Genomic DNA, 72,089 nt, shown 5'->3' on the forward strand with positions numbered 1-72,089 from the left:
TTTGTTTCCTCTATTTAAAAAGACCTTTTTCTCTTGTGTCACCTCCCCTAAATTTCACATCTGCCAATCACAGCAGCCGCTCCTCTCCAGGACTGCCCACTCATTCACAGTGGGTTACAGACCTCCCACCCAATGCATGAAATGGATGTTCACACCTTTTTGTGGTTAGTTCACCTTTTGTAGTTAATTAACATCTTTTTGTAGTTAAAATGGGTAGATCTACTTCAAATACTGAGTTACCACCTTTGGGAATCAAAATCTAAAGATAGATTGTGGATTACAATTCAATTTTCCCTATAAAAGGAGAGCTAAGTACCTTCATTGTTACAATCAGGAGAGAGCTAAATCCAATCTTCAGGCCATGTCACTAAAAAAGGACCCACTTGTACAAAAATATTTATGTGGCTCTTTTTGTGATGGCAAAGAATTGGAAATTATGGCAATTCGATCAATTGGGGAATGGCTGAACAAGTTGTATATGCCTAGAATAGAATACTCTTATGGGGGCAGCTGGGTAGCTCAGTGGATTAAGAGCCAGTCCTAGAGACGGGAGGTCCTAGGTTCAAATCTGGCCTCAGCCACTTCCTAGCTGTGTGACCCTGGGCAAGTCACTTGACCCCCATTGCCTAGCCCTTATCACTCTTCTGCCTTGGAGCCAATACACAGTATTGACTCCAAGACGGAAGGTAAGGGTTTAAAAAAAAAAAGAATACTCTTATGCCGGAAGTGATGAACAAGATGATTCAAAAAAGCCTGGATTTCTATAAAGTGATACAAAGTGGAATGAGTAGAACCAGAACACAACACCGTAACAGCAATAATGTACGATGAACAACTATTATAGGCAATAGCTATCTAAGACCATTCAAAGGATTCATGAAAAACGCTCTCCACCTCCAGAGAAAGAACTGATGCAGTCTGAATGAACATCGAAGCAGCCCATTTTTCACTTTATTTTTTTAAAGCATTTTCTCCTCCAACATGATTATTATGGGAAGTGTTTTGAATGATTGCTTACCATCTCAGAGAAGGGGATGGGAAGGAAGAGGAATTGGAGCTCAAAATGTTGCAAAACATGCTAAAATTGTTTTTTTCATGTAATTAGGAAAAAAGTAAATTACTGGGTTTTTTTAAATGGCAGCTATTCTTACCTTCCCCATTTTAGAAAGGGAAACAGACAGGGTAATGAAATGGGCTTCCCTTTGGTCACATAGACAAATGTCAGCAACTGCAATTTGAACTCAACTCTCCTGACTTCAAGCCTAGAGTTCTTCCGTGTCAAAACAACCCACTTTAGGACTGGCGAATTGCTCTAATGCATTTTCCCCATGCCGCTGGCTGTCTCCCAGGGGCCTGGAACAAAGGCTAGGTTTTTGCCCAACTGGGCAGCCACTGCCCCACTCACTTAAGAATAAACCAGGCTCACTTGGTTGCCCACCTCCCTATTTATTGAGCAGTTGATCACAAGCATCACTGGTACTGTGTCAAGTTCTGGTGGACAAAAATGAAATGACTCCTTCCCAGGGAGGGGCAGAATTCCCATCCATGGACATCTGCCTATCTGAGTGTATAAAATATAAGGTCATTTGGGGATGGGAGGGATGGACCAGGAAAGCTTCAGGTTGAAGATGGTGAGTTTAGGAGCCCATGAGGCGTTCTAAGGAGGAAGGGCATTCGGAGCTGGGAGATAGGGTGCAATGTGCACAGACCCAGGAGCATTTTATATGGAAACCATCCAAGAGATTTAGTATGCCTGGACAAAAGGGTCTGCAAGGGGGGCAATGGATCAATGGAGGTGGGCATCCTCATTAGGCAGTTATTTCCCTGGGAGGCAGGAGCCCTAACGTGTCTGACCTTAGTCTCTTCCCCTGTGGCTTAGTGCAGGGCTACCCACAGCAGGGTTTTAATGTCTTTCTGAAAAATGAGAACAGAATCCCACAGTGAAGCAGGTGACCTCTTGGGGAGAAGTGAGGAGTCCTCAGTGCTCATTGTGGATGCCAAAGCAGTTGAAAGACCAACGACCACAGCCAATCACTGCCTTTAAATTTTATTGATATTTTTAAGAGCTGCCATTTGGTTTGAAAAGCAAGTTCAGAAAAAAGTAACCTTTTCTCCTTTTTGACATTTTTATGAAAAACAAAATTTCAATTTTAAACTCCTGTTCTCCCTCTCCCAACAAAATAGTGTAGACAGAAGTTCTCCCAGCTATAGCGTAGCATGTGCTTCACAAAAGTGCTTTTGATATTTCTGCAAGGGATGAATAATACAAAGCCCCCGCCCCCCTCAAACCCCCCCTCCACACCCTCTAAAGCTCCCTCTTTCTTCCCTCCCCCAACCAACAAAGGTAGCATGATCCGTGGAGAGAGGGGACCACATTCCCTCGAAAGCTTGTCTGCAGAGACGGCTCAACATGGATTTTGAAGAAACTGATGCTTTCGAGTTCTGTCCGCTTGTTAATCCGTAATTGATTCCATTATTAGATGCCTTGGCAGAGTCTCCCGAGCTGTTTGCACAGCGAGGAGATGAGATCTGAGTTTTCCAAGGAGAAGCAAAGTTCTCACTTAAAAGGAAGGCAGAAGCTCCAGCTCTTGGAGAAGAGCACGGCAAACGGGGCTGGCTCTGAAGAGATGTTCCTTTGGAGTGAGCCAAGTTGGGTCACTTCCTGGCGGGCGGCTCCTCTGGCTCTGGAGGCAGCTGCTTGACACCGGTTTCCTTTGCTCCACAGGAGGCTGAAAGCCAAGGTGTGCTTTGTTTGTGTTTGCAAGGAAGCGTCCCCTCGCAAGCAGCCGCCATGAAGGTTTCTGCATTCCTAGACAGGGCACAGCTGTCATTTACTATTGGCTCGCAGAGCAAGTACTGTACGCAAACCCCCTCTTGCTATAGTTTGGGCTTTTAGAATGTGCTTCTGTTGTCCGTGACGGGGTGGGGACGAAGGGGATGAGCGCTGGGACAGCCAATCAGACAATCAGTGTCTTAGTCCGCGGAGAACCTCAAGGCTTCTCTCTCCTCTGCCTCTGGGGATGAAGGGCCGGTGAGCTCAGCCTCCTGCGAGGCTGCCAGGGGGCAAGAGCAAATCAAAGAGCTATTGGGAAAGGAAAGACGTCGTTTCCTTCTTCCAGGTCCACCTCCCTTGGCAAGGAGGGATGGAAGGTTTTTTTTAATTTCTTTTCCCCTCAAAACTTGTGCCCACCGTTGTCTGGAGCTGCAACTCTAGTCCGTGCCAGTAGAGGGCAGAGTGGACCAGCTTCCATATGCCATGCAAAGTCACCATTTGGGCGGGGTTTGCCCAGGAAGGGGAAGTAGATTGGCCAGTGCAAACCGGAGAGCCAGCCTATGGCTAGGATCGCTTTTCCACTCCCCCTTCTGCGGGCTCCCCGAAGGACTCCGAGGGCCGCCCCCTGCCCAATCCTTAACCCACCCACAGACCTTCCCAACAATCCGCACGCCGTCTGGGCCCAGGGGCCGCCTCTGTGCTCTCCCCCTCGGACGAAGGGGCCCTTCCTCACGCCAATAATCCCATTCAGACCTCAGCAGTTTTGCCCAGCATCTGCACCCACCGAGCTGCGATGCTGAAAGCGCGAGACACCTCCTTCGAGGAGTCTCAAGCCAACCCGTCACCTCCATGACTTTCTCATAAGGCAGGGGACGCCCTGCACACGGAATGCCGGGACCGCCGCCTGGAGGCGCAGGAGGCAAGGCTTCCGGTTCTCCTCTGCCCGCTTCCCCCGCGCTCCCGAGTCGCAGGCTCCCCGCTGGCAGGGGAGCACGAGGCCAGAGCAAAGCCTGCAGTCGGTGCTCTGGGGAAACTGGAAAAGGCAAGGGCTACTGCCACCATTTCAAATGCCTTTTAAAAAAGAAAATGACCCCAAAACTCGATGAGGAATTTCATCCTAGTCACTAACCACCCTAAAATATCATCTCTCCTAACCTAGGACTTCCAGGCCTGCTCAGGGCCTCCGGTGAAGTGCATACCAAGAAGAGCCAGCATTAGAGAGGCAGCTGGGTCTGGAGCTAGGAAGACCCGAGTTCAAATCCAGCTTCAGACACGTATTAGTGATGTAACTGGGGCAAGTCACTTAGCCCCGTTTCCCTTCTTTTCCTCATCTGTAAATGGGATTCAAAAGACCTCAAAGATCCCTTCAGCTCAAAAGCTATGATCCTGTGGCTTCACAGGTTCCATTTCTGAATAAAAGATATTGAAGTGTGGTTGCTAAAGTCCAACAGCCAAAGACTCCCCTCTAAAGTCCAGGCTTTCACTTCAAAAAGGTTGAGTAGTGTTGAGGGGAACTTCTCCTGTCACACACATGGGCTTCCTTGGAGATCTTCTTCCTAAAACAGATTTGAGGAAGCATCCTGCCTCCTATATCCTGGCTGGTCTGGGTGGGACAGAAACGAGGGCCAGGTAAAGAGAAGGCCACTGGTGAAAGCACTGAGGAAGACACAATGGAGATGACTGGACGACCTGGTCCCCAATGCAAAGCTGCTTTCTGGACCTGAAGGGGACTAAAAGCTCTGGGTCCAAGCAGGTAAGAAGATCTGAGCCCTCGGCACCAACAGCTCGTCCGCTCAAGTGAATCTGGTGCTGGCCAAAGAGGTGAAGATGTGCTAGCAGAAAGCCAGGGCCCTTGCTATTAATTATCCTGGAAGCAGGAGGGAGGAAAGAGCCAGCTCTCCAGGTCCCACACGGGAAGCCCTTCCACTCAGATGGTCAACTGTGTGCTCACTGTGATGGGGATGGCTACAGTGTTCTTAAAAAATGGCCTGTGGTTACTTAGTTGTCATCTCCTTCCCTACCACTTTAGGAACAGGAAGATTCATTCAGAACCACCTCTAAAGGCTAAAAGAAAAGAGGGAGATCTGACCTCCTATCTCCCTGACTCTTCTGGGTCTGACTACATGAACAGGAGCACCCGCTGCTCAGAGCTGAAAGCGGGCATCTCCGCTAGTGAAGGGAAGGATGACGGGCGATCCTGCTGGCATCTCTGACGGGGACGGGTACCTTCACCCAGGCGAGAGTGGAAGACAGAGTCCCACAGGTAAGCAGGCAAGAAACACCAGGGTAAATTGTGGAGAGAAGAGAAACAGGTTCAGCTTAAGAGACGATTCCAGTCTGGCTCATCAAGAAACCAAGAGCTTCCTATTAAAATGCTACTAGAAAGGCGGCTCCCCTCGGCAGCAGCTAAAGCTGCTCGTCGGAGCTTGATTTCAAGTCAAAGGGTCCTCTCTGTTCTATCAGTCGTCCCCCCAGCTATGGCAGAAGCCTCGGAGGGAAGGGAGGGTCTGCTATGACCATCCTGGGAGCCAACTCTGTTCTTTGACCACTATGGCTAGTGCTTGGTTACATTTCTCTTGAGCAGTGGTCGGGGACAAAGAGCCCCTCTAGTAAGAGGAACAACCACCGAAGACAACACATAACGGGACCACATGGGGCAGACGCACAAACAGGTGCTGCTAGCAGATGTGAAGGAGGCCTCAACTCCCTGCCTTGGGAGGACACATAATGGACAGGGAGGGGAGTGTCTCCCTCCCCCTCACATCTAGGGTCCTCTTAAAGGGCCCCGTGCAAAACTGCACAAGGAAGGACCAATGTCAACAAGAGGAACTCGGTCTCCTTCTCTCCGGTCTCGGGAATCAATCTTTGGCCATCGCCCACCTGTTGTGTAAAGCCTCTACAGCCAGGAAAGCTGGCAGAGCAGAGCAAAGTACCAGATGCTAACAGAGGTAAGTAGGTGAAGAATCACAGCGGTGCAGTTCACCGTGAGAGTTAAAGCGATCCCCGCAGTAGCCCCCCGGCCAGTGTTGGTCGCCTACCACCTCCGGGCTTGGTGACGTTTCTGACTTCAGAGCCAAGGGATGGGAGAGGAGGCGGCCAGGGAAGGCGGCAAAGCCACAGCACGGCTACTTCTGCTCCAAACGATGAGCCTGACATTTAGGAGCGCCATCGTAGGACCCGGAGGCCTGGAGACCACCATTCACCACAGACTGCTTCCTCCCGAGTGATTACTGTGAGCCAGGGGCACAGTCCAGGCTCTCACAAGGGCCTTGGAGGAAGCTCTGACAAAGAAAAGCAGCTGACCAGGGAGTTCCCACAGGTCACCTGGGAGGTGTAGACATCAAGCCCACCAGCCCACACCTGGCCTCTCCTCTTACCAGTTTAATGGGTATAGTAAGTTCTGCAGGTTTTCCTTGAATCTCATAAATGCATAGCAGGATAGACCCTAATCCTGGAAAGAGATGCTTAAAATACACAGACATTCTAGTGGGAAAGGAAAGAAAGATGCCATCTTCTTACATAAAAACAAACAAAAAGGGAAGAAAAAAGCCATTATGTTACAAGAGACTATCCAAAGTGCCCAAACGCAGGCAGCCTAGCAGAACAAAAGAGATACACAGAAGCTTGTAGAATCAGATCGCCCACGTTAGTGACTCGATTCACAGTGTCGAGTTTGACCCTCCCTTGAGCGCCCCCCCACCCCCTCCGGCCCCCAACTCTGTATGCAGTTTTGTCCCTGGAGAGAGGGCTCACAAGTCCTCCTTAAAGGTTTCGGGAAGATTCAGTACTTCACTCCTGGAATAAACTCCTTGGCATCAGGGTTCAGGTTACTTTTGCTCTGAAACAAGGACCCAAAAGAAGATCATAAATACCAGAAGGTAAAGATTTTAACCCACGCTGAGCACCGTCGTCTCCTCTTTCCTCTGGAACTTGTGGAAGCCTCCTGGGCTTCCGGAAAACCCCTTATTTTCTCACACTCTCAATGGCTAAAGTATAGCGTCACTTCACTGTATCTGGCTATTAAGACCTCAGGACTGCCAATTGTGAGGCCAGCCTCTGCCCTTTGCAATATTCTCCTCTGAGATGCCTCCTAAATTCTGAAAGGAAGAGTTCTAAATCTGATGTCAAGAGCCAACTTCTCAGCGGATGAGCCAAAGCCGCATGAGATAAAAGAGGCTCTTTTGATTGCTTCGGGCTCAATTTCCCCCTTAACTTTTGATTTCAGTAGACACTGTCTGCTAGCAAGTGAATAAATACTCCAACTGTTGACAAGTTGCTGGGCCAAAGTGCTGCTGAAGATACACTGCACCGTGAGAAATACAAAGCCCAGACACTTAAACAGTCTTGAGCTAGAACGCTTAATACGGTTGGTTTCTAAAGTGATAGGTCGAACAACAGCCTCTAAAACCCCCTCTCCAAGTCACCAGGCCAACTCCCACAATGACCTCACTCAGAAAAATATGGAGGAGAGCGCTATCTTGGGGCCAGCGGAGGGGGAAGGCAGTCTATAGAACGCTCCTCCTGGACTTGTTTGACCTCTCACCACAATTTCACATCCAACAATCTCTTTTCTCAAATCAGTAAGGTGGAAAGAGGGCCTAGAAAAAACCCGGAGGTGCTCTCATAAACCGATGATCCCACAAAGGGACCCTTACCAAAATATCTTCTGAACTGTGACTGTCACTGACAGAAAGTCCATTGAGCTGCTGCTGCAGCTGTCCAATGCCTTGAGGCAAGTCACGTGAGGGAATGAACCAGTCCTGGTCTTCTTCATCCAACATCTCCTGGAAGCAGCGGTCCAGGAACTCCTGCTCCTGAAGTTCTTCCTCTACCTAGCAGGAAAGGATGGGAAAGAAAGTTACAAAAGGGATGAAGAAGGACACCTTCAGAGGCAAAGGGACTGGAGAATGAACGCAATGGAAAGGCCTTTGAGAACGGAGGCAGAGTGAGGTAAACAGAGCCAGGGCAAACATACACAATGGCCACGACAAGGTAAAGGGAAATACCAAATTCAATGAAACATGAGGCACCTATGACGGCCAAGAATGGACCCAGAGAGGAGATGAGAGAAGATACACTTTTCTCCCTGGAGTGTCTCTTGTGCATGGAAAGCTCTTCATAACTTGGCCCTCTCCTACCTTTCTTCACTCCACCCTCCAGATTCTAGACAGGAGGGCTATATGGACCTACCCTCTGTTCCTCAAACCTAAGGAAGGGAAAGAGAAAGAAGAGAAGGAGCCAGGAGCTCCTGGGTCCTGCCAATAGCTATCCCTGCTATGGAGGAAATACTCTCCCTCCTCACCTCCGCCTCTGAAGGCTTCTCATTTCGTTAAGACCCAACACAGATGTGACCTTCTGCATGAGGCCATTCTTGGCCCTTGGCTAAAGCTTCCCCCTTGGAGGTTGCCTTTTCTCTATGGTGTTTATCTTTAATGAACCCGATTACCTGCAGGCTGTCTCTTCCTTTAGAAGGCACTCCTTGAGGACAGGGATGGTTGCTGGTTGAGCCATGTTTGGCTTTACTATATCTTTTTCTTTTTTCAATCTTTGCTATAGGGGGAGGCTTACTGGGTGGTGGGCAGAGAAAACAAAAAAATATGAAAAGGGCAACAATTAAAAAAAAAAGAATGTTGCCAGTCAGGTATACAGAAAGATAAGGTGACAGAGATGACTGTTCAAGAGGCTGGAGAAGAAAGAAATGTTAAGTTTTCTGATCCAACCCAATCCCATGTTCAAGCAGGACTTCAAAGATTTCAACCAATTGTAAACTCTGAAAATTGGAAATGGAAACTTCTGCTCCTAACATGGCACAAGAGTCTCAAAATTATGTGGCATTGAAAGCAACTTGGCACAGGTGACCAATATCTTTTAAGCATTATAGCTCTGACTCTACTTCCCTAGCTTGGTCCAAAGTGGTTGTCCAGGAATGTGTTACAAATAAAAGAGGTGGTTGCCATAAACTGTGACCGCGAAAATATGCTTTCAAGACTTTGAATAGCCAAAACTGTAAAGATAATTTTTAGTGTCTTGGTTTTATATTATATTTATATATATTATATATTTATATATATTATATTATTATTATATTATATTATTATATATTATATTATATTATTATATATTATTATAATATATTATATTATATTATAATATATTATATTATTATATTATATATTAAATATATTATATTTACATATATAATATATAATATATTATATTATATTTATATATTATTATATATTATATTTATATTATATTAAAAATAAAGTGGGCTGTGTGACCCTGGGCAAGTCACTTGACCCCCATTGCCTAGCCCTTGCCACTCTTCTGCCTTGGAGCCAATACACAGTATTGACTCCAAGACAGAAGGTAAGGGTTTTTTAAAAAAATAAAAAATAAAGTGGTCGCCATGGTCACCATTCCCAAAATATGAAATACCCAAGTCAGCTGGGTTTTATGGAGATTTTAATTAATACAATTAAAGGAATTAAGAAAAGGAGAGAGACAGAGTAAGAGGGAATAGTAGGAAAAGGCCTAGGCCAGCCTAGGCCAGCCTAGGTTTAAACCTTAAGAGAGACCAGTCAGTCTTTAATCCACTCACCGCAAGATCTTTCCAAGCAAAACTCTAGTGTTCAGAGATCCAGCTACTCCAACTAGTCTGAGCTCCAACTCAGCTACCAAAGCTGAATTTTCATTCAGAGCCCTCCAGCTCCTTCCTTTTAAAGAAAAATTTCTCCTATGTCACCTCCCCTAAATTTCTACATCTACCAATCACAGTAGATGTTTTCCAAAGGACTGACCATTCCTAATTCACACCTGAGTAGACTAAAACTTTTGAGTAATTCACACCTGAGTAGACTAATCTTGTCCTTTGCAAGTTGCCTGATTAATTTGATCTTCATAGATACTTAGCACCCCTTTGTATTAGATCTAAAAACAGACCTAGCTTAAGGGTTCTTGCTTCACTTTAAGTATGGTTGGGGACTTTTCATTGTTCAATCAGGAGTTTACAACTTTGTCTTCCCCTAAAGTATGCCTAAGTATGGGTGGAGTAATGTTAGAGTTCCCACATTCCTGACCAAAGTCCCTTCATTGTTTTAAACTGGGGGATGGTCCTAACCAAATGTTCTAAGGTAGAGTCTGAGAATTTTTAAGATTCACAAGTCTGATAATTTTAAGATTCACAAATGAACTCTATGCTTTATAAAGGTAAGGTACAAGGAGAGGCCAAGTGGCCTGCCCAAAGCCACCTGACCTGGGAGATAGCTTAAACAGAAATGAACAAGTCTGACAACTCTCTGCTCTCAAAATTCTTCTATTAAGAACATGTATGATCAACCATTGGCCTTTTACTAAAAAGAGTCTATCTTTTTCATTCTTCAAAATAGTAAGACCATGAACACTTAAAACAAACTTTCATTTCTGTTTCCCCAATACATCATTTCTCTCAAAAGAAATGAGCTCTTTTAATTTGGCAATATCTATAAAAACTGTATAAAATAACTTCAAAGATCATACATAAAAACTGATTAATATCAAATCTGCAGGCTTATACAGATCTTTTGTTTCCTATGAGTCTCCTCATTGCTCCATATCTCAAAGGTACTTCATAACTTCCTAGGATGCAGAAAAAACTGAATATTCAGAAAATTAAAACTTGATCTGGTCATATTGTAATTCAGTTCCACAAAAAACACACTAATTCAGCTGTAGGCAGAGTTGTAACATTTAGTTCATATTGGTTCAAGCATATTTCTCCACAATCATATATTTCGTTTCTGCTTTCACTCTGGTCTCGTGAATATTTAGACCTAGATGATTTGTGTACTGTTATTCTGTTGTCCTTGGTCATTATATTTGTTTATCCTTCTTATATTAATGCTGTCTTGGGGATTTGAGAAGAAGACTGTCCCATTTGTGAATTTTAGATTGTATTCCACCCTGCTTAGTCTTTAGAATTCTAGTAACCAGGAATGTATACACCCCCACTTAAGGATTAAGTGTGGGGGAGGAAGGTCTATGACCCTCACGTGCTAGCAAGTGACAAATCAGAAACAACTGACTGACCCCTGGGCTGTCCAAAGCCAAGTTTAAGTTACCATTGAAACATGTAAGACACAGGAAGTAGCGTAAAGAATTGCCTTTATATTTCACATCACTTCCTGTGAGAGGGGCTTGGCCATGGATCTTGACCCTGGAGGAGCTCAAGCATGAGACCTCAGACTGCTTCCCTTAGACGATCACGTGGTGAGTCATAAGGCTGACTCCCCTTGGCTTTTCTGGAGGCAACAGCCTCTGGAAAAGTCCATCTCTTGGGACTCCCTTTCCCTTGGCTTTTCTGGAGAGACCCTTTGGCTGAGTCATCTGAACTACTACCTGGCTCAGACCAGGCTGGAGCAGATCTTCCCTTTTCCTTCTCTCTTTCTCTCATTCTTAATTTCTTCCTTCTATTGTAAATAAACCACCATTAAATTCCATTCTGACGTGAGTATTTCATTGGGATTTAGAATTTAAATCCCTGGTGACCAACTAAAAATATATATTCAGTCCAACCATAAAATTTACCCCTTACATATTAGGCCTGGTTTTCTTTCTGGAAACGTTTCCAGCATCTCTATCGACCATGCATCTTTTTCCATGAATAGATAGGTAGGCTCCATTAGGCAGGGATGCATTCCTCTGGGCTTTCCCATCAGTTCAAAAAAGCTTCCTCCTGTGAAGATTAAATTTAACTCTCCCTTGATTGTGAAAATCAAATTAATCAACTCTCCCCTGATTGTGAAGATTAAATTGTAACACTTGCCTATTTTTAGATTTAATCACCAAAAGTGTAAACACCCTACTTAAAAGTTGAGTGGGGAGATCTTGCTCATTTTTAGATCTAATCACCAAAAGTGTAAACATCCCACTTAATCATTTAAGTGGGAGGTCTGTGACCCATGTGTGCAATAGTGGGTGATGATGAATAAGAATCAACTAACTGCCTCTTCTTGGTCAATCCTAAGCAAGGCTTTAGACTATGATTTGTCCACATAAAAAGTAGAGGAAGATAAGGAAGTGACACAAAAGAAAGTGTCTTTAAAAAAAGAGTTACAATTTCCTGAAGGCAGTTCTACTGACAGTTCTTTCTATCTTTGGAGTGGAGGTTGGTGGAGAATCTGCTGACTGGACCTGAGATGTGAGTGAAAGGCTGACTCCTTTAATATTGAATTTTCTGAAGAGACTAGCCTCAGGAGAGACTTCCCCAGGTCCTGATTTGCTGAAGCCTAAGAACTAAGTCTCCCTGCCTGGGTTGAGCCAAGGGCCAGTAGTAAATTACTTAATGCTTAAGTTAGATATCTTACCCTAACCTTTCTCTGATTTTCTTATTTCACTCTTTCTATATTTTGTAAATATATTGTAAATAAATCTCTATGGAATTAATATAAATTCCTGGTGATCCTATTTTTAAATATAACCCAATCCAACATTTTAACATAATTAATACCTTTTTCTCCATACACTCCTGAAAGGTCATTTCAGTCCTAGAACTCACTACAGAAGTGCCTGCTTCCATTGAAGACTCTAGAATAGCTCAACCCATTAGAATGATAGTTCCTTGAGGACAGAAATGATCAATCTTTTTGGTCAATCCTTAGTAAATGTCAGTTCCTTGTGTTTTAAGAGTCTATAGCACATAAATAAAAAAATAAAAAAACTGCTTCAATACAATGGTCGAGGGGATATGGTTGGGGATATAGACCCTAAATGGACATCCTAATGCAAACACCAACAACATGGAAATGGGTTTTGATCAAGGACACATGTAATACCCAGTGAAATTGTGTGTAGGCTGTGGAAAGGGCGGGGGGAGGGGAGGGAGGGAAATAATATAATTCTTGTAACCAAGGAATAATGTTCTAAATTGACTAAATAAATTAACTTAAAAAAAAAAAGTCTACAGCATAGGACCTTCTGCACAGTTTTCTTGAATTATTTCTTATACCATGGTGTTCAGGTTCTTTGATTCATTTCTACACATCCGATCAAGATTAAATGTTTGCTTGTATGGGGATTGTTATTATGTTAATACTGCATATTCCAGCCTGTCCTTCACTTCTGTGTATTTGCATTCCCAACCAGTCATTCTCTCTCTTGTTTCTTTGGTGATTCTTGTCCCAGAATTCAAGTTTCTCTAGTCTGCCAATTATTTATGCTTTGCAGGTCATAAAATCTGCTCTCACAATTATTTCTCTTCAAAACCATTTAGGAACATTCCACTCTAATTCCATGACCTCTTGGAAATCCAGTCTCCTCAGCCCCGTCAGGTGTTGATTCATTTTCCTTTATCCAATATTGTCTGAACTCTTTTGGCTGATCTGAAAGCCATATTCCCTTCTGTTATTAAACTTCCCTGTTGGTTTATCTGCTTACAAACAAGGTCTTTTACTGAATTGTCTTCTTCCTGAGATCTTCAGTCATTTCAACTACTTCCTTATATTCCTCTATTGTTCATTTTCTGACTCCTTTGATGGCTGTTTCCCAAGGGGTGGACCTCTGGGCTGTATCCTACACTGGGCATCTGACATGTTTGCAGACTCAGTCCCAGTCCCAGATGACCTCTGGGTTGGAAGAATTAGTTCTTGCTAGATGCTGGGCTTTGAGGTGTAAAGCACAGCCCCACACATGTTCTGTCTATTCTTCAAGTCTCTGGTTGAATTCTGATGCAACGCAAAGCTCTTCCAGGCTACTGTCTCAGGGTAAACAAGCTTCTATCATCTGGTTTTCTGCAGGTCTGAGTGGGGGGGGGGGGGGGGGGAGCAGGTACTGAAGGAGCACATTGGGGAGGCTAGGGATGGATTTTTCTCTCAGTTCATTCAACAGTTGTCTGGTTATGTTTCTGAGGGTCCTAGACTATGAAATTGCTTTCTTTTGTGTATAACCTCTTATTTTGGAAAAGTCTGAGATTAGCTAGCATTTATATAGCATTTAGGCTTTGCAAAACACATTACAAATATGAGCTCGTTTGATCCTCACCACACCATGGGTGTGGGTGTCAGAGATGAGGAAACTGAGGCAGAGGTTAAGTGATTGTCCAGGATCACACAACAGGCAAGTGTTCAAGGCCTGAATTAAATGTGGTTTTTCTTGATTCCAGATCCACCTTGTTGGCCACATGAATGTTAACTTCTTATCTAACCTGCATTTCTGTATATCCTCTGTGCTATGTGAGAGTACAGTCAAAAGAGCCTGGATTGAAGCTGAGCAATCTTTAGACATCATCCTGTTTAGCTCTCAGACTGCTCCAGAAGAATCAGAAATGTGGAGTTAGCGGACTCGACCAAAGCTACACTGCTGGGAGTACCAGGCCTGGAAGACAAACAAGTCCTTAATGTGTTCAGGTCACCCTCTGCACTGCCTTCATTGGCCCCCCCATACCACAGCCTAACCCCAACGCCCTGCTCAACTGCAGTCCGTTTCACTGCAGCTGCTACCTGTGTGGGGGCCCTGACAAACCTATGGTCTATGCTCTGTGCCTGCCATGCACCAGGCTGGAGGGTCTTCGATGCCCCACATAGTCCCCCTCCCCCTGCACCCATGCCTCTGTCACAGAGCCAGCTGACTCTGTCTGCAGCTGTCACTGCTAAGGCACAGATAATCCCGGGCAAGTATCACTGTACAGCAGGGTAAGAAAACCCTCTTGCATTTGTGCTAAGTGCCCTCCACCTCACCCTCCCAAACCAACAAGCCACCCGCCATTCCAAAGAAAACATTACAGAAAGAATATAGCAAGAACACGCTGTCTCCAGTTCTTTTTAGACACCAGGCTCGCCTCACTGACTAAAAATAGGTGGGCCACTAATTTCTTTGAAATGTTTTCTTATTCGCTGCATATGAAAAACTGGAATGAAGACTATGCAAGAAAAGAAACTGGTTTGGGAGTAGACATGGAAGCGAAATGCATTTCTTCCTCTCTAAACAAACCATGTCCCAGGTGCTCAGTGTAATAAAAAAAGGGCTGGGACCCAATTCCAAGAGGCCAAAGAGGAGAGGCAGCAAATTGGAGTGAGCCGTGAATCACAGATAAGGAAAAGTCAAAAGACTTGAGGGAACCGTCCAAAGATATATGCTCAGGAACAGACAGATCTTCTACTGCCCTGAAAGGTTCAGATTTTCTTCCTTTCAGTGTTTCAGTCCTACCTTCCTGAGCTTTCAGACCTCTATTTCCCCAAAAGAAACCCTTCCCCAAAGGTTTTCAAGGTTTAAGAGTGTTTTCGCCATCAAAAGTTACAAAAATCAAGTCTATCTTGATAATTCTTTGAGTGGAAAATACTTTGAATTAAGGTTAATCCTTTGCAGTGGCCCCAGCCGAGCCCTTCATTAGTCCCTCAGGCCACGGCTATCCCCAGACAATATTTCCACAGCCTCAAATCTCATCAGGTGACTTAACTAGGCTTTATTCCATGGCTTCCACAAGGAAATGACAGCGTACAGTGGCTCAGACGCTGGATTTTGGAGTCAGGAAGGATAAGGGTTCAGAATCTGCCACTGACATTTATTAGTTGGATCTCCCTGGGAAAACCACTTGGCTTCACTCAGGCTGAGTTTATCTATTAAAAACAGAGATCATAAAACCTGTAGCATTTACCTTCTAGGATTGTGAGGGAAAGAAAGGGAAAAAGCCTTTATAGCACTTACTATGTGCCAGGCACTGGGCTAAGAGCTTTTTACACTTACTTTCTCCTTTGGTCTTCATGACACTCCTGAAAGACGGCTGCAATTATTCCCATTTTACAGTGGAGGAAACTGAGACAAAGACAGTATCGAGGGTCACAGAGCTAGGAAGTACCCACGGCACCACCAGCTGCCTCCTCTTTGTGAGGTTTCCATGTAATCTCAAGTTCAGAGACTTCACCATGCAAAGGCCCCGGTCATTTTAATCACATGCTCCACAAACCTCCACAAGTTCTGTAAATGGGAGCTGTTAACTTCTATTGAGCTTTTAGCATCACTGAGAGCAAGTTTTAAAGTGGAATGTTTCAAACTGAGTTTGAAAACAGTCCATTCTCAGAACGTGCAATCCAAAAGGCACTGAAGAAGAGAGATTTCAACTATCTAAACGCCATGGCAAATGACTTCCTGGAGCAGTCTTAGTACAGTTTCATCCCTTAAAAAGTAGAGCAACTAACCAGGGGAAATCCTATTCTGGATCTGATTCCTGATAAGGGGAGGAGCTAGTAACGAAGGGAACCTTGAGGGGAAGTGACCAATTTCTTCTAGAGTTTGTGACAGAGGAGAGAACTCTAGGTATTGTCTGAGAAGCATCCTAGATTTGGGAGAAAGCAGCAGTCAAAGCATGTAGAGGAAACAACAGGATCTCATGGAATAAAGAGCTTTAGGATGGTCAGGAAGGAAATTCTGAAGACATAAAGGGAAATAATTCCACTAAGGAGGAAAAATGAGATTTGTCTGAAGAGGCTAATGTGACTGCAGCCCAGGGAACAGCACAACCACCAAGTCAGATGTATAGAATGCTAAGGCTCAGGATGGGAGGCAGGGATGAGGTTAGCTTGTTTGTATGTTTGTTCAAACTGTATTGGGAAAACAGGAAGCTCCAAGAAAGGAAGTCTTCACTTGGAGGAGAGCGGACAATGAGAACCTATAACGGAGGAGGGGCTGGAGTGACAATTCTCAGTTTGATTCTGTTTTCATGAACCTTTAACATTAGAGAGAAGAGAGAAAAGGATTAACAGAGAGCTGCTGCCTAAGCTAATTATGGTAATAGGAAGAGAGAGCACACAGCTATTCTTGATGGAGTCTAATCATCTGGTCCAATCAAGAATCTTACAACCTCTGAGTCTGAACCGGCAAATAAATTTACTGAGCCTCTGTCTGTGCTGCTGGAAAGATCTTGAAAAATGGGGGAGCACCCATAAGGCTGAGGAAGAGTAAATGACTCTACTTTCAAAAAAAGAAAGGGAACAGTCTATAAACTATAGACCAAAAAGTCTGACCTTGGTTCCTGGGAAAATTCTTGAAATGGTCATTAGTTTACCTTCATTTTAGCAAAGCTTGTGGTAAAACATCTTAAAATCTTTTTGTGGAGCAGATGGGATATGTGGATTAGACAATGCAATGGATTCAGACCTGGCTGGAGGTCTAGACTCCACAGAGTAGTCATCAATACAGCACCACAAGGAATCTGTGCTGTTTCAGTGATTTGGATCAAAGACTAGCTGGCATACTTGTCAAACGTGCAGACTACTCAAAGCTGGGAGGGAAAGCTAAAAGTGGGGGATCATCAGCATCAAGGATCTTGAGCAAGGATCTGGGCTAACTAAAAAGATGAAATTCAGTACAGTTTAAGGTAAAGTCTTTCATCTGGGTCCAAAAAAAAATCAACTTCACAAGTATAAAATGGGAGAGATGTGGATAGACAGAAGTTGCTCTGAAAAATATCTGGCCTCTTAATTAACTCCAAGCTCCATTAAGTCAGTCATGTGATGGAGGAGCCAAAAAAGCTAATATAAGCCTGGCCTGCAGAAAGGGCAGTTGCCAGAAAGAACGGTCAGTCTACTGTCCTCTGCCCCAGCGAGATTCCGGAGTCCAGTTCTGGATACCACGGACTAAGGAAGACAGTGCAGTACCTACCGTTTTGTACAAACAAGATTTATGCAGGATAAACTGTAATTAATCAAACGAGGGGAGGCACCTGCATTCAAGCAACTGGGAGGGAAGCCAACAGGTATAACGAGGTGGGAGACATGAGGTATGGTCAGTGAGAATGCCCAGGGCTGGGAGAAGGGGAGCAGCAAGGCTGGTGTCATTGGACTCCCGACTCCCTGAAGGGATTTGGAAGAGACGTTGAGGAGGCAGGCTATGAAAGGCTCTGAACACTAAGTAGAGGAACGGCACTCAACCCTTTCTTTACCTGTCTATTGAAGTCTTCTTCATTCTCCATCCACATGTACTCAGCAAAGGGGTTGTTTTCCTTTTCATCACGCCCATTCACTACCTGGTCCTCTTTAGATTTTGCATTGGGTGTTGTATTGGCAACATTGGACCCATTCATCATTAAAGAATCTGTAAAAAGAAAAGAAAGTATGAGTGAGGAGGTAGCAATGCACCCCCATACTCAATACACTTCAGCTCCCAGACATCTAGAGTTTTAGATCAAAAGTTTTTCAAGAAAACTGAACAAAGGGGGTAGCTGGGTAGCTCAGTGGATTGAGTCAGGCCTAGAGACGGGAGGTCCTAGGTTCAAATCTGGCCTCAGCCACTTCCTAGCTGTGTGACCCTGGGCAAGTCACTTGACCCCCATTGCCTAGCCCTTACCACTCTTCTGCCTTGGAGCCAATACACAGTATTGACTCCAAGACGGAAGGTAAGGGTTAAAAAAAAAAAAGAAAACTGAACAAAACCTATCAGTCTACATCACCTGTCAAATAAAGAATCTGCCTCTAGTTATCAAGTGCACAAGCATCTGCACTTAAGAGGGAGTTAAAAACCAAAATATGTCTAGACGGCTATTTCTGCCTACTTCTATTGTTTCGGGCCAATTGCTAGCAAGCCTGAGGACACAGCTTTTTTACTGTTCCATTTTTCTAAAAATCAGATCACATGTAATTACTGTTTATTCAAGTCTTTACACTCTTAAAAGTGTAGTCGACTTTTCCTTTTTTATCATTTTAAAGGGACCAGGAATTAAGAAACAATTAAGAAACTACAAACCCACTAAGGCCAACTGCCCACACCTGCACATACACACAAACATGCACATGTACTATATATGTCCTAAACATGGAACTCCAGTCTGACCTGGAAGGGCAAGGGATTGGCTCTTAAATCATCCAAGAAATGTAAATTAAAACATGTCTCAGCCTAGCCTTTTTTACTTTCCTATCAGATCTGGGGCAAGAAGCTTTCCCTTCTGCCTCAGTTTCTTTATCTTTATGGTAAAATAATGGGCTTGGTTTTGATAATTAGCTACTACTCTGTACCCTTTTCTAGCTTCTCCTATGATTATTTGAAAAATTCTAGTTAACAGTTATAATACATACTGCCAACTTTCAAGGCTGTTAGATTAAAATTAATATCTTTAAGTTCTTATTTTCCATAAAATTTATTAATAATCACTTTAAATAGAGAAAGCAGATAAGTGTAAATTTAAAGTCTCTTTCATACTCTAAGTCTGACCATGTGTAGTTCATCCTGCAGAATTATCTGTCCATCTCACCTGCCTGCTTAGGGAAGCAGAGACAGGTGGACTCCACCCACACCCCTTTATTTACATTCATGGACACAGCACTGGCATATAAAAATGAGATGAACTGGGTCATCAATCCAGGAGGCGGAGGGGATGAAATTCCTCTACACAATTTCCCTGTGATCCTTTGGAAGACTAGTCTCCCCAATGGATTATTTAAACATAACTATCTTATACCTCTAAAGGTCTTCTAGCTAAAAGTACATTTCTGAGTAGTATAAATCTTGAGTTGTAGGAACTCAAGATTTGCACTACTCAGAAATCTTCTGACCCAATTTGGTTCCCATCTCCCTTCCTGCTTTGTTTCATCTAACTTCTTGTCTCACCCTGTTCTTTTCAACCAAACTACTCTGCTGGCTGATCCTCATACATGTCAGTCCTCCTCTCCTCTCCTTAAATTGAAATATGTGACCCCTCATATATGGAGCTCATTCCCTCCTCACCTGCAACTGGAAGAATTACCTTCTACCAAGAATAGCTCATTTGCTATGGTTTTTCTGACTTGCACCCTCCACATGAGCTGAATTTATAAAATAGCAAATAACTGGGGGGTACCCCAAAAGCCTAAGGCATCCCTGATCCCTACACTCTTGTCTTCAATCTCACAATCAACTGGCTCCTCTGTTGCCCACAAGCCTGCTTAAAAACTTGCTGGGAGCCATCAGGCCATAACGCCTTGACAGAGTCACACGAGGTAGCTGAGGAGACCAGAGTGGTCCTTGGCGAGATGTGATTGCCCACTCTATCCCTTTTACATAACCTCTTTCATCAATGCTCCTTACCTATGAATTGACGTGATTATTTCCCCCTAGTCTCAAAAGAAATGATGCAAGAGCAAAACACCTGTACCCTAATTCTCTAAAACATCACCAAAAGATCAGACCCTTAAACCCAATCCCAACAAGACTATCATGAGTTAACTTTTATTTAGGTACATAATTCCCAGCAAAACTGCAGCTACAGGCCAAGCCCAAAAACTTTCCCACTCACAGAAAACTATTCTCATGAAGCCAGCACACAAACCAATCATAGAGGCTCATACAATAATTACATCAAGCTTCAGTATGTCTCAGTGACTCAATTACACAAATCAGTAACTCAGAAACTCCCTAGTAAGCCACCTGTGACGAAATCATTTATCTTGTATTCTTTCTGTAATCACAATACAAAAATATAGAATGTTAATCAAGTGATTTGTTAAAAGTTAATGTATCACTTTTCCAATTATCTCTCTTTGAACATGTGTGTTAGGTAATGTATTTGAGTGCCAAGAAAATGGGTATAAAAATATATCCCAGGCCTGGGAATGGTGGAGCAGCTGTCAGATGCAAAGCAGTCCCATGGCCGCAATGATTAAGCTGTCTTCCGTTTGTTATTTATTTTGACTGATCGCTCGCCACCTGTCGGGAACCCTGGAGTGGCGAGTGAGGCTGGACCCTGACTGTGGCAAAAACTCTCATTAGATCATTCCTCCCCTAGTTCAGCTAAGTGCCCTGAGAAAGACATCATCAATAGTGGTGTTGAATGCAAACAGAAAGGGAGCTAGGTATGTTGCCTACTGATTTAGAAAACCACAAATGAAAACTAAAAAACAAAACACCCAAGGCCACAAAACTGTGTATATTCTTTGACTAGCAATACTACTACAGGGTCCATATGCCAAAGAGATCAGAGGTTGGGGGAAAGGGCCTACCTGTATCAAAATATTTTTAGCAGCTATTTTTGTGGTGACAAAGAATTGGAAGTTATCAATGTACATCCACTGGGAAATGGCTGAACAAGTTGTGGTGTATGGTTGTAATAGAATAGCATTGTGCCATAAGAAAAGATAAACAGAATGAATTCAGAAAACCTGGAAAGACTTGATGAAGTGATGCAAAACGAAATGAGAACAGTATATACAGCAACAGATATATTATACAATAATCAACTGTGAAGGACTAAACTAGTATGAGCAAAACAAGATTCCAAGATAACCTCAAGCAAACTCATGCTAAAAAAATGCTCCCCATACCCAAAGAAGGAGCTGTTGGAGTCTGATTGCAGATCAAAGCACACCATCTTTCACTTCATTTCCTTCATGAGTTTTTTACTACGTAACATAGGAGATATGGAAATACATACTGCATGAAAGCACTGGAATAGCCTGTATCAGACTATCTGCCACCTGAGAGAGATGTGGAAGGAGAGAATCTGAAAACAAATGTCAACATTTGGTTTTCCATGTAAGGAAAAAAAAAATAAAATAAAGAACCAACGAAGAAAGAAGTTAATACTTGATTGAGAGGCAACAGAAACTGTTGCCCTGATTGGACTAGGTAAGCCAACAAGCATTATTAAGCACTCTCAATGTGCTCTTGGCAAACAGAGGCTCCTTCCTGGAACCTCCAACATGAAAACACCTCTATCTAGATCGCTGTCAACGCACAGAGATTTGGGTCTAGATCTAGCTATATCTCAGAGAGAAGAAGCTGGGGGAAGGGAGAAGGGGAATCTGACTAAAAAGGCATGTTCTTTCTAGGTCAGGAGATGACGCCTCAGTGTGAGTCCCCCAGATGTAAAACACATGGAGAGGAGTGAAGTATAAGGAGGCTGGAAAGGTAGGAAGAGGCTGGGTTGGGAAAATCTTTAAAAGCCAAACAAAGGATCTTATAATTGGTTCCAGAAGTAATGAGAAACCACTGAGATTTACTGGGCAGGGGCTGGGTGGGACTTGATCAGATCCATGCTTAGGCAAAACTGCTTTAGCTACTGAGGGGAGGATGGACTAGAATGGGGTGAGACTTAATTCAGGAAGACCAATCAGCAGTCTGTTACCAATAATCCAGGCAAGAGGTAATGAGAGTCTAAGAGACTTACCCAGGGTCAACAGGCCACAAGGATCCTTAAATATGGTTTAGTGGTCCCATTTCTATTTTAATTTGGTGCCGTTGTTCTAAACTATAAATAAATATCTAGAGAAATTAAGAGTGCCTACAAGGTAGACAAAATACAAAGATAAATAAAATTTGTTCCCTACCCTCACAGAGCTCAAAAAATCTGAGAATCAGCTTTGATTTTCAAAAAGTTAAATGTTTTTTTAATTTTTTTTACTATTATTAGTATTTTTTGCTTATACATATTTATTGAATTGAATTCAAGTCCTTTCTGAAGGTGGAGTGGAACTCCCTTCGTCTCCAGATTTAACCCTCCTCTGCCCCAGGAAAAAAAAAAGTTAATTAAAGGTTAATTTAAAACATGAGAGATAATGACAGTGCTGCTTTTTAAAAACTCACTGTGGCTCCCCAAAGGCTCCCTGCTCCTGCCTTGTCACTTTCCTGATAGCTAATCCTGTGGTCCCCCCACCCCCACCCCCAAACTCCAGCCTCTCAGATTCACTGGTTCCTTTCCAGGCTCATGGACACCACTTCACGCCTTTGTGATCACAATCCCTACTAGGTCGCATTGCTGGCAAGATGCTGCTGCTTCCAGGTCAGAAGACTGGCTCCGATACAAGCTCAGACAGCACAGGCCTGGGAAAATGACTGCCTGGAGGACCTCTCTGGTCTCCGTTTCCTCGTCTGAAAACGGAAGAGGCCACACTTGAGAGCCTCTACAGCGTCCTTCAGCTTGAAGCAGATACACTTACGACTACTTTTCTTCAAACCCGGTTTTAGTCATGCTCCAGACCCTATCCAATCTCAACTCTCCAAGCTTACAAAAACCAGATCCGGGAGCCACTGCCCAATTCTCCAGTAGGCTCCAGCATGGGCCTTCCCTTCCTCTCCAGTCAAGCCAATCTTTTCTCTGCCCCCTCCCCCGGCACACCTAGTGCCTGCTTCTCTGAGGCTGTGCCCACGTGCCCTCATCCCAGTCCTCGGCCACGCTTCTCCCTCTCACGACTCCCTGGAGCCGTCTCTGCTGAGCCCAGTGTGAGCCGCTCTTCTTCCCCCCAAAGGCAGGCAGACACCCACAGCACTCGGAGGCCCGCTGGGAAGCACGCAGCGGTGCTCCTCCACTAGACTGTGAGGGAGGGCAACGATGGGAAATAACAGCTGGTCTAAGCAGACGGCACTAGCAAAGAAAGTCTCTAGCATCTCCTCTGAGCGCTAAGCCCAGGGAGGAAGGCAGCACAAGCTCTAAGGAGGTTCTAAAACTGGGGGGGACTGTCCCAGGTCAGACAGCCAATCCCTGGTGGACTCGGCTGCGCTCTCCTTCGCTGTCTCCCTCCCCCATCTGTCCCCAGTGGTTGGTATCTGACTCTGCCTTCACCCTGCTCACATGTGCCCAAGAGCCTCCCAAGACACAGGACATCGGACAAGAGAGTATCTTCACAAAAAGCGCAGGGCCGAGAACACTGCCTGCCTCCAGGCAGCCACACTGTGCTGGGTCCAGGGGGAGCCTGCAGGACGGGGGCAGTCCAGAAGGCTACAGCTGACATTGTGTGGGGACGGCACTCCGCTAAGTACTGGGGACACCGAGAAGTCCAAAAGCCAGGAGGAAGGCAACCCAGAACAACTGTGTACAAACTAAATCTATACAGAATTGCAGGGGGGAAGACACTAACATGGAGGAGGATCAGGAAAGGATTCATGCAGAGAAGGTGGAATTTTAGCTGGAATTTGAAGGGAGCCAGGGGAGCCAGGAGACCTAGAAGAGGTGGGAGAGAGCTCTCAGCTTAGGGGACAGACAGTAAAAATAACCCGAGTGGGCAAATTGTGTCTTGTTCAAGAAAAAATGTGATGTCACTGGGCCACAGCTTATGTGAGGGTGAATGTAAGAAGAATAGAAGGGGAGCAGCTGGGTGGCTCAGTGGACTGAGAGCCAGGCCCAGAAATGGGAAGTCCTGGGTTCAAACCTGGCCTCAGACACTTCCTAGCTGTGTGACCCTGGACAAGTCACTTGACCCCCATTGCCTAGCCCTTACCACTCTTCTGCCTTAGAACCAATACACAGTATAGATTCTAAAATGGAAGGTAAGGATTAAAAAAAAAAAAGAATGGTAGGCCTTTAAAAGCCAACACAGAGACATGCATAGAGGCTCAGTGGTTGTTAGCCTGCTGTGATGATTAAAATAGTGGAAGACATAAACTGAGTGCATATAAAAGAGTGGATGAGTAAAATTGTGACCGCAGAAATTATGGTTCAAGACAGTGTCTTGTTTTTCAATCAAATATAAGGTGGTCACCAGGGAAAAATTCCCAATTATTAAATATACCCAAGTCAGCTGGGTTTTATAGAGATTTTAATTCATACAAATGAGGAATTAAAGAAAGGGAGAGAGAGAGAAAAAAGAAATAATGAGAAAAAGATAGGCCGGCCCAGGCCAGCCCTGGCCAACCCAGGCCCAAGCCCTAAGAGAAAGATCAGTCAGTCTTTTATCCACTCACCACAAGATTTGTCCAAGCAAAGATTCTAGTGTTCAGAGAGACACCAGCTGCCTCCTCCAATTCAGCTTTCCTAGCTGACTCTCCCAGAGAGACAGAGCCTCCTCAGGGGGAGTTCCAGCGGGGGTCCTCTCTCTCAGTTTCTCCTCACCTTTTAAAGGGAATTTTCTCCTATGTCTCCTCCCCTAAGTTCTCACATCTACCAATCACAGTAGACTTTTTTCAAGGGACAGACCATTCTTAATTCACACCTAAGAAGGCTTGAACTTTTGATTTAGTTCATACCTGAAAAAATCTGAGTAAGTTCTCACCTCTTTGCTCCTTGTAAATTCACAAGTTGCCTGACCTTTATAGGTACTTAGCACCCTTTTGTATTAGATCTAAAAATAGGCACAGCTTAAGAACTTTTGCCTTACTATAAGTATGGGTTTAAGTATTTTTCATTGTTCAGCAAGGAGTTTCTTCCCTAAAACAGGCTTAGGTAGGGGTGGAGTAGAGGTCTCACATTCCTGATCTAAGTACCTTCATTGTTTAAAATGGGGAATGGTCTTAACCAAAACTTATGAAGTAGGATCTGAGAATTTTTTAAGGTTCACACTGCCCAAGGGGGCTATGCAGCTAGAACACAAGGGAGTCAGAACCTGAAACAAGGTCTTGCCCCCTAAAAACTATCCTTATTGTTTCTGTTCCTGTTCTGTTAGACAAATATAATAAATGTGTCAAAACAATAACCTTATTACTGAACTAAATAAGCTCAAAGGCCTCTTCTAGCTCCAAAGCTATGATCTATAACCTAGGTCCATCCTTGGGGAGATTCATTCATTCATTCATTCATTCATTCATTCTTTCTCTTTCTCTTCCTTTCTTCCTTTTCTTTCTTTCTTCCTTCCTTCCTTTCTCTTTCTTTCTTCTTTCATTTTCTTTCTTCCTTCTTTTCTTTCTTCTTCCTTCCTTCCTTCCTTCCTTCCTTCCTTCCTTCCTTCCTTCTTTCCTTCCTTCCTTCCTTCCTTCCTTCCTTCCTTCCTTCCTTCCTTCCTTCCTTCCTTCCTTCCTTCCTTCCTTCCTTCCTTCCTTCCTTCCTTCCTTCCTTCCTTCCCTCTTGCCTTCCATCTTAGAATCAATATTATGTATTGGTTCCAAGGCAGAAGAGCTTAATGGGCTAGGCAATGGGAGTTAAATTATTTGCCCAAGGTCACATAGTTAGGAAGGGTCTGAGGCCACATTTGAACCCAGAACTCTCAATCCACTGAGCCAACAAGTTACCTCCAGGGACATTTTCTGATGTGTGTGTAAAGGATGCTAGAAAGATGACCAAGAAAAGGTTCCTGCTTATGATGCTTTGTCAGAAAACCCATTTCGAAGATATGGATGTTCAATAGGACTCTCAATCAGAAATTTCTCTCTGAAGCCTCCAGAGTCCTTTTTCCCCTCTTAAAGTGACCACAACCACACATAGGCCCTCAACTGTTTATTACCAAGGGAAATACAGCCAGTGTGCACATATTCATGTTAGGGCACAAGAAATCAGGTTAGTAATCAGAATCCTCTGGACCGTGTATATTCCATAGTGCTTGATTCATGTCTTCAGTTTCACAGCATTGTATCTTCTACAGAAATTGAGATATGTCCTTTTCCTGGACTCATTCATTCACTACCATCTTTTACCTAGTAGCACATCCCAAGGGAAAAATAAATGCTCACTATAATGGGAAATGCCAAAAGTTCTCAAAGCTGTGGCTTTCCCAAAATGGGGGCAGATATAAAGGGTTTTTTTAATGTTATTGTTTAGTTGTTTTCAGCCTTATCTGATCCTCATGACCCCATTTGGGGTTTTCTTGGCAGAGGTACTGAAGAGGTTTATCATTTCCTACTCCAACTCATTTTATAGATGAGGAAACTGAGGCAGACAGGGTGACGTGACTTGCCCAGGGTCACAATGCTAACAAGTGACTGAAGTCACATTTGAACTTGGGTCTTCCTGACTCGAGGCTCTCCTTAAGGAGGCATGGATCACTCCTCTGGATGTTGCTATCAAATACATCTCCTCATTTCTACCACTTCATTTTATTGCCTCTATGAACAACCAACAGATCTGTTGCCGATGCCATCTGGACCACACAAGCAAGAGAGCAACTCAAAGTTGGAGTAAGGACTCTTATGATGAAAGTTACTAAAGGTGACATATTGGAGGATAAACTACATTGTAACATCCTCGACTTTGCTGCCCTTCTTGAAAAGCACTTGGCTGGTACAGCAAATGGTGAACAGATTTCTCCCCACAAAAGCGGAGTATTCAGAGAATGAAAGTTCAAATTTCTGATTTCTCTGAAACATCTGCCTATACCAAAGAAACAAATCAAACCTTGTTTTCTTGAAATTTTATTCAATTAATTAATTTAGAATATTTTTCCTTGGTTACACGATTCTTGTTCTTTCCCTCTCCTTCCCCCAACCCCCTCCCGTAGCTGACATGCAATTCCAGTGGGTTTTACATGTGTCGTTGATCAAGAACTATTTCCATATTATTGCAAATCAAACCTTTTTGTAGGCCTGGGAGAAAGGAAGAACAAATCACCTTATACCTTGAGGAATGAGCCAAGACCGTAAGAAGCCAATCATAAGATTTTGCATTTATGGAGAAAGTGGAAAAGTACTGAGTTCTCATGAGGTAAATGTTAGGATGAACACCAAAAATAATCCAGATGCTTCAGCAAGACTGAGGCACACTCACTGAGAAACAGGCTTTCCCCCATTCAAGCAGACACCACATACCCATTGTTTACTTCACCACACAGTCCAACATCATACCTGTCACCATTGTTATTCACAGAAATTCAAATTATTTGGTTTCTCCTCAGGATAAAACTCTTCATTAAAAGGGATTTCAAAAAACAGCCAGAAAAATAAAGGTACTCAGATTGTTTGTCAATAATAATAGCCAACATTTAGACTCTCGGGAGATAGGCGTTTTATTCTCATTCCCACTTTCCAGGTGAAGACACTGAAGCTGGATGAGGTTCCAGACTTCCCCAGAATTACACAGACATGAAATACTGAGACAGTACAGGAACACGGGCTATCCAACTTCGGTTCTCTATCCACTGTCACCTAGCATCCCAATGGGGCTGAACGAGCTGTGAGATGGGGGTGGAATGGACAACTATTACACTGCAAAATGTGACAAGTATGAGGAATTTAGAGAAACAAAGGAAGACTTGTCTGAATGCTGGAATCAGAGTGAGTGGTTAGGAGTGGCAGAGAAACTTTAAAAGAAAAGGGAAATTGAAAAACGAAGGGATGCCCATCAATTGGGGAATGGCTGAACACATCGGGGTATATGTTGGTGATGGAATACTCTTGTGCTCAAAGGAATAGTAAAGTAGAGGAATCCCATGGAGACTGGGACGACCTCCAGGAAGTGATGCAGAGCGAGAGGAGCAGAACCAGGAGAACATTGTACACAGAGACGGATACACTGTGGCACAATCGAATGTAATGGACTTCTCCATTAGTGGCAATGCAGTGACCCTGAACAATCTGCAGGGATGTAGGAGAAAAAACACTATTCATAAGCAGAGGACAAACTGTGGGAGTAAAAACACCGAGGAAAAGCAACTGCCTGACTACAGCGGTTGAGGGGACATGACTGAGGAGAGATTCTAAATGAACACTCTGGTGCAAACACCAACAACATAGAAATGGGTTCAAATCAAGAACACTTGTGATACAGTGGAATCGAGCATTGGCTATGGGATGGGGGGGGGGGAAGGGGAATGATCTTTGTCTCCAATGAATAATGCTAGGAAATAACCAAATAAAATAATGTTTAAAAAAAAGAAAAGAAAAGGGAAATCAATATGGCTATGATGACCAATCTTGGTCCAATGGAAGTGATGGCTCCTCCCGTGGCAGACAGGGGGGTCATTTGGGGATAGAATATCACATGGATCATAATGTCAGTTATTGGGCAACTTTTTGTCCTAAGGAAAGATTCAACTGATGTGGGAGTATAGAAGCTGCCATGTTAATACTCTAAAACAACTTCAATGTCAAAACAAAAGGGATCTATAAAACTTAAAAAAGTAAAACAAAAAAAGCTAAAAAGGTAAAGGTCATAGCAGCCAAGGCTGAGGGAATCTAGGGGTGAGCATGCCAAAGGGCAGGAGCTTGGTAGTCCATCTACCACTTCCCTGATTGTGTCCCTGTAGCTTCAATGGCAAATCCAAGGAGGACACTGGACCATGAAGGACCGATGCCAGCTAAGGGGTTTGGTGCTTCCAATTCCCTCGGCATGAGTGTTCCCTTAAAGATACTCCCAAAGTGAAGTTCATTCAAATCAGTTAGCCTATGTTTATCAAGAGGGAAAAAATCTCAAGGCAACAAGCAAGAGAAAAAACTTGCCTTGTTACTTAAAATTAAGGCTTATTCCATGCCTCAAAATCAGACAGGAATACAAAAATACCATAACCAGGTAATATGCATCAATATGCATTCATTAGTCCTAAAAGCAGGGAATTTCATCTCTTCTCCAGGCAAAGAGAGAACTAAATATAATCATGTTGAAAATGTTATATGAAAGATTTCCTAAGCCATGACCAATCTGTTGCAAAGATTTTTCAGCAACTCAGAAAAAGAAATATACTAAAAAATGTCCAGTCCATTCAGATGTATTTCGAGCTGTCTTTGGAGGATAGCAAGAGGAGAGCTTACTCGTAAAGGAGAGGTCTCCTCACTCCTCCAGATTTCTATATGCAGGGTTGTACTCTAACAGTTGTACCTTCTCAGAACACTGGGAGGAGCAGGGAGAGGTAGAGAGAGAAGGAAAGAAGGAGAGAGGGAGGGAGGGAGGGAGAGAGAGAGAAGTTTGGGTGCGTCTGTGTCTGTGTGCATGAACTTTTCTTTCCCCTTTAGTCCCTGAACTTCCTTGTGTGGACTCAGGCAAAGTCAAAGGAGGGATTAGCACACAGAGAAAGCTAATCTCCCCATTAATCATCACTAGACATTTCACCCTTTTAGCTTGGCACTAAAGAGTTCCCAGGTACATGCCAATCTGAACTGACAACATGGATCCCTGGGTTAAGTAGGGAGAACTGGAAGTAAATAACACCTAGCAGTACTCACTTAGCATCCAAATGAGTGGAACGAGTAGAAAGCAAGTCAGGCTGTTAGGGTCCCAAGGGCAAAATAGTCTATCCTGTTAAACCCAGCCTCCAGTTGAATCCCTCCTCACTCCAGTCATACTTTGCCTTGAGTTTGGCGCTAGACTAGAGCCAGAGACCTGGCATCTCCACAACAGAAGGGGCAGAGCCACGGGGCTATCCACAAAGAAACAGAGCGGAATGCTCACCACCGCAGGGCTTGTCCGTCCAAACGAGTGTGTTCTTTCAAAGCAGTCACTCACATTCCAATGATGAAGTCAATGCTCAAACTACATTTGGGATCATCTTTAGGAAATTCCCTGTTCTAAGTGCCCTCAGAGGCACTATGTAAGCCACAACAGAAAATATGTCTTATTGACTGACAGCCACTATTTTTTTTTAATCCCAAGAAGCATCATTAACCAGTTTGACCACCTGACTTAGCTTGGCTATCCAAAAAAAAAAAAATCATCTCCATTACCAAAGGACTTCCCAGCAGTTTGGATACTCCAAAGAATGCCCCAGAGCCTCCGGAAGTGACCCCCAAAAGGGTCTGACGGGGGGGGGGGGGGGGGGGGGGGGGGGAGAGGGGGGCGCACGGCTGGTGTAAACTAATAACTCTTCAAGGACACTTTGAAGAACAACCACCATTTGGTTATGTCAGAAGCAGATCTGGGCCCAGAAGGCTCCTTAGAGAACATCTGGTCCAACCCCTCTCATTTCCGGACAGGAAAACTTCAAACTCAGAGAAGTCCCAAAACCAAGGAGGATCCTGCTCCAGTCCCGCTGCACTAGATGCACGCATTACAGAGCCCACCACTAGAGGGCAAAGCAAACGCAAACAGAACAGCAGGCCACAGACACAAAACGTGGCTAGATGTAAGTAAAGCCTGTTGCTGAAAGAAGTCTAGCCAATGGGATCGTTTTAAAAAGCTCCTCCGGGGTACTTAAAGGCGGCCCCCTTTTCTACATACACCCTGAACTATCCACGCGGTGCTCACTGCCCTGGGGATCTGTATCTGCTGTCTAAAGCGGAGTGGTGGGAGAGGCTTTCTGAGGCCCCTCCCACCCCTAAATCCATGATCCTAAGTCAAGATTGCTTTTGTGGGTTCCTCCAAGTAAAGCATAAAGGCCAACAGAGGGCCAACAGGAGGGAAGCACAGAATACAGTTAAATAGCTGAAGTAGTCCACAAACATTTCTTAAGTGCCTTCTAGGGGCCAGGTACTGTGCTAAACACTGGAGACATAAAGAAAGGCAGGAGGCAGTGCCTGTCCTCCCCGAGCAAAGACAAGAGAAAACAGAAAAAGCCACCAGAGGGAAGGCACTATTACAGTGGGCCAAGTACGCGGTCCTTTGCCTCTTTTTGCTGGGCACACAGGGGCCACTTAAGAAATGCCTATTAACTAAGTACATCCTTTGTCCTCTTCCTCAACGGCAAAGTGACTGTGCCCAAGAGAACAGAGCTTCTTCAGAAGCAGGCACCTCTCTAGGGAACTAGGAAGTTTGGGGGGGAAGAGGGAGTGGGAGGGGGTGTGAGAGGAGGGAACCCCAGGATTGGGATCCTGAGAACACTGACTTACTTCCTGCTAACTAGATTACAACCAAGTGTAATCCTCTATTCCTCAGGCTCTCTCTCTCTCCTCCCACGCCACGGGGGCAGGCCCTCACCACTTCATGCCTGGACTACTCCAGTAATATCCTCATTAGCCTGTGGTCTCCCCGCTGGGGCTCTTCCCACTCCAGTCCATTTCCCACTCTGCCATCTTAAAGCTGTCTGACCATGTCTCTCCCCTACTCCTTCAACTGCAGTGGCCCACTCTGGGATGTCTCAGAACGGGAGCTCCTAGGCAGACAGGACGAATAAATGCTTGTAGTCTTGACTATACAACTGCAAAGAATTAGCTTCGGCAATAACTAACAACCTAATTCCATTTTCTGAAACATCTTTAAGAACATTCTTCTGTTAGACATTTCAGCAGTCAACTCACTTTAATATTCAAAATCCCGAGGAGTGCCCAGAGCCTTTCTTCTGACAAGGGCTCAAAGGAAGACCGTGTAAGTGTTCACACTAACGTTGTGTTCTTGGAAGAAGGTGGGCATCTGCAAGCAGGCACTACTGCGGTAAGGACGAGAACCAGCACAATCCTGGGCTTAACCCAGGATCTGCCTTTAGGGAGACCTAATTAATTAGCTTCAGGTTTGAAATTTGTAAAATTTAGAACCAAAATGAAAATGTTTCTCTGCATTTGCTGCAATGGTGAAAACAATTAAGAGCTTACCAGTAATCAACTTCTCTTGCCATTGTGATTATACACTGAACTCTGTACAGGGAACCACTACATTCACTCCTTCCTTAAAACCCAATCAAAATTTACCTAGTCAATAGAAAGAACTAGCTGTGAATGTGAAAAATGACTACTTGGGAATTAACGGAATGCAAAGACAGATTTCTTTTCATATATAAAAGTTTTACACATATATTTGCATATATATGTATATGTGCACACATATAAAAATCTATATGGCACTAATTTCAGAAAACTAAGCAAACTGTCCAGACTTAGAGATGTTTTTATCTTTTAAGATTGCAAAATGAAAACTTATCCAATTCAAAACAGAGAAATGATAACGCTAACAAAACTAGGCACCGAGCATGATTGTTTACACTAACACCGTAAAAACTTGACACTTTTATAGGTAAGATCCAAAATGGTAACAAGAAGCCTACTCTTCTCCAAGCAGAGGCGGTGTTAATGGACGGATTCTATCCACGGAAATGCTTAGAAAAGGCTTCACTACCTAAGGTTCTCAGTGGTCTACTTGACCTTTACACAGATATAAATCCAACATTTAACACCTACATTGTTTTCAGAATATAAATCTTTCATCAAGTAGGGACTTGTCTAACCTTCTCTCCACCTTCTTCCTGGGGAGGGAGTGAATTAATGATGACTTGGCACCACCTTTGCAAAGTTACCAATCTTGACCTGAGCAATAGTTAAATGAAGAATGGTGAAAAGTGGCCAAACTTGTCACCTTTCTGTTACAAGATGGAGCAAAAGTTACATTTTTTATAAGAAAACAATATTGTGATGAGGAATCAAGTACCTTCAAACCAACTAAATTTATTCAGGGTGTTTCTGAATATTTATTTATTTTCTCAGTAACTCTGGGGGTAAGAAGTCAATAAGGACACAGACACAGATAATTACTTTGCAATAAGCAGGCAAAGGTGCTGCTGGGGAAGTGAAAGTATTTTTCTGCCAAAATAATGAATAAAGCTTCCACATATGCATTTAGAATGGGATCTATTAATAGTTTAAGTGAAAAATATTCAGCTTTTCTTGGAAGGAGACATTTATCTACATCAAACTAGAGCAGGGAAATCCCCTTTAGAGATAAAATAGCCAATTTTCTTTTTTCAAAGAAGAAAAGTGGATGGGAGAAATGAGAAGATTTAAAAAACCACACTGGAGGGAGACCAGTGATGGGGAACCTTTTAGAGGCGGAGTGCCCAAACTGCAACCTTCATGCTACATGCTGCATGTAAGCCCCTCATCTTACCGCAGTCAGGAGAGGGAGGAAAGGCTCCCATTGGGCTGCTGGGCAGAGGACTGGATCATGTGAGAAATGTCCTCAGGCACGGTGGAAAGGGGGGAGGAGAGCAGCCCCCGCTGGCATGTGTGCCATAGGTTTGCTAACATGGAGGCAGACCCTTCCTACCCATGTGACCCTGGGCAGGTCACTTGACCCCCATGGCCTAGCCCTGACCACTCTTCTGCCTTGGAACCAATACACAGTACTGATTCTAGGATGGAAGGGAGAGGTTAAAAAAAGTCACATGGGGGTGGGGACATGGGAATACAGCGTTGCCCCCACAAATCCTCAGGATGAAAGATGTCCCAGGATAGTAGAGGTTGGAAACACGATAACGAACCCTGAATAGAGCGATTCTGCCGGAAGGCAGCAGCTCTGCCGCGTGATCACCCACAGCCGTGACTCCTAGTGGTCTACACTGGGGTACTGTCTTATGCTCCGATCTGCTCCCATTCCCTGCCAAGCTGCCTCTAAACCTTGGCCTGCAGCACTCCCCCTCCAAGCCCCTCATCCTCCAGCAACAAAAAGCCACTGGCCTCCACAAAGCCTTTGCGTACTAGCACACCGGGGCCCTTCACATGGGCGTCTAGTGGGTGAGAGCCCTGCTGTGCTATCCTCCCCCACTCCAAGACAAAGGGCCCCCCCAGCCAAGCCTAAAGGCTCCTGCGAGGCTGGGGGGACGCGGAAGGGGCTGCACGCCTGCTCGGTGTATTTCTGAAGTCTATCATGGATCTCCACTATGTTCTGGAAGTCACACTTGATTTGTTTAACCAGACTCTTCTCTGCAGAGAATGAATGAACATTTTCTGGAGGAGCAGCTGGGCGTTTTGGCTCAACGTAGGAACGCAGGGCTGTTTTTCCTATTCAAAAACAGCCAATGCTCAAGCAACGATCGAGTCCGAGACACTGCACCAGGGCCTGGACCAGCTCATCTCGACAAAGCTACCCAGTTTTCAGCTTTGCCTCTGACAATCCAGTTGTTCAGACGTGCCGGAGTTCCAAGGAGGCCGTCGCTTGCTGGGACACTGTATCTGCCCATGGGCGAGAGCCCAGGAAGAAACAGTGACTGCTGGGGCAAGGGCGAGTCAGCCGCCCCAGCAGGACTTCTCAAAGCGCAAGGGCCACAAAGGATCCTTTGCCGTCAGGGGCTGGCACGAGCCCACAGGATTCCTGCACGCCCAACTGAAAAGCCTGGGGCTCGCCTCTGAGAAGGGCTGCTCGCAAGGTCTCACCTCATCTGACCATCTCCAAAGGCTAAATCTACTGACGCCAAGCGGGCCCCTCCAGGCCTGGGTTCCCTCCATTCTGGCTCCACTCGGATGTTTTCTAAATCAGAGGCGACCGTCTTCCCAGCATAAATATTAGCAGTGAATCTCAGCCGCCCAATCGATCCTTCAGGGTCCCGGAGCCTCCCGGCACACGCGATGAATCCTCTCAGCCATGCCTGACAGGCTCTTGCTGGAACACGGCCCAGTATACACTTCATTTGCTCTCAAAGCAGTTCTTTCTCCACTCACTGGACAGCACTAATTGGTGGAAAGTTCTTTCCTCTATTAAATGTAAATTTGCTCCCTGTTTAAAGGTTCTAGTTCTGCTCTCTGGAATTAAAGCTGTCTTAAAAAGGTTTTTTTTTTCTTCTCTTAAACCTTTACCTTCTACCTTAGAATCAATACCATGTATTGGTTCCAAGGCAGAAGAGAAGTAAGGGCTCGGCAATGGGGGTGAAGTGACTTGCTCAGGGTCACACAGCTGGGAAGTGTCTGAGATTTGAACCCAGGACCTCCCACCTCTGGGCCTGACTCTTCATCCACTAAGCCACCCAGCTGCCCCCTTAAAGTCTTACAATTTAAATTCTGAGAAACAACCTCTCACCAACTAGAGGGATTAGATCCTTTAAATTCTCCATTCACTTACAATTACAAATCTTCCTGCTAAATGCTATGGTTTCCAGATCTCCTTTTGCCCTTCCCAGCCTTGGGGCCCATCACCCAAGAGCTTTCCTCCCCACCCCTATGGACTTGCTTAGGTGCCACCTCTTCTGGGAAGCATCATGTCCTTTTTGACTTGCTTTACTGTTACCGGTAAGAATCTCATCTCCTCCACTGGCCTGTAAGTTCCTCTGAGACAAGGGCTGGGCCATCTTGGTCTGCCAACACTTAGACAAGTGCCTGCAATGTAAGTCATGCAGAACTTTGTCCTTTCGTGTTTGAGAATGCAGCTAACAGCTTAATTTGACTGGCCTATAGGAATTCTTCCCTCTTGTAGGGAACTGGAGTGGCCGAATCAAATTGTATATTCCCGGAGCTTTATTACAGGCCGGTTGGTCCAGATCATCTTCCCTGGCTCCCTCTTTTCTCATTCTTTCTTACTCCCCTCGAACCCACACCTCACTTCTAGCCAGGTAACACATAACCTTGCCCCTGCAACTGACGCAGATTTCTGCCTTAGCACAGAATTCTTTTATTTCCACGTGTTTTGCCAAGTATTTTCCTTTTCAGGTTGAACCTCACTTTGTAAACATTTCCTGTCTGTCTTCAGTGATCTGAGAGTAGTGAACTAATTACGTTAAGACCGCTTTAAAACAGGGGGCAACCAGGTAGCCCAGTGGATAGAGCATCAGGCTTGGAGTCCTGGGAATCGATGTTCAAATCTAGCTTCAGACACTGCCTAGCTGTGTGACCCTGGGCAGGTCACTTAACTCCCAACTGCCTAGCCCTTGCCTCTCTTCTGTCTGAGAACTGATAGAACTGATAGAAGGTAAAGAGTTGTTTTTTGGTTTTTTTTTTAAGGCGACTTTAAAACTACAAAAATCTTCTTAAAATAAAATTCGGAATAAGTCAAATCTTTTTCATGAAAAATCTTGACTATATTTCCACTGTTTTCAATATCACTATCCTCTCATTAATTAAATGAATTCATTGTCTTTGATGGTATCTCCAGGGAAGAGACAGAAGTTTGAGATAATTGGGATAATTGTATGTGTGTGTGTGTGTGTGTTTCTCTATCTGTAAGCATAAACAATAAGATTCTATGTCAATCGGAAAATGCCACCTGCAGAGGACCATCCATTCTATTTGCTCAGCAGGAAACATGGCATTCTAAGGACCACAAAGGGCTCCCTTGGCACCAGCCCTACCACTGCCGTAGCCACCATCCATTGAATTCCAGTAAAAAGCTGTTGCCTTGGTCTTGTAAGCACACACCACATTTCTTTCATTTGCCCAAAGAAGTTTGACAGTGAGTGTTCTAAAGCTCAAGAGATCCAAGCAAGAATCAGCATAAAAGAGTCAAGAAGACAACCAGGAATCCAACTTTATCTTAAATGTAAATGGTCAACAGAAGAAATAACCCCTAAATCTGACACAGTGCTAGGAGGTTAGACACTTCCACTCCTTTTGTTGTGGTTGCTCAAAATGGTGTCAAAACAGTAAAACCTGAGCATTTACTCTCACTGCTGAGAATGGATGCAGGCTGTTCTCTTGGGCCCAGAGACACGGAGAATGTAAGAGCGTTATTCACTGAGGGAGGGCTTTATAGTTTACATTAGTTTTCCTTTGTCACAGCAGAACAGTACCTGATGTTGAGCCCCAAGCCCTGTGATTGCTCAGATTTTAGTCTGGATCACTGATTTCACTGAGGGGCAGTACTTCTGGCAGGGAAAATTTCCATTACCAATGCAAATCAGAAATTTTATTTCTAGCCTTAGTTGCCTAAATTTCCCAAAGATTTATTGCAACAATTTTGTTGTTCAATTGTGTCTGACAATGTGAGGTTTTCTTGGCAAAGGTGGTTTGTCATTTTCTTTTGCAGCTCACCTTAAAAATGAGGAAACTGAGGCAAAGTAAAGTGACTTGACCAGGGTCACATAGAAAGAAAAGTCTGAAGTCACATTTGAACTCGGGAAGAAGAGTCTTCCTGAATCCAGGTCTGGCACTCTAACCACTGCATTTCAACAAGAGGAAGAAGACATTCCTTTTCTCCTTCAGGCTCATAGTGAGATACACTTAGACCCCTTAAAAAAATACCTAAAGGTTCTCCCTGGGTTGCAACTATCTTACATTCATCAACAATCAATTACAAACTGTTCCACCCTAAACAAGGGTACTCTGTGACTAGTGCCTGGAAGAGAAACATTTAATCCACAATCTCTTCCCAACCACCTTTTTTCTTTCCCACTCCCCCATCTCATCTCCATGGCTCAATTAATTATTGCTTATATAGTTTTTCTTCCAATCCTCCCTTCTTCCTTCCTTTTGTTACTCCAATTCTTGCCCAGTTACTTCATGAACTTTCCCCCCCTCTATCTCCTGTTCCCTCCCACTATCCCTTTCTTCATTCCATTTGTGTGCCCCCCAAATAACCCTGATCATGACTGAAAAGCCCCAAAGTAGTGTTCATAATAAATCTGTATTCTGGGAAAAGGAAAATCATTAAGTTACAAAACCAAATTAGATACACTAACCAGTGCCATCAGCCTCTAATGCCCTTGAAAGTGCCCAGAAGTCCCCTTCAGAATTTCTGCAAAGTCTTTATCTCTTCTAACAATTTCCATGGAAAAATGGATTGCAAATTCTAAAGTCCCAACTTTGAAAATACATATAAACATTTTGGATATTAATTCCTAAGCTGAAGCATTCCTATATTGTTTAAATTCCGTTCTCTAATCTTTCTACAGAAAGGGCTAACTTTGTATTTCTCTTAAGTTTGAGAGCACCAAGAACTGGTATTGCTAAAGTCCATGACTGGGATGGGTGTCCACAGGGGATACAGCAAGGGGCAGTTAGTAGACCTCAAGCCTAAAGAGGGAGGGCAGGAAGGGGAAGAAATTCTGGATCAGTGTTCTTCATGGCAATTCTCTCTTGGGGGAGGGGCACATAAGCACTTCTGGCCAAGGACTATCCTGAGATCACTGAAAGAAGCCCTGTGCAAATTCCAAAATGTGGCCCAGCTCCCTGTCCATCTTCAGTGTCTGTTCAAGAAAGTTGTACTCAACTCCAAGACCAACCCAATTGCCGATACAGATGCGCAGGAGTCACGCTCATTCTCCATTCAGGTGATTCTTCTGGGCCAATCTTGAAAGGGCTCTTGACCTCATTGAGGAAGCTCCATAGCATGTTAGGGCTCCCCAGGATCAGAACAACATCATCCTCAAAGAGCCCCCGAAGAACCTCCTCATCTCTCTGATCCTTCATGAGATTGGCCGTTTCTCAATGGGGATAGGATGGGGGCTGTAGACTCTCAACGATCCCCCTCGGGCAAATATTAATAATATGGAAATAAGTCTGGATCAATGACATGTAAAATCCAGGGGAATCGCTCATTGGCTATTGGAGGGGAGTGGGAGGAGAGGAGGAAAAGAACATGAATCTTGTAACCACGGAAAAATACTCTAAACTTAGTTAAAAAAAGAACAGAGGTTTTTGTTTTGTATGAGGTCAGTGCTGTTAATCATCTAGTAGAGGGATGACTTAAGAAAGGCCTGGAAAGGGGGCAGCTGTGTGGCTCAGTGGATGGAGTCTGGCTTTCCTGGAGGCTGTGGGAGAGAAGAGGTATTAGGCTGCCTACCAAACTGAAGATCTATGGAGCCATTTTGCTGACCCTCATTATCGGGAAACCTGGACTGAATTCCAGCAGGAGGCCAGCAAAGGGAATCACTTCCATTTGACTTGTCTTGGGAAGATTCTGAAGATCACCTGGCAAGATAAGATACTGAACCCTGAGGCCCTTTCTCACCTCAATTGCCAAGCATTCAAACTCTAAGGCAGAGAGCACAATTCTGATGGTGTGTTTACCTAAGAAACAGAGAATTCACTCAGGGCCAGCATTCCCAGAGAGGTTAGAGGCAGCGCCCCAAGGACGCCTCGGGGACAGCCTGGGAGGCCTGGCACACCCGGTCCAGGACTGTCCTGCATGGCGAGCTGAAGCAGAGAACGCGAGGAGGACATTCGTGCCTGACTGTAGCAGAGCCTTTAGAGCTTGTACGGGCTGGATCAGTTCCTCGGTCAGACACACTGTACGTTGGCCCCAACATAGTGATGTCGTTTGGTTCTCCGTGAGCACAGAGGCCAACAACCAACCAGCCTCCATCGCGTCTGCTCAGATTATACAGAAACCCACGAATGACCATCCATGTCTGGAAATCGGTTACTGCACAGGTCCCTATTAAAGCAATGCTACCTCTTGGTTTTGAGCAGTATTTGTCATACGAAGGACCACGTCCATTTATTTCTCTGGTTCTTAACATTTTTCATACAAAGGAATATGGTGGCCATCACTGAGAGAAGAGATCCCGCGAAGAAAAAGGTCTACCTCCACTGCCTCTTCTGACCAACTGCCACCAATGCACCGGTAAACCTAGGAGTCAACCATCCTGCTTTCCGCCTCGGCCCCAAAACCATCACTCAAGAGTGGCCCCAGTGGAGATACGGTCTAGCAACTCCCACAATCCCCAGCTAAAAATATTGGCAGGGACAGGCAGGTGCTCAGTGGATACAACTCCGGCCTTGAGATTGGAAGTCCTGGGTTCCCCTCCATTCTCTGGGCAAGTCACTTAATACCCACTGTCTAGCCTTTAGCACTCTTCTGCCTTGGAACCAATACATAGTATGGATTCTAAAATAGAAGGTAAACATTTTTTAAAAAGTACTTACCACCAAAGTCTTCGGCACCATCAAATGACTCAGCCAACATCATTTTATCCATGGAAGTGACGTTAAAGAAGCTAATTAAGTTCCTACTTTCTCCAAGAAGCCTTGCCTCATCTCTCTTAATGCTAGTAATTTCCTCTACTGAATAAGTTCAACTTATCCCATTCTTTTTTTTTTTAATTTTAATACAAGAACTGTTTGAGTTTAGTCTGTTAGACTGGGAGCTCCTTGAGGTCAGGGACTATCTTTTGGCTCTTTTTATATCCCCAGCACTTAGCACAATGCCTGGCACGTGCTTGCTAACTCACAAATCACTACTAATAAAAGAAATGTAAATAAAAATAACTCTGAGGAGGTTTTGATTCATACAAACCAATCTGGGAAAGATGACAAAGATAGGAATAATCCATGTTGGAGGGGTGGTAGAAAGGCCCACTAATACATGGTTAGAAGAGTTATGAATTAGTACAACCTATCTGGAGAACAATTTGGAACAAGGCAAATAAAATGACCAAAAACAATAATATCCTTTAACCTAGAGATGGCCCTGTTAGGCCCATACCACAAGGAGGTCCTAACAAAAAAAGAAAAAGCTCCACATATGCCAAAATATTTATAGGAACACTTTATGGGAGCAAAAATACAGAAACAAACAAGATGCCTATCATTTGGAGAATGGCCAACAAACAATGTGTTATATTTTGTTTGTAAATGTAAATGAAATGATAACTATTAAATGAAAAATAAATATGATGAATACAGAATTCTCTGAAGTGATCAGAAGCAAGAAAACATATATACAACGACTTCAACAATGTAAAAAAGAAAAAACAACCACCATGGAACAATAAAAAAGCAGTGAAAAATTAGAGAGAACAAGCTCGGCTCTAAAGAAAATATAGGAAAAGACAGTTCCCCGCACCCTTACAAAAACAAAGGTTGAAGAATGAGTAAGGCCTAAGGGAAAAGAAATACTGGTAGATGATGTCAGATTTATTTCATGTATGATTTGGTTTGGTTGAATTTTTTATCTGTATTTTTAAAAATTCTTTGTTATAGGGAATGGATTGAGACAAGGAAGGGGGAGTATAGAGGGAGAAATTAAGATATCAATAAAAGTTTAATTTTTTAAAAGATTCATTGCTACCTGCTTTGTTATTTCATTCCTAAGGATCCCAGTGTTCAATGCAAAAAACTGATTTTGATGCTAGACAATGAATGCCTGTAAAAACATTTATTGAATGCTACTATGTACAAAGCACTGTACAAACAGAAAGGCAAAGCCAATTCCTACTCCAGAATACACCAGCCTCAGTCTCCCCCCGCAGCAAGGATTATGAGCCCAGGCCACCAAGACTGCTGAATTCCTTCTAGAGAATAAACATTAAGAGAATTCTTGAAAAACTTTGGCTGCTATCCAAGAAAACTGTATTCCAGAACTGAGAAGTGAGCCGTTCAAGTGATGGTGAGAGACGCTCTGAGATAGTTCCCACAATGGAAACACTGTAAATAATTACTTGTCTTTTTCTTATTTATTACAGTTAATAAATTACATAGCCAGGAGCTTTAAAGTTCAGTTAAATTTAAGAGATTGAAGATTTTGCTTTAGAGAGATCTGAGGAACAACAGTTATAGGCAAAGATACTCTATACTCTGCCAAATAAATAATACTTGGTCATCTGGGGAAGGGGCTTAGACCTGATTCACTGATGAATTTTAGTAATTGTATGGGCATAGCTGCACATGCCCTGGATGAACCTGGGAGGCAGGCTGAGGGTAAGATTACTCCACAGAGTGCACAGGTGAGCGCCAACCTGAAGGTTCTGAAGGCGAAACAAACAGGAAGGTTTTGTTACTATTATAACAATTCATACTTTAACATATAATCCGTTTCCTGTTCTTCGGATATTGAAATGTTCACTTTTGTGGATATCCATCAAGTTCACAATAAAAAAGAATTGTTAACATGGAGAGTCCCTGTCAAAGGCTCTTATGCTCCCTATTCCACGCCTTCTCCTAACGCTAATCTCCACTCAGCCTCTTCTCTTGCTATTCTCAGATATAAGAGGTAGTCCTCGGCTTTCCTAAGAATGCCACCTCTTCTTACTGGACCCTTGATCTTACGCTCCATCCCCCCTCATGTTCCGTATCTGCCAGTGGACTGGCTCTTTCCCTCAAGCCATTGCCCGACGCCTTTTCCCTTTATGGCCTCCTGACTCTTCAGTCACCACTCTCTGACTTTTGACACCCCGCTGCCTCCTCCTCCTGGAGAGTCCCTTCTTCCCCTGGCTCTCCTCCCTCTCTCATCATTCTGCCTCCATCTCCGGCCCCCTAAGTGTGGGGATCCTGAGGAGCTCGATAACATCCATGCAAATAACTAAACTTTAAAGTTCTTGTCAGAATCACGTCCCACACCTTCGCCTTCTTGGATTGCTCTCCCATTGGCATCAAAAACTCCCGGGCCAAAAGCACTGGGGTCATTACTTTCCCTCATGAATCAATGCATCCCCCAAAGTTTCTGGTTTCGCACTGAGGCCCAGCACCCTGGCACAAGCTGTCACGCCCTCGCCATTAGAGTTTCCCAACTCCTCCTGATCCCTCCCCTCCTCTATGTTCAAGGCCAACACATGATGAACAATTCACCTTTCCACCAATGGCATCCATCACCCTGGTAATTTGGTAGGGAGTGCGGGGAATTCTCAAGTTACAAACATTCCAAACTCTCCTTTCTTGCCTCCTCCATCCTCCCCCCAAACCACCCGGGGCCCCACGACCATGAAGTTATTATGAAAGCTTAAAACTTTGAGATAATCTTTGGGTTCAAAGAGGAAAGGGAGAAGCCCGACAGCTAGCGGTAGTTTAGGGTAGCCAAACTTGAGTGAGAAAGAAGGTCCAGCCTCTTCAGTATGTGGCAGCCTTGCTGCTCCCCCAAATCTCTTCCCTGGGGCTAGCTGAAGTTCACCCATTAAAAGATTCATTTGTGTTCCATAAGAGTTCGCTTTAAAACCACAGCCACTAGTTTAAAATAGGTCAATCCCAGGATACAGAAGCCTAGAAGTCCAGCTATTATGTCCAGTAACTGGCAGAGTCCAGTGATAGTGTAGCTCAGCAGGGGAAGGCTGATGCCGACAAAGAAAATGCTGAGAAACAAACTCGCTGAATCTGAACACTGCTTTGGGTCAGCCACCGACCCCAGGAAAAGGGGAGGCTGCGATTCGCTCCCTCGTCATTCTTGTGCCCCCTGGATCACAGGACAGCAATCCAGAGTCTTACTGTTCCACCAGGAGGTAAGAGGTTCCTGGGACCTAGCCTGGAGACAGGACTGCCAATGACTCCCTGTACATCCTCCCCCTCCACAGTCCGCCTTCCAGGTCCACTGGCCTGCTGACTCGTGCCCGACATCCCACACGGAGCTCTTGCATTCTGCTCCCCTTCACCTCCCCTTCTAAGAACCCCAAGTCTCCTCCCAGACAGTCTATGGGGAATCTCCTGGGACCCCTCAGATTATCAGGCACGTCGTCTATTTCCACAGTAGAATCCAAGTTCTTTTGGAGGAAGGCCTGTTGGATGGGTGGCTTTTCCTTTGGGGGGGTCATCTAGCCTCTCCTGGCCGGACTCCCACCTGGGAAGATGCCTCTGCCCCTGCCGCTCCCTTCTCTGATCAGAGAATTTGTCTCTAGACGCTCTGCTGGAAAGCGTCCACGACCTTCTCCACCCCGACTTCTGCCCTTTTCCCGATCCTTGCCGAGTGCCCAACACTCAGCAGGCCTTTCACAAAGGCTGGCTGGCTGCCTTCTCCCGCTGTGGTCCCCCACTCACAGTGAGCTCCTTGCCGTCAGGGACTTCTTTCCGCTTGTATCTGCACTCGCCTGCTTAGCACAGTGAAAGGCACTTTAGGAGAATTGAACAAATTCATCTGTTACATGGTCAGGCCCACGGCAGTGCCTTACAGATAGGTCTTTGCCAAGCGCGACCTGGACCGGAACTCTAATCCGCTCCTTCGGACATTCCCTGAGATTCAAACAGCCATCTTACTCCGACCCCCTTCCCGAGCTGGGCCCTGCCTTGATGACCACTTGAAGCTACGACCAAGTCGGCTAAGGGACGTTTCGTACGGTCACCAAACGAGCCCATGGCCGTCGGTACAAGGAACGAAAAGTGCGCTTCTAATGACCACCCCTTGGAAGCCTTCCGCTCTGGCCCCTGGAGCCCGAGGCTGCCTCTCCGTCCAGGGAAGGGCCCAGAGGCAAGAGCCAGCCTGCTGCGCTCTGGGCACTGCCAGGCCCTCAATAAAACTACGCGGGGGGTGGGCGGCTGATCTAGAGCCCTTGGGTAACAGCGCTTTCCCATGGGGAGCCGACATTCAAAGAGCAGTCCAGGTCTGCCGCACCCCTCCCCCCGTGAGCCTTGGTAAGCTCTCTGAGGAAGCCGCTCTCCCCAGCTGGCGTGGGGGTGGCATCATCCCCCCAACAAAGCAGCCAATCAGGAGCCTGGCTCAAGACGCATGAAAAGAAAACCACTTCGGCCCACTCAAGCCGAGCCACTGTTGGCATTTGTGGCACGAGTTCAAGAAATGTGAGAAGCAGATGACACTGGAAGCGGCCAGAGGCCGGCAAGGCTCCCAACAACTAGGCCACAGCGAGGGGCATTCACAAGACTGAAGACTCTTGGGAGAACTGCTCTGCTCTCCCTCCTACAAAGCTGGCAACAGCCAGCCCGGAGCCGCCCCCCAGAGGGCAGAACCACCGCAGGGCATGCGGTAATGGCATGAATCCCCATCCCCATTCAGGCTCCCCTTAAACAATCACCAAAAGAAGCCTGGCCCTCTGCAGGTTCCCAGGCCTTGGAACAATTGCCTGAGATCTTGGGAAGGAAGAGAGAAGCGGGCCAAGGGCCATGTGGTTGTAGTCAAAGTTCCAAGACTGGAACACCGGCCTCAGAAGATAAAGAGAACCCCTCCGTCTGCCTCGTGCGCTCCTCCGCCATCTAGGAGGGGCTCCAGACCCAACTATGACTTCACAGGCCTGGGCCTGAGCCGTGTGCCAGATCCGTCTAGACTGCAGGCTCCAGCTCCACCCTTCCTTTTGGCAGTGCCCCCCCCCAGGAAAATAGGGCAGCTGTCAGCTTCCAAGGAGGGAATCCACCCTAAATACCACATGTCCCACCACGCTAGCCCTAGCAAGGCTTCCCAGCCCCGTTTGTGAGTCTAGCAACAGCAGAGCAATGGAAATTGGGAGGTTCTCTCTATCCCAAGAAGTAAACAGACAAGAAAAACTGGCTGAAGCAAAACTCTTCCATGAAAGTGGCAGGTGTGGCTTCTCCTTTCCTCTCCTCTCTCCTTTCACCAGGAGAGGAAGGTCCCCCCCCCCCCATTTAAAAAGGATCAGCACCCACCTAGGACTGTGGTGAGAGCTCCAATGTCAAATAGTGTTATTATTATGACCACATTCATCTTGACTACCCTCATGAGAATTACTGCCCGAGAAATCAGGGAAGGTCGTCATTCCCTCTCACAAACAGATGACAACTAAATAAACTACGACCTGCCCATATCCCAAGATCAGCTCTGCAGCTGGAAGGGGCCCAGGTGGAGGACACACAGATACCAAGATACTAGTCTGAGGCTAGATTTGCTCAAGGAAGACTCAAGAGGAGTCTTCCTGACTTCAGGCCTCATCCACTGCACTACCTAGCCAGGTCATTCAACAAGCATTTCTTAAGTTTTTCAAGAACTAGGAGAGGTCTCTTGCAAAAGGAATGTTAGCTGAGATTTTAAGGAAGTCTAGAAAGGATTTGCTCAAATGCTTTGGATGACTCCTCATCCCACCCAGGAAAAATCCCAGTACCTGGCACAAGATCCCAAATAAAGAACTTTAAAAATTTAATCTCTGACATGGCATAATTCCAGGGAGAAGTATACCATTTCTGCTTTGGGTTGTAGAGAATCAAACAATTTAGTTTTACTTAAGAATTTTGCTTCAGCCAATTTAACTAAATAGTTAAATGTAAGCTACTCTGGAATCAATATTTTATTTGTAAACATTTGAAAAGAATTTTTTTAAAATCTCTTAAACCTCTTATTTTATGGTCTCCTAAAGTATGCGGGTTTTCTTCACTAAATAGAAGTAACAATTTTACTCATTCATTCAACAGGCATTTATTCGGTAGTTATTATGTGCCAAACTAATAAGACAAACAGAAAAAAACAAGTCAGGCCCAGTTCTCCAAGAGTGTACATTCTTTTTTAAAGTTTTTAAGTTTAATTATTTAATTAATTAATTTAGAATATTTTACCATGGTTCCATGATTCATGTTCTTTCCCTCCCCTCCCACAGCCAACTCACAATTCCACTGGGTTTTACATGTGTCATTGATCCAGATCTATTTCTATATTATTAATATTTGCACTAGGGTGATTGTTTAGAGTCAACATCCCCAATCCTATCCCCATCGAACCATATGATTAAGCAGTTGTTTTTCTTCTGTGTTTCTGCTCCCACAGTTCTTCCTCTGGATGTGGATAGCATCTTTCCCATAAGTCCCTCAGAATTGTCCTGTATCATTGCATTACTACTGGTAGTGTGAATCTTAAAATTTCTCAAGACTCTACTTTGAAACATTTGGTTAAGGCTATTCCCCATTTTAAACAATGAAGGTACTTGGTCAGGAATGTATTGGGAACTCTAACATCACTCCACCCATACTTAGGCATACTTTAGGGGAAGATAAAGTTGTAAAACTCCTTACTGAACAATGAAAAAGTCCCTAACTCATACTTATAGTGAGGCCAAAACCTTAAGCTAGGTCTATTTTTAGATCTAATACAAAAGGGTGCTAAGTACCTATAAAGGTTAAATTAATCACTAAAAGGTCAAGCAACTTACAAAGGGCAAACTTAGCAAGAGGTGTGAAGTTTTAGTCTACTCAGGGAAGGTGATTAACAAAAGAAGATGCGAATTAAGAATGGTCAGTCCTGTGGAAAACGACTACTGTGAGTGGTAGATGTGAAAATTTAGGGGAGGTGACATAAGAGAAATTTCTCTTTAAAAGGAGTTGGCTCTCTCAACTTAGAGTGAGTTGGAGCAGCTGGGCCTCTGAACTTAATTGGAGTTTTGCTTGGGACAATATCTTGTGGTGAGTGGATAAAAGACTGACTTAGTTTTCTCTCTTAAAGAGAAAGGCCGGGGCAGCTGGGTAGCTCAGTGGATTGAGAGCTAGCCCTAGAGACGCGAGGTCCTAGGTTCAAATCTGGCCTCAGCCACTTCCTAGCTGTGTGACCCTGGGCAAGTCACTTGACCCCCATTGCCTAGCCCTTACCACTCTTCTGCCTTGGAGCCAATACACGGTATTGACTCCAAGACAGAAGGTAAGGGTTTAAAAAAAAAAAAGAGAAAGGCCTAAGCCATAGGCCTTTTCCTACTATTTCCTCTTACTCTGACTCTCTCCCTTCCCTTAATTCCTTCATTTGTATTCATTAAAATCTCCATAAAACCCAGCTGACTTGGGTATTTCATATTTGGGAATTTCTCCCATGGCGACCACTTATTTTTAATAAAAATTAAGACACTAAAAATTATCTTTATCAGTGTGGCCAAAATCTTACAGTTTGGCCATTTACACATTTTCACGGTCACAGTAGAGAAGTCCATTACATTTGATTGTGCTACAATGTATCAGTCTCTGTGTACAATGTTCTCCTGGTTCTGCTCCTTTCACTCTGCATCAGTTCCTGGAGGTCATTCCAGTTCACATGGAATCCCTCCAGTTCATTATTCCTTTGAGCACAATAGTATTCCATCACCAACAGATACTACAACGTGTTCAGCCATTCCCCAATGGAAGGGCATCCCCTCATTTTCCAGCTTTTGCCACCACAAAGAGTGCAGCTATGAATATTCTTGTACAAGACTTTTTCCTTATTATCTCTTTGGTGTATAACCCAGCAGTGCTATGGCTGGATCAAAGGGCAGACAGTCTTTTAAAGCCCTTTGGGCATGGTTCCAAGTTGTCTTCAGAATGGTTGGATCAATTCACAACTCCACCAGCAATGCATTAGTGTCCCACTTTTGCCACATTCCCTCCAACACTCATTACTTTCCTTTGCCATCATGTTAGCCATTCTGCTAGGTGTGAGGTGGTACCTCAGAGTACCAAGAGTTTACATTCTAACAGAAGATAACACATCAAAGAGAGCAGGGGACAGGAAGGTGTATTTTGGTGAATAAAAATCATAGGATAATGAGCATAGAGCAATTATTTGACACTTCCTTTCCAGAAATGGTAAAAATGATTTTATTATTGTTGTCAGAGCTGATGACAGTATGATGAGAAGACAGTGGGAAACAGTAGCTCGGAGGGCCGGGTCTGGCAAGAAACGGTCATCTGGAAGTCCACCTGATCCATGGTGAGTGACGGCAGTAAAGCCTGGATCACAAGAGCATAGCATAAAGATAAAACTTGGGGTCAGGCTAGAAATGACGAGAGGTAGCCAATAAGCGGTCCAGAGACTGGCACAAAGCACTAGGGAAATAAATGCAAAACTGAAACAGTCCTTGCCCTTGAGAAGCTTATGTCCTATATATAAGGGGGTATAAGCCTTTAATAAAAGTCTCTCCAAAGCAGTTGAGGGTAAGGGAGAGGGATCCGACTAGGGCTGATATTAGAATCAGCACCTGAAGGAAGTCAAAGATTCCAAGAGGTGGGAATAAAGAGAGATGGAATGGGATGAAGCAAGCGGCTTGGCTCAGATAGAAAGCCTGAAAGAGTGAGCAGCAATAAGCCTGGAAAGAAAGGTAACAGCGAGATGGGTGAGGGCATTAAATGGTCAATAGATGAGATTGCATTGGGCCCCAGAGGCAAGAGGGACTCCCTGGAACCTCCTGGGAAGAAGGAATAACATGGTCAGACCTGGGCTTTAGGAGCTGATCATCGCTGCTGCTGTGCAGAGGTTGGATGAAAGAAGAGAGACTGGAGGCCTGGAGACCAATCTATGCAGTACTCCAGGCAAAAGGTAGCAAGGGTCTCAAATGGTGAGCTGGCTCTGGGATTAGAGATAAGGGAAGAATGTGACAAAGGTTGTAGACTTGTCACCTGAAAGGATGTGGGAGATGAAGGAGAAGCAACAGTCAAAGACGACTCAAATTGGGAAACTGAGTGAACAGAAATGAAGGTGGAACCCTCAACAGTAACAGGGAAGTTAGAAACAGAAGGGGAGGCAGAGCAGCTAGGAGGCCAGCAGGCCCACACTAGAGTCCAGAAGATTTATCTTCCTGTGGCTTCAGACACTAACTAGCTGTGTGACCCTGGGCAAGTCACTTAACCTTGTTTCCTTCAGTTTCCTCATCTGGAAAATGAACTGAAGAAGGAAATGGAAGACCACTCCAGCATCTTTGCCAAGAAAACCCCAAATGGGTGCTTGGAGAGTCAGATATGACTGAAAAAACACTGAACAACAACAGCAGGAAAGGGGGGAGATAATGAGCTCTTTGAATAGATTTGTTTTAAAATCTACAGAACATGCTATTGAAACGGGTCAACTGACAGTTGAGCAAATACCACATAAAAAGAAAATTAAATCAGTTTTATATGTAGGAGAAAGAGAGGGAGAATCCTACCCATTTCAAAGTCAGTAAGTCCCTTTTGTAATACATTACATAATCCATTGGAATGGATTGTCATTTGCAATTCTGGAAGGTATGGAAGTTTTACATGACTGTCAACACACAGCTTCACAAACCTTAGCATTATAACAGAAATAAATGTAATATCATATGAAGTGAGCAATCCTTCTCCTTGCCAAGGCCCACTTTTCTATATATCCACACATTCCATCCTGTCTCCTCGGCACACGGCCCCTTCTAATATCCCCAGTCTCCCTTCTTTTCCATCTCTCTGTCCACTGGATGCTCCCTCCCCCTTTTCTCTACAAACATGCCCAGGTGTCCTTCACTCTCAAAACCCCTCGGCTGGTCCACCTACTCCCACCCTTTTATTGCTATTTAAGAAGGCCATCTGCATAGCTGCGCTCTTTGTGGTGGCCCAAAACTGGAAAACGAAGGGATGCCCCTCAATTGGGGAATGGCTGAGCAAATTGTGGTATATGTTGGTGATGGAATACTATTGTGCTAAAAGGAATAATGAACTGGAGGAATTCCATGGAGACTGGAACGACCTCCATGAACTGATGCAGAGCGAGAAGAACAGAACCAGGAGAACATTGTACACAGAGACGGACACACTGTGGTATAATCGAACGTAATGGACTTCTCCATTAGTGGCGGTGTAATGTCCCTGAACAACTTGCAGGGATCCAGGAGAAAAAAACACCATTCATAAGCAAAGGATAAACTATGGGAGTGGAAACACCGAGGAAAAGCAACTGCCTGAATACAGTGGGGACATGACAGAGGACAGACTCTAAACGAACACTCTAATGCAAATATTAACAACATGGAAATGGGTTAGAATTAAGAATACATGTGAAACCTAGTGGAATCACGCGTCGGCTACTCGGGGTGGGGGGGAGGAAAAGAAAATGATCTTTGTCTTTAATGAATAATGCTTGGAAACGATCAAATAAAATATTATAAAATTAAAAAAATACAAATACAAATAAATAAATAAATAAAAACCTAAAAAAAAAAGGCCATCTGCAATAAGTACCTCCACTTCTTTTCCTCTCACTCTCTTTGGAACTCTCAGCAGTCTGGCTTTTGATCTTATTAAAGTCACCAGGGCAGATCCAAGGCCTCTTCTCAGTCCCCACCCTTCCTGACGTCTCTGCAGCCTGGGACACTGTCCATCACTTTCTTCCCCTTGATAACTGTCTTCTCTCTAGATTTTCAGGACACTGCTCTGGCCCCGTTCTCCTCCTACCTGTCTGGCCACTCCTTCTCAGTTCCTTTGCTGGATCTCCATCCAGGTCAGGCCCACTGCGGTGTCCCTCAGATCGCTGTCCTAGGCCTATTTCATTTGATGATCTCATCAGCTCCCATGGATTCAGAATGCTTTGGATTCAGACTGATTTATTAAGCAGGAACCTTTTCACTGACCTCCACCCTTTTATTACCAAAGTCTTTTGGACATCTTGCACTAGATGTCCCACCAACATCTTAAGCTACTGAACTCATTTTTTTTTCTCCAAAACTGATTTCTTTTCCTATTTCTGTCAAGGGTGCCACTATCCCACCAGTCACCCAGTTTCAAAGCCTAGACATTTTCCCTTGACTCTTCACTCTCTCACTCGAATACCAGATCTGTCCTACTGAGAGTCCACCATCTTAACATCTCTCATAGGAACCCCCTTCTCTCCTCAGACTCTGTCACCCCTCTAGGGCAGACCCTCATCACCTCAAGCCTTTTATAACCTGACCCTTTCTATCTTTCAAGGACTTAGTATAGTGCCTGACACACAATAGGCACTAATTAGTGTTTGCTGACTTCCTCTCCTCTGAATACTCTTTGACCTGGCCACACTGGTGGCCTCCTGACTGTTCCTCTAACAGTCTCCAGATTCCATGCATTTTCAAGGACTATTCCCAGGCCTGGAATGTTCTCCCTCTTCACTTCTGCCTGGGATTTGGCGTCCTTCAGATCTCAGATAAAATCCTATCTTTTCTAAAAATGCCATCCCCATTCCCTTTAATCCCAATGCATTTCTTCTATGATTATCACCAATTTATTCTGCATCTATCTTATTTGTACCTAGATGGGGTTAGGAGGAACAGAGAGAGGGCAAGATTGAAAGTCAAGATGTCCAAGGTTCAAATCTAGCCTACTCCAGCTGTGGTAATAACTTGTTTTCCTCAGTTTCCCCAAATGTGAAATAGAGGTAATAATAAATAATGCCTACCTCCCAGGACTGCTGTGAGGATAAAATGAGGTCATATTTATGAAGCACTTCAGATATTCTAGAAATTCCAGTTAGCAGCAGCAATAGTAGTAGTAGTAGTTGTTGTCTTTCCTGTTAGATGGTGAATTTATTGAGAAGAGGGGCTGTTTTTACCTTTCTTGGCATTCTAACACTTGGCATAGTATGCGGCACAGAGTAGATGCTTAATAATAAATGTTTACTGACCAAAAGCTTATTGACTTGACTTGAAATTTCTGTCCCAAATATACCCTGATGTACTAACTCAAAAGGCTAACCACCCAACCACATAGAGAGGAGAGGAGGCAGGGGTCCGTGATCCAAACAAACAAGGTGTTACTACTCCTAAGTAAGCCTAACAATTCTCAGAAGTCATCAGTATCTTCTCAAACACATTCTCTCTCATATCCCTAACCTGTCAGAAACTCTAAAAGGTCCTGACCCTAACTCCCATAGTTTCAGTCCCATTAAAAAACTTCTGGTGAGGGGGCAGCTCGGTAGCTCAGTAGATTGAGAGCCAGGCCTAGAGATGGGAGGTCCTGGGTTCAAATCTGACAAATACTTCCTAGCTGTATGACCCTGGGCAAGTCGCTTAACCCCCACTGCCTAACCCTTACCACTCTTCTGCCTTGGAACCAATACCCAGTCCTGATTCTAACACAGAAGGTAAAGGTTATAAAAATGTTTAAAAAGACAAAACTTCTGGTAGTAATTCAACTCTGATCTGCCCTCTTACTCTGAAGACCACTTGGAATTGATTTTTTTAGTTTTTATCAATAGTAAATCAGAGTTTCTCCAACAGTTGCTTCCATGGGAAACAAAAGTATCCTCTTCTCCCACAGCCTTATTAATACTGACATACACACAGAGGATTATCAGAGCCTCTGCAATATACATATTAAATTAAAATTAATTTTAATACTAATTAAAAAACAAGACACTAAATTGTAATAAAGGCCCTATGTAATTTGGCAATTTATAATGAAATGTAGCAAAAACAATCACATGCTGTATTTATATATAACACAACAGAATTTGGGGAAGGAAGCTTACCCACAAACCCACAAAAGCAATGGGAGATACTATCTATACATACAAAAGCATTGAGAGATACTATAACTATGTCTAGATACATACACACACACACACACACACACACATTGAGAGATACTGTCCTAAGTCTCTTGATTCAAAGATTTGCAAAACTTCCCAAACAATTAAACTGCATGCCTTTGGTCACCTTAATTTTTATTAATCACAAAGTATTGTCTGCAGAAACCTTGCCCCATCTCACTGGGGGCATGCAGTTCACATAATGCCACATATAATAAATAGTCGGGCAAGACAGAAAGTTATTACAGTCCGGGAGGAAACAAGTGTGAACAGAGTAGTGCATACACTGAGAACCAACAATGGGGTCACCCAGCCCAGAAAGATGACACGCGTGTCCAAACGGATTTTAGAACCCCAATTATTGGACAACAATCAGATCTTTTCTGATATGAGAAGACAGACTCCTATACTAAAGTGACTTCTGGTCCCAAATGTTAACTCTCTGACTCTTTGGGGAGTCTTCTTTGGAAATCCTTTTTTCTCTTTCAAATGAGAACACAATTTTTTAAAATAGTAACTCATCCCCAGGAAAAGTATGTATGGCCTCATAAGAGGTCTTGATTATAGAGTTCAGTGAAAGGGGGTGCAGCCGGGGAGTTGGAAGGCCCATGTTAACCCTGGCTGACACTCCCTTTGGGCCTCAGTTTCCTCATTTATAGAATGAAAGGAACTAACTGACCCCCAAACTCTAAATCTATGGTTCCAGGATTTTATTACATACACTTATTTTTTAAAAAATTGAAATGAAATTTGGGATCTTGGATGGTCAACATAAAGGAACACAAAGTCTTTAACATACAAATGGCTAGAGAAGGGAACTGCTGAATCCTCTGGCAGGGAGATATTGGCATTGCCACTGCCAGATTCCCCAAGTGGCGCTAGATCAGAGACTTCACATGACAGAACTCCCTTTTGTAGACTGGCACGCTGCTCTACTCAGTGAAATTCAATCCATATTTGACGACAGCTTTTACCAGAACTGCAATTAAATTTCCCTAGCCTGCACAATTAAGGAATAGACTGCTATCCTATGAAAGCTATAAGAATAGTTTTCTAATTATTTAATGCACTTAAATATGAATAAGACCCCAATACGTCACAGATAGGAAGATTTTATTAAATGATCATTTTTTGTGATAAAGTGACAGGCTTGTGATCGGGAAGACCCGAGTTCAAATTTGACCTTGGACACTTACCAGCTATATGACCCTCAGCAAGTCTCTTAACCCTGTTTTGTTTTTAAACCTTCCTTTCTGTCCCAGTAATGACTTTAAGATGGTAGGGTAAGGGCTAGCTAGGCAAATAGGGTAAAGTAACTTGACCAAAGTCACACAGCTGGAGAGTATTTGGGGCTATCTAGGAACCCAGGTCCTCCAGACTCTAGGCCTACCATTTCTAGCCAGTGTGCTTCCTAGCTACCCCTACTTCACCCTGCTTGCCTCAGTTTCCTCATCTGTAAAATGAGCTAGAAAAGGAAATGGCAAACCACTCCGGTATCTTTGCCAAGAAAACCCCAAATGAGATCACACAGATTCCGCACTAACTGAAACCCAGAACCACATCAACTATGCACTAAGCGCTGCTAGGCCTGCAAAGTGCAAAGAAGCTGGCTGTCTACAGACAGAGCCATGTCAAACATTTAGAGAGCTAGAGGAGAAACAACTGATCAGTTCGTCATGCATACGGAAAAGTGAAATGTATAATGAGAACAAATGGAAGTTGTACGTGTGATTTCACAAAGATCAGATGGAGAACCGGGGCAAGACAACAGCTGGTCTGAAAAGGACTCCGGAGTTCCAACTGACTTCAAGCTCAGTCTGAGTCAAGAATCCAATATGGCAGCCCCCAAATATTGACACCCTAAGAAGACTGGTCAGGATGAGGAAGGTCATAAGCCATTGTATTCTGTGGCACCCCCAGAAGTGGAATATTGACTCCCTAAACTGGAGCCTGGAGACCAATGGGCTGACTCCACACCAGTTAAGACAGTTAAAGGAACTGGGGAGAAGAGGAGCTGGGGGGAGGGAGGGAAGGCAGTAATAAACTTGCCTCACTTGGCCCAAGACAACAAAGACTAAGAGATTTCTTTAACAAATATGTCACTGTGGTAAAGTGGAGGAATGGTTCTGGGTTCAAATCTTGACCGTCACTTCTTATAGAACCTCTGGGCCTCAGTTTCTTCATCTGTAAAACCACAGGTCCCCTTTAGCCCTAAACTTATATCTCTAAAAGTTGGCTTTATAAAATTAAGCACGAACTAACCTGCTGTGCCACCCACTCTTCCCTGAGTGGCCATTCTGACTGCATAAGCATACAAGTTATGCTCCATGATTAAATGAAGTGGGGGGGGGGCCTCGAGGTGGCCCAGGGGACAGAGCATCCGGCCTGGTTCCTCCCGGTGAGACCCTGGACAAGTCCCTGTTTGCCTAGCCCCGACCCTTCTGCCTGGGAGTTGTTCCTAAGGGCAGAGGGTAGCTCCCTGGCCAGTCTGCGCAGCCCCGACCCCTCTCCCCATCCGCCTTCCCTGGGCGGCTCCTCAAAGCTGCCCTACAGTTCTGGGCTTGTTCCCGGCATTTACCTGGCAGCGTTACCCCAGGCGCGGCGCCCGCGGCTGCTTCCAAGGCTGCCGGCCTCCAACATATGGAATGTCGGGTCGCCTCTAGCCCGGCCCTCCGACACTCGCAATCCCGAAGCAGTGGGGCACTAAAGCTAGCCAGCGTCAAAGAGCCCAACAGAAGTGGATGAAGGGGCGGCCGGGGCGCCAGGCAGAGGTAAACAGGGGGTCCCGCGCCGCCGCCGCTGCTATTATCTGCCCGCTCCCATTCGGCCGCTAAGCAGGGACAGCCGAGATCCATCTGGCAAAAGCCCGAGACAAAGCCGCCACTGGTTTCCGAGGACAATGCGGGGTTTTCACAAAAACAGCCAGAGCAACCCCCGGAGCCCGCGTGTCCCGCGCTGCAAACCCCATTCACAAAAGAACAAGAACACCGCTTCGGGTCCCCCCAGATCGGGTCGGAAATTCGGAGTCATCACTCCCGAGCCTGGGAAAGCCTGGCCGGCCGCCCGGGATCTCCACAGACAGACGGACAGACGGAGGCCCAAAGCCAACACCGCGGCTCCAACCCCTGCGAAAAGGGAAGCCTCGTGTCTGCGCGTGTCCAGCAGCCGGGGGACGCCGCTTCTCTCCAGCCCATTCATGCCCAAGCACATGGCCGCCTCCTGGCTAACAATATCGGGCCTTCCGAGCCCACCCCGCGGCCCCTCGGCTCCCCCCCACCAACATTCCATATTCTCCGCGGCCACCCTTCACCTCACTATCCAAAACGGCGCTTTAAAAGGGGCAGAATTGGGGGGCCTCCAGCGTCCCCCAACAATTAATCTCTGCGGGCGCTCGTCACCCCACTACCCAAAGCGGCGCTTTAAAAGGGGCCTGAAGAGCTCCCCCCAAGCTCAAGTTCAAAGGTGTTTCTTCCATTTCGGGGCACCCGAGGGCCAATTTCTCCCAGCCCCAAACAGCCAAGAGGGGAGGGAGAAAGGAAGGAGCAGGGAAAAGAGACTCAAAGTCGGGGTCCCCGGTTCCAGGCAGTCAGGCTGAAAGAACCGATGAAGGGAGCTCTTTGCCTCCCCCCAAAAGGCATCAGAGCGTCTTCCTCACTGGAGAGGGATTCAGTGATTGAACCGCGAGCCTTGAGCATATGGTTCGAGGCTCGCAGAGCGCCCAGAGAGTAAGTTAACAAGGGATGGCAGGCAAAGTGCTAGCAAGACCTGGGTTCAAATACAGCCGTAGGCTCTTAAAAGCAGTATGGCTCAGGGCCTCAGTTTCCCCATTGGTACAATCAGGAAGGCGGGGACCCAATGATCTCTAAGGTCCTGCTGTCCATCTACGAGCCTAGAGTGTAGCCTCCCACCCAACGGACAAAGAAACTGAGGCAGAGAGAGACTATAACAGATTCGACCAAGGAGAATACGTGCTGGTAAAGCAGAATTCGCACTCAGATCTGGAGGGGGCTTTTGCGAGCGCATCCCTAACACCCCTCCCTCCAATTCGGGAAGCGGAATCCCGAGAGCGCGGCGTAGTCCAGGAGTCGCGCCCGCGCTGCTCCCCTCCCCATCTGCCTCGGGGGCGCGCGCCGAGCCGAGGAGCACGCGGCTGAGGGTGCCCCAGCGGCTGGAGCAGAGCAGTGCGCTCCGTACAGGCTCCTCCTCACCTGGGCCGAGAAGAGCCTTCCCTGCCCGCCCGGAGTCTGTCGCCCACGTCGCAGTCACTGCCACCGCCGCCGCGGCCCTCAAGCTCCCGAACCCTCGCCGCCGCTCCTGGAGATGCCACTCTCTCCGTTACCACACTCGGCACACTCGCTCGCACCCCGCCCCCGCGCCCGCCCTATTGGTCAGCGCTCATCACCCCGCGGGCCCCATTAGGTCGAGGGGAATGCCGGTCAGCCACAGTAAGGAGAACCCCGTGCTTGGATAGGTCAAAATGTGAGAATCTCCCCGCCCCCTCGGTTGGGTCGTTCCGGTTGCTGGTTGGTTATTGTAAACGTCATTCCGCCCCCTTACTCCAAAGCTCTCGTTTCTGGGGGTCCCCTCTAGCGTCGAGCACGGCCACCTACGGAATGGCTTTTACTGATTGGCTAAAACTAAGGCTTTGCCAACCCGGATCTGGGATTGGCCTAGAGGCTAATACGATCGCCACGTGGGGGAGGAGCCCGGGACAACTAGTACCTTGGGGGTTTGTTTATACAGGCGCCTGCTCTGCTCTTGTTCTATTGGTTCAGGGGGCTGCCATTCTGATCTGGATCAACCAATCAGTTTTAGGAAAGCTATAAACTAGGGGACGAGTCTTGGTGGGATTTCCCCAGTTGTCAAAATCGTAAAGAGAACGTACAGTGACGTCTTGCCCTTACTTTCCCGGGAGCAACCGGGTGAGAGGAGGAGGGACCAGTCCTCGTAGAGTCAAATGGTGGAGGGCTTCCTTCTCGTGCCAGACCGAAATAAGGAAAGGCTTCTGGGGCATCTTCACTTGTCCGAGAGACCATACACTCGTGTCAAAGGCTTCCTTTAACTGACTTCTATTTTCCCTGGGATTCATGAGAGCTGGGTGGTGCAGGAATTGGAGCGCTAGGCTGGGAGATCGACATTTACCTGCTGCGTCGATTCTTCTGGCACCTTTCTACCTTCCCTAGTCCCCACTTCCAGATGGGAACAATAATAGCTCCGCCTCTTCCCAGGGCTGTTGTGAGCTTTAAACGAGGAGTTTGAGATGAGCTTTTGAAAAACTTTCTATTATTTCTATTATTATTTGAATCTCTGCAAATCCCTTAGCCTCGAAGAAGCGGTTTCTTCATTCGTCAAATGAAGGAGTGAGCTTGGTGGCCTCCAAGGACCCTTCCATCACGAAATCTATGATCCCACGATTAATGTGAATCAACCCTAAAGTACCTTCCTTCCTAGCCGTTTTTCTCCTGGAGTCAGACCATATCTAGAATGTTGGGTGCCACATTTTAGAAAGGAGAGCATTTGGAAATGGGCAATCAGAATGGTGAAGGGTCATTCCATGTAAGAAAACTGGGACTCTTTAGTCAGAGAAGCAGACCTGGGGAAGACGTGAAAGTTTTTTTTTAATGTCATGTCAAAGAGGAATATACTTCTTTTTCTAGGTCATAAAGATCAGCTCTAGGAGCTGGGGGGAGGGGAGTTAGAAAACATCAAATTTAGGCTTGACATAAGCCAAAAGTTCTGAACCTTTTGTGTGTTGTGGACTCCTTGGGCAGGGCAGTGAAGCCCAAAAAACCCATTTTCGGAATGATATTTTTACATGCATAAAAAATGCATAGAATTACAAAGGAAACCAAGACTATTGGAACACTGTTATCAAAATATTAGAAAAACTTCTAAGACCTCAGGAAAGTCTTATATGAGGAAAAAAAAATGCCCAAAAGTAGAATGGGCTGCCATCCCTACCTCCTAATAGAGACTCCATAACTACACATAGACATGCTTCAAGATCAAATTCCTTTTCAGGCATGGGAACTCCAAAAGCCCTCCTCAGTGTCCTTCTATCTGCCCATTCCATTTGGCTTACAGTAGAAATCTTTCATAAATGTGATCTTCTCCATTAGAATGTAAGCTCCTGGAGAGAGCAGGGATTGTCTGACGTTTCTTTTTGTACTGTATCAGGACTTAGCCCTATAGTAAGCATTTAATAAATGCTTTATTTATTCATTCGTTCATTCTAACTTTTCTGGGATTATGTTATTAAAAAAAGATATACTTTACCTTCTAGACAATTATAGTCCTGTTAGGGAGGAAGATGCATACAACATAAAATCATTGTATATAATATTGGGCAAGATATAAATGCCAAATGAATGGCAATTATTCTATCCTTTTGTTTTTTACTAGATCTATGATTTTAGTAGCTCAGGGAACTCTATCAATCCATATCTATACTCTCTCTTGCAAGCTAATCTCCATTTTTACAGTAATCCATAGAGAGTTGCTTAAGGGCTGTGGTATTTAAAAGAGTGGATGCCATAAACTGTAAGAGTTAAAATGGTTGAGGTTGTAAACTGTAGTGATTAAAATAGTGGAAGACTTAAATTGTAGTAGATATAAGAGTGGGTGAGTAAATTGTGACCGCAGAAAATATGTTTTCACTACAGTGTCTTGTTTTAAATCAAATATAAGGTGGTCACCAGGGAAATATTCCCAATTATGAATATACCCAAGTCAACTGGGTTTTATAGAGAATTTAATTAATAATACAATGAGGAATCAAAGAAAGAGAGAGAGAAAAAAAGGAAATAAATGAGAAAAGAATAGGCTGGCCCAGGCAGCCCTGGCCAACCCAGGCCTAAGCCCTAAAAAAAAGATCAGTCAGTCCTAATCACTCACCATAAGATCTGTTCAAGTGAGGATTCAGGGGGACAGAGTCTCCCCAGAGGGAGTTCCAGCCAGAGTCAGCCTCCCTTGAAAGACCTCCTTAGAGATTGTCTCTAAAGAGCCTGTATATCTCAAGAGCCCCTTCAACAGTCTGTCCTTTTTCTTATATAGCAGGTTTTCTCCTATGTCACCTCCCCCAAGTTCTCACATCTACCAATCACAGTAGACATTTTCCAAAGGACAGCCCATTCTGAATTCACACCTGAGTAGATTAATCCTTTATGTAATCCACACCTGAGTAGGTTAGAATCTCTGTGTAAGTTTTTTCCTCTTTGCTCCTTTTAAGTTCACAAGTTGCCTGACCTTTATAGGTACTTAGCACCCCTTTGTAATTAATTCTAAAAACAGGCATGGCTTAAGTATGGGTTTAAGTACTTTTCATTGTTCAGCAAGGAGTTTTCTCCCCTAAAGCAGTCTTAAGTATGGGTGGAGTAGAGGTCTTCCCATTTCTGATCTAAGTAGAGTTCTCACATTTTAGATCTAAGTAGCTTCACTGTTTAAAATGGGGAATAGTTCCAATAGGGAATTGTTCCAATAAAAAATTTAAAAATGGGGAATTTTTTAACATTCATAAGTCTGAGAAATTTCAAGATTCACAATCCCCCCTGATGATCATTGGGAGACAAGTCTCCCCATTGATCATTTAACATAATCATTTTGTAGTTCTAAATGCACTTCTAACTATAGATATACACAATATTCATTTTTCTAAGAGAAATTAGAATAGTGAGGGAGGAAATAGAAAAGAAAGAAAGCAAAACCAATGTTTTGCTGGGCGCATTGACAGAAAGCCAAATTTGGGCAGTCCCTTTTGGCATAAATGTGTACATTTACAATAAATGTTCAATCAAAGTTCAGTTCAATCAACCATATCCAAAGTTCATTATTGATCTTCTTGATGAAGTGTAGGTTTTCTACCTCTTTCTGCAACAATTCATTCTCTGGATTCAGGAGTTAACAAGCTTCTTTCTTGAAGATCTTTTCTCAAACAAAATTCAAAGTCTTGGATTTTTATAACAATATAATCTCAAACAAAAAAATCAAAAATTCTTAGATTTTAAATTAAAATAAAATCCCCCCTGAAGTAGGTGTTAAAAACCATCCAGTTCAGTTCAGGATGCAATGTTGAGTTATGGGGGTGTATGAGTCAATTACCAAAAGAATAGAAAAGATAATCAAAAAATAAGGGAAAAATTCAAAATAGGTCCTTGTATAAGTCCAATTTAGAGTAATTTCTATCCCACAAGTCTGTAGAACAGAATGTAGTAATATTTCACTTAGCCATTTGCAGTCAAGACTACAGGAAGTTGCCATAATATAAGAAGGAAAAGAATTAGAATTCTATTTTGATAGGAAAGCGTCATTCCTTCGTCTGACTTTTTTGTCATTCTCAGGGATATAGGGAGCCAGCATGATAGTCAAATTTTGTACTGGTATGAGTACTTCACAAAGAGGGTAGATACAAGGAAGTCCTACGACTTAACGTATGTCAAGCATCGCAACCTCGAGTCTCACATTAGTATTTCATGTGTGCTCTTTTTGGCACTATTCAGGTTAAGTCTGTGCTCCTTGTTTTTTATCCCTTTTTCTGGAATCGGATACAAACATTAATCACAGTCCCATAATATTTTATCAACAAATGGCAGGTTCCCATAGTTTAAAGCTTTTGGGGTATGCATTGATATTATAGCAAGTATTTATATTAAACTTATATTACTGCAGAAAAATATTATTAATATTAATTGTGTGTACCTTTAGTATAAGAAATGAGAAAAATCAAATATTCTGATAAAAAGGAAAAGCAATAATAAAAATTAGTAATTCAATGTGTTCTTGAAAAACAGCATCCATTTATCTATGGATTATTATTTCCAACATATATGATAGGATACAGTCAATCAGTCTCAACAGAAGATGCTTTCTTCACATGTGAGCAATGAATCCAAGAGTCTTTTTCTCCAATCTTTATAGATGTTGGAGTACTTAACAATATTTGGAATGGTCCTTCCCATGAAGGCTGAGTTACTCCAGTACGCTTGAAATTCTTAATATAAACTTTATCTCCTGGGTTCAGGTCATGCAGAGAAAAGTCTAATGGTCCAGCTTGTACTGCAGCTCCGGATTCATGAAGTTCACGTAGTTTGTGCTGTAACTCCTGTATATAGGAAGCAATAGTAATGTCTCCCCCTAATAGTGAGGTATATGCAGGGGAAAAAGGTTTAGCCTGTATAGGTGGATGTCCAAAAAGCATCACAAATGGTGAGATGTGTAGGTCTCCTCTAGTCCTGCTTCTAAGATAAAATAGGGCCAGAGGGAGAATTTCAGGCCATTTTAAATGGGTCTCGGTGCATAATTTTCCAATCATAGTTTTAAGTTCTTTGTTGATTCTTTCCTACTATTTGGAGTGGAGCAAAACTGAAAAAGGTTAATTAATATCAACAAGATCAATACAATCTAAGAAGAACCACCTTCATTATATTTGGGAAGTTCCTTGGGCACCCTCCTGAAGGGCACCTCTCTGAGGGTCATTAGCACCTCGAGTATGTTTTGGAGGAGCTCCATTTCTTATATTTTGTTGTTGGGTATTATCATTATAATTTTCTTCATTTTGAGCATTGTCATTATTTTCCCAATTCCTATTTCTATCATTCTGGTTTCTAAAGTTCTTATTTCTATATTCATTATAGTTATTTCCATAGTCATTATTATAATTTCTAAAATTTCTGAAATTCTGATTTCTATGACCATTATCATCATTTTTATAGTTGTTATTTCTAAAGCTATTATTAAACTGTGTATTCCTTCCAATCATCTTAAGAAAGGTTCTACATTCCATCATTTTGTGGCCCTTCTTCTCACAGAAGTGGCAGGTTACTGATTTATTTGTGAATTCCCACAAAGGGGCTATAGTCTCTCCTTTATTTTTCAATTGTCTCCTTAACATTTCAATTTCTTTCTTTAAATATTCCACTGATGTATCATCTTCCTCAGGTCTTTTTACACGACCTTTATAAACATAAGCTGCTACTCTCCTCAATTCTTCAAGGTCCATAGAGTCCCAATTAGGACAGCTAGTTTTAAAGTAGTCTTTTACCACTGAACAACAATTCTCAACAAATTGCCTACATATTTGTCTAATGTCTCTTTCTCTGCATAAATCGAGGTCCATATATGTATTCCCTACGTCAATAAGTCTGTCCATAAACTGAGAGGGTGTTTCATCAATATGTTGTCAGGTTTTTTCAAATTTTGACCATTTTTCAGGTTTATCAGAGCAAGCTCTCATGGCTGTCAATAATGCTTCTCTGGCCTGTGTGATCTAATTCAACATTTGGGTTCCAATGTGGATCTTCAGTTGGCCAATAATGTCCTCTTCTACCTCGCTTTTCATTAGCCAGAGAGACGACATTTTTCTCTCTCTTTGTTAATAATGCTTCTAATAAATTCTCAACATCCAACCAAGTGGGGTCAAAAGTTCTGAATATATTCTCTAATTTTTTTATAATTAATATTGGTTCGTCCCCAAATGATGGCATATCTTCCTTCAATTTTTTTAAATCCTCAGGGCTAAAAGGTGTATGATGTCTTACAGACACCAAGTTTCCATTTTTATTAAAAGTGGGTACTTCCCTTAAAGGAAATAAGCTATCTGAATTATTTGGTACTCTGATTTCTAGGCTTCTTGCTCCATTCTCAGTGGGGTAAGTATGAGAAATAGAAGAGTTGGGCACACCAAGGGAGAGGGTTTATTGTTGTCCCATAGTGCCAGAAAAATCAGAGGTAGGGTGTGAATTTAGGTTGGAATGTGAACTTAAAGTGGATTGTGTAAGGTGAGAAGGAGGAGCCAAGGAAGAAGTGTGAAAGGATATAGAGCTATTAGGGTTGGAGGAATCAGTAAGGTGTGAAGTAGAGGGATTAAGATCAGAAGTATGGGTAGGGTGTGAACTTAAGAGTTGATTGTATAGGGTCAGAAGCATGGGTGGGGTGTGAAATTAGAGTGGGTTGGTTAGAATTAGGGTTTTCTGGGGCTGAGGGGGCAGGGGGAAGAGGGTTATTGTCCAGAGCAGGGTGGGACAGAGATCCTAAGTCTCTTTTAATGCTTCTTATAAAAGCTACAATCTCTCCCTGACTTTCCTCTATAAGCTCAAGCCGATGTATTTAGTTCTGCATATTGTTGAGTAGTAGAAGGAACACTCAGTTGGTTTGACTGAGAAGTGGGTTTTTTAAAGAAATACCATATTACAGCTATAACAATCAAAATCCCAAGGGGGAATACTGTGTTGATTATATTTTGCCATAAATCCCATGGTATGAGAAATTTTAGAGAGAAAAAGAATGCAAATTTTACAAGGTTGGTCATGGAGCTGAATAGCCAGTTGTTAAGTATGGTGTGAACTGGCTGTAACCACATATTTCTAAAGTAAACATGTGGGAAACAGGACAAGGCCAAGAGCTTTCCCAGGTTTTTCTAGTCTTAATTTAGGCAGTTGCTAGCCATGGACCTTAGGGCCCTGTTGATAAGATCTAAAACAGCTTGATTTAATGAGAATCAAAAAGGTTTTTACTCACCCGTTCTTGCAACTGTATTTTTGAAGCCAAGTTAAAAAAGAAAACAAAACTGACTGATAGAGCAAGTAATAAAGAGAGAAAGGAAAGGAAAGAGATTTCACAGAAACTTTTTGAGGGTTTTCTCACCAATTTCGTGGTCAGCCATAAACTGTAAATGCGCCCAGCAAAACATTGGTTTTGCTTTCTTTCTTTTTTCTATTTCTATTGACAACTGACTGACTTCCTGGGCTGTCCTAAGCCAAGTTTAAGCCACCATTGGTACATGTGAGACACAGGAAGTGATGTCAAGAACTGGCTATATATTTCGTGTCACTTCCTGTGAAGCTTGGTCTCTGGGCAGTGTTGGCAGCTTTGGCAAACTTGGCCCTGGAACTTGAGTCTGGAGGAGCTCCTCAGACTGTTTCCTTTTAGATGGTCACATGGTGAGGGATAAGACTGACTCCCCTTTCCCTTGGCTTTCTGGAGAGGCCCCTTGGCTGAGGCCTCTGAACTCCTGCTTGGCTCAGACCAGGATGGAGCAGTCCAGTTCCCTTCTCCTCTCTCTCTTCTTCTCAATTTCTTCCTTCTATTGTAATTAAACCACCATAAAAATCCCAAAATGACTTGATTATTTTATTGGGATTGAATTTAATCCCTGTTGACCACTAAAATAATATATTCAGTCAAGAATCCTAATTTTTACCCTTAACATGACTCCAGGACCAATATTCTATCTACTGTGATCTCTAGCTGCCCACTTAATGCATTTTTATTGACCAATAGACTAAGTAGAATCATTTAACTTTCTCTCTAAGACTTATCTTCCAGGCTGTAATGGGGCTTCAGTCTTAAAAATTTGGCTTCCTAGAGGTGTGACCCTGGGCAAGTCACTTTACCCCCATTGCCTAGCCATTACCGCTCTTCTGCCTGGGAACCAATACATGGTATTGATTCTAAATCAGAAGGTCAGGGATTAAAAATTTTGGGGAAAAGATTACTGACATCTTGGCAGAAGGTCCCACTCTGCTAGGTTCTGGGGAAACAAACCCAACCCCTATATCGAGGTACTCCTTGGGGGCAGGGAAGGAATGGTTATGGATGTGACATGGACACGAAGAAGGATCCTACGAGGCAAACTGAGGAAGGAGAGAACAGGAACAAGTGCAGGTACCAAGGCAGATGAATGATGCGGTAAGGGCTTCATGGTGAAATGCTGCCAATGCAGAGCGTGCCTCTGCAGGACGGGGTCCTGAAGAAGGATTGATTTCCTGGCCACAAAGAAGCCTGGGGATTCCCTGCTCTGACAGGGTGGACATGCCCCCAGGGTGCCTTACTGAAGGCCACAAGGAACTGCTCATGGGCTCCTGCTAGCTGGGACTGCCTCCACTATGATTGGCTGAGCGAGATGTACTACCAAGACACCTTCCAGGGAAAGGGATTTCCTGGGAGCAGGGAGAGGATCAATTTGCCTCGTTTTCCCTAGCATCCCCCTTAGAGAGCAAAGCTAGTGCATTCTGGAGGTAGGAGTGGGGGGGAGGGGGAGGAGTGTCTGATTGGAAAGTAAGCACTTGTTCTGTAGCTGCCAACAGTCAGTCTGGCTTCGAGTAAGGAATATAAAAGACATAGTGGAAGGTTCTGGAGAGAAAGAGATACTCACTACAGTGTCAGAGCACTGTCCCAACAGCAGGCTGTATTTCTTGGCTCTCCTTGCTGTCTGAGGGCTTTCTGTGTTCCTGTTTATAATAGAGAGCTGGCCTCCAAGCCAAGAAGGCCCTATTTCAAGTCCTTCCTCTGACATATACTGACTGCATGACCTTGGACAAGTCACTTAACTTCAGGGCTCTAGACAACTCTCTAAGACAAGTTGCAGAGATGGTACCAACCTGCTCTGGAAGAAGATTCTCAACTAGCAAAATCTCAGATCCATCCCTCTAGGGAACCTTAGACACTGTCTATCTATCACCCTCCTCTTTTTTTTTTTAACTCTTACCTTCTATCTTAGAATCAATACTGGGTATGGGTTCCAAGGCAGAAGAGTGGTAAAGACTAGGCAATGAGGGTGAAGTGTCTTGCCCAGCTAGGAAGTATCTGAGACCAGAATTGAACCCAGGACCTCATGTCTCTGTGCCTGGCTCTCCATCCACTGAGTCACCCAGCTACCCCCAAGGTCCAGTATCTTTGCCAAGAAAATCTCAAAATGGGTCACGAAGACTCAGACACTACTGAACAAAAACAGATATGAGCTATGCCGTGAGTATATTACAGATGTTTTGGAAACAATTCCAGATGGCAGCAATGAGCCAAAGATAAGCAATAATCCTCATGGGGGTCAGCTCCAAGTATTAGATTTGGTCCATGGAAGACCATGGAGTCTTGGAGGGAGCTTGAGCAATGAGCCACTTAAAGGCTTTCATAATACTGCCAAGTGGCCTTGTAAAGAACCAGTCACCTATTTGCCTGAGATAAGTAAGCAATTTTGCCTAACACACAAGAGGAGAAACTACAGATATCACGGATCTGGCTACATGCTACCACTGGCCTGGGAAGGCAAACAACATTTCTCTATCAGGACCAAGATATTTTGGTTTGGTGCGTAGGAGACTGCAGTAAAAATTCTCCAGGGGCTCAAAGGTATAGAAGACAACAAACATTACCCTACGTGGCCAATATATGGACGAGGTTTGTGACAAAGGAGGGGGCAGGAATTGGGAGGAGATGGGGTTTCGGATCCTACTGCCAAGAGCTTTAGAAATATCAGTAGTTCACCATGTAATGATTAAAGGAATTATAGGGATTGAAGAGGGACAGGAGATAAGGAAGGTTTTGTAACACGGAAGGGAAGACTTGAAGGGATAGAAGGAATATGGTTGCTCGTGAGGTAAAAGGAGAGAGAAACCCCTAGCTGAGAGGCTATCTTTGAAAATTGGGGTTCCCAAGAGATGGGCCACCTATGATAGGCTGAGGGGACATCTTCTCTATTGATTGATATGGAAGATACCCCAGAGCAGGAAAGCACAGACCCCACTGAGGGACAAGCCTTCCCCCAGACCAAGGTCGCCTAGCAGGGGTCCAGTAAGGAACGTTTATGGTTGAATGGCTGTCCTTAGGTTCAGCTCCCTCTATGTCCCCCTGAAATGATAGTCCTCTTATCTGACTGCAGGTTATTTAACTCAAGAAGAATTTAATAACAAGTTTGGATTGGGGAGGTATGTGACAAGGAAATCACTTTTAAAAGACTGATATATATTAATTTAAGATCGCCAAGGAATTGAGCTATGTAATTCCTAAATGAAAACTCAAGTCAGCCGTCAACCTTTTATAGAGTTTAATTACAGACAGGAGGAAGAAAGGAATTAGAGATAGAGAGAGAGAGGGAGAGAGAAAGGGGAGAGAAGGGAATAGGGCTTAAATACCCCCTCTGTTTAGGCTGGGCCAAAAGGCCCAAGCCCTTAGATAGCTGGGGCAAAGAAAAGAGATCAGTCCCTATTACTCACGTGACCAAAATGGAGAAACAGTCTCAGAGGCCCCCACCTTCAGCTTCCTTCAGAGCAAGCTTCTCAGAGCACACTCCAACCACTCAGACAAACTCCTCAACCACCCCCTCAGTCCTCAGACCCCTCTATCTTTAAGGAAACCCTCCAAGTTCCCTCCCCTCAGTTCTCACATCTACCAATCACTGTCCATCAATTTCCCTGTGCCAATGGTGGCTCTAGTTTAACCCAGGACCGCCCAGAGGTCTGTGGCTTTGCACATGTCTGTTGGAGGTCATATTCTCAAATAATTAAATTTTGATCTATGCTGCAGCCCTTCCTAAATCCTGTTAGGACTTAGTGGGGTGGAAATTGTATTTTCTAAGACCTGATTCTGTCCTTCCAAGTATCTCTATTGTATCAATTCTAAAATCAATCATGACTCAAAGAAATTCCTGTTCTGTGCTTAAGCAAAGGTCAAAGCCCTTTCCATTGTTCAGCAAAAGGTTTCTGTCCTAAAGTAATCTTAAGAAGGGAGGAGAAGGAACCTCCCATGCCAATGGGGTTCACATTCCAATACACTATCAGTAAGAAATTTTCCAAGTATGAAATTTCCCAATGGTGAAATTTCCAACATTTACAAGTCTAAGAAATTTTAAGGTTTACAGGTATCAGGGAAGAGGGAAGAGGGATTTCCCTAGATTGGGTTGAGTCTCTCTCAGCTTTTGAGTGGAGGCCAGGCCTCGCAAGCTGGTGGAGGGTTTCTTTTATTCCTGTCTATGCTAATCTGTGCTAGCTTTCTTAAATTCAAAGTCTTAGCAGTAGACAGCAAGAGGAAGAAAAGGTTCTGACCTTCAGAGCTGGTTGGGCCTATCTCTTCAAGCTGATGCCCCTAAAGACCGGCCTTAAAGTTCAAACTGCTCCCCTTAAATCCTTTTATTCAATGACACAATCACAGGATCCAGGTAGAGCTCACAGTTGGGAAAATCAGGAATAGAGGTACTTCCATCCCAAGTCAGGGAGAGAGCTCTCCTTCCAGTCCCAGGGCCAGGAAAGAGAGAGCCCTCCCAGACCAACTGTCACTCTTCAAGTTGCCCCTCCCCCCACCAACTGTTACTGATGTCCATCAATTTGACTCTAACCTTCCAACTGCTGTTTGCTCCACTTCAGTGACAGAAAGTCCAGAACTTGATTCGGTTTTCCTTTCCAAAATCATCCCCTTTTATTGTTGTGACCTTCCCAAGGTCACTTATATTTATTATACTTACCAAGCTACTAAATCTAATTTCTAACTTCTCCCCCCAAAATAATGAACTTCCCTCAATTACTCTATCACTATTCTATGCTAACTTTATCTACTCTAAGTATTTCTATGCAGGAAAGTTTGGGTAAGTGTAGTTTTAGGATTTTACAATAAATTCAGTACAATAAATGTTTGAACAAAACCATTACAAAGAAATTTGAATCTTAACGCTAATACTACTTACTCTTGCTAAGTTAAACTAATACAAACACTTTTCCTATTTTATCTATAATCATTAGCAAACTATTTTATCTATATATATTTCCATTAAAGACAATTTCAGCATCAGCTTTACAATAAACAATTAAAGGTTCACTAACCATCTGTAAATACAGTTTAAATCTATTCCTAAGCATAACTAACTGTCTATGCTATGCTTAACTTAACTTATTCCTAATCTATTCTCTACTTATAACTATTCTCAAAGTCCCTAGTATAATCTATAACCTAATCTTATGTACAATATATGTACATGCTCTGCTACATATTTACAGACCCTATCACTGTTACTAACCTAATTATAGTATATACATTATTTATAGAGATTATTTACATATAATACAATAATATACATTATTCCCGCATCCTGATGTCAGTCAAATAGAAATATCTATTAATCTTTCTATTTGCCTAAGACCTTATGGAACTAACTATATACATATTTACATTTTGCATAAATACAATTTCACTTCTTTATTTACACGAGGTCTCCCAATATATATCAGTTTGTGATTTTGTGTTTTGTGTCTAATAGCATTGTGTGGAATGAATACTTATTAAGTTTCTTCAGATTTTTACTTCTCATGTTGACTGATGGATCTCTTCTTTCCTCCAAGTTATGTAGTGTTGTATGGTATTTCTCTAATATGTAAAATTAATTTTGTTTTATTATTTCCCCACACTTTGTCTTACATATAAGTCCCATTTTCCAACTGTCCTTTTCTTACATAAACAAATTTACAAAGTTCAAAATTTTAGCTATCCATTTCAGCTTTTTCTCTTTGTGTCTTCTCTCTAGAAGCTTTTCTTGATGTTTTTCCTCTGGGTTGCTTTTAAAATCTTTTCCTCTGGGCTGGAAAGTTGTCTTCTCCTTGTCACTGTGGTATGCTTGACTGCCAGGATCTTCTTGTCTGGAACATTATGTGTCACTATTATTTCTTTGTGGTATACTTTTTTATGTTAATCAGTTTTTGTTTTCATTTCTCAGCACTATCTTTTGTGTAACTCTCTTTTTCTTCTATGTCTGTTACAGAGATGTTGGACTTTTCTGGTTTTATGTGAGAACAGTGGAACCATGAGTCTTTCCCTGCAATTTTTATAGCTGTTGGGGTAGTAAGCAATACTTCATGTGGTTTTGTCCATTTTATGTCTGTAGCCAATTTTCTATTGAAATTCTTTAAGTATACTTTGTTTCCTGGTTTGAAGCTGTGCAAATTGTAATCCAGGTGTAATCCAAATGCCCCAACTGTGACTTCTCCTCCCCCAAAACCTGGAGTTATACTCTTCTGCCCAGAGGAGAGGATGACTCCTTTGGATCTAGTTATTTGGATCCCTGGGATCCTGAGTTAACCCTCCCTTTTTGGGAGAGGTATAGTTCTCCCCAAATCTTCAGCCCCCTTTCTTAGAGTCAGGAACTAGGCAGACCTGATCTAAGTAGTAACACGTTATTTGTGATCACTCAGGGAAGGGAGAGATGAAGGTATTAGGTGAGGAAAGTGGGTAGTAGGAATCCCTATTGCCTGGCAGACTGACCCCCCCCAAATTTCAGGGGTTGAGGCTTTCAGCCTTGACCCCTTTTCCAGTCAGCTGCTGGTTTGGTCCCTCCTCCTGAGTTAATCTAGTTAGAGTAATGGAGTTCATGACAAGTTGGGGAGAGAGAAGTAGAGAACAATCTTTGAAGGGAAGATTTTTCAGAAGATGTCTTTCTTCAAAGTCCCAGTCTATGATGTCTCAAGCTGAATAAGAGATTTCAGGGGTTCACTTGGAAGCAGTTGATATCCAGAGGGACCCCTAACCTCAAAGGTGCTCTTTTCAGGCTCTCAACTGGAGGAGTCAGGTGAGCTGGCAGTTTTTGAGTTCTCTCAGCTTCTGTTCTCTCCCTGGAATCTTGAAGGATTTTTTTTCCTTTGCTCTTCCCCCATGCTTTCTCTTGGCAGCTGATTCCTGCCAAAGATTTTCTCTCTTACAAAGGAAAAAGAGAATAACAAAACTCTTCTAACAAATACATGTAGTCAAGCAAAATAAATTCCCACTCCTGGACATATCCAATGTCTTATTCTTTATCCTGAGTTTAACATGTCTCTGTCAAAAGAGGTAGGTATCATTCTTCATCATCAAACAGTCAACAAACATTTATTAAGTACCAATTATTTGTCAGGAGCTTTGCTAAGAAATGGAGATACCAAGAAAAGCAAAAAACAGTCCCATTCTTTAAGGAATTCAGAGTTAAGTGGGGGAGACAACACAAAAGCAATTACAGATAAAATACATCTAAGATAAATTGGGACTAGTTTCAGAGGGAAAACATTATGATTGAAGAGCTCTTGAAAAGCTTAATATAAAATGTGGAAGTTTAGCTGCCTTGAAGGAAGCCTGGGGAGCCATGATGTAGAGATGAGGAAGGAGAGTTCCAGGAATGAGAGACAACCTGTGAACATGCTAAAGAGACTGAATGCAGGTTCCAGATGTCTTCCCTGGTGTGTGAAACTGTAGCTTTAGCAGCTTTATTACAGCAAGGTAGAGATAGTAAAGGAGGAAAGTAGGAAAGAGGTAGAAAATATTGCCTACCTAAATACCCTATAATTGCCAATCCGAAGAAATCCAGATCAACTCACATAAAGGCTCCCTCATGTCCTGGTCTCCAACCAAGGGTCCTGGTATTCTCTTCATCAAGAGCCACCAACCAGTAGAATTCCTCCAACACAGAAGGTTCCAACCCAGAATGAATCCAATGCCAAAGTCCCTGTTCAGCTCTCTAGTCTTGCCTTTTATAGCCCTTTTCCTATGTTACTTCCTGTTTCTTTGGTTTCTACTTCCTTTCACTGTGGGCTGGTTTATCACATCTCAGGACCAATC

General features: G+C 43.9%; 1 protein-coding gene across 2 annotated transcripts; it reads right to left on the reverse strand.

Moving 5' to 3' along the window:
* Positions 1–2,031: 2,031 nt before the first annotated feature.
* Positions 2,032–57,116, reverse strand: PAIP2B (poly(A) binding protein interacting protein 2B). 2 transcript variants are annotated; one of them, XM_001365325.5, is made up of 4 exons: positions 56,960–57,116; positions 17,685–17,836; positions 7,429–7,605; positions 2,032–6,611 (listed from the first exon to the last, which is right to left on the reverse strand). In XM_001365325.5, the coding sequence occupies exons 2-4, from the start codon at positions 17,826–17,828 to the stop codon at positions 6,555–6,557; spliced, it is 378 nt and encodes a 125-aa protein (XP_001365362.2). In that variant the 5' UTR covers positions 17,829–17,836; positions 56,960–57,116; the 3' UTR covers positions 2,032–6,554. The 2 variants fall into 2 exon arrangements, with proteins under 2 accessions (XP_001365362.2, XP_056669893.1); XM_056813915.1 differs by lacking the exon at positions 56,960–57,116 and adding an exon at positions 55,330–55,877.
* Between the last annotated feature and the right edge of the window lie 14,973 nt (positions 57,117–72,089).

Source organism: Monodelphis domestica, chromosome 1, assembly GCF_027887165.1.
Source record: "Monodelphis domestica isolate mMonDom1 chromosome 1, mMonDom1.pri, whole genome shotgun sequence".
In the NCBI taxonomy this organism is placed as follows: Eukaryota; Metazoa; Chordata; class Mammalia; order Didelphimorphia; family Didelphidae; genus Monodelphis; species Monodelphis domestica.

Coding starts and splice junctions, on each gene's coding strand:
- PAIP2B (XM_056813915.1), bottom strand. CDS start 55,606: ATGGATCTCGGCTGTCCCTGCTTAGCGGCCGAATGGGAGCGGGCAGAT. Junction 17,837..55,329: donor GCCTGGGGTAACGCTGCCAG/GTAAATGCCGGG, acceptor TTCTTTTTACAG/ATTCTTTAATGATGAATGGG. Junction 6,612..7,428: donor ACAGTTCAGAAGATATTTTG/GTAAGGGTCCCT, acceptor TCCTTGTTTCAG/AGCAAAAGTAACCTGAACCC.